General features: G+C 40.7%; 1 protein-coding gene across 1 annotated transcript; it reads left to right on the top strand.

Annotated features, from left to right (window-relative positions):
* The first annotated feature begins 13,113 nt into the window (after window positions 1–13,113).
* XKR3 (XK related 3) lies at window positions 13,114–63,100 on the top strand. Its single transcript, XM_008161317.3, has 4 exons — window positions 13,114–13,165; window positions 25,795–26,160; window positions 51,088–51,341; window positions 62,331–63,100. The coding sequence occupies exons 2-4, from the start codon at window positions 25,826–25,828 to the stop codon at window positions 63,032–63,034; spliced, it is 1,293 nt and encodes a 430-aa protein (XP_008159539.2). The 5' UTR covers window positions 13,114–13,165; window positions 25,795–25,825; the 3' UTR covers window positions 63,035–63,100.
* Window positions 63,101–72,089: the final 8,989 nt, after the last annotated feature.

Here is a 72,089-nt window from a genome sequence, read left to right as displayed (position 1 = left end):
AAATGAAGGTATGAGTTGTTATTGGTAATTATATGTGGTAGGTGGAAAATGAGATGTGATTTTAATGGGTATTATGTTAGATTAAGTGAATGCAGTGTCTGAATGGGTGGAAATTTGAACGTTGTGTATTTTGTCTTTGCAGTAGTAGGATTAGTAGTGGTTTCAGCAGAAGTATTAGTAGAAGCAGGGTTAGAAAGATATAATGTTATTTTAAATATAATGACTAATAAATGGACCATGGTTATTAGATTTGCCATGGCCAATATCTTGGAATGACTTTCAGCACAAATTCATAGGGTGGTGGATTTTGTTGAAATCTGTCCCTAAAAATTCTGAATATTGGTCACGTGAAGTGGCTATAATCGTCCCCTCCTATTAGATTTAGGAATTCGCTGGACAGTCTTGGTTTGGGTGTAGTTATAAGATGTTTCTGCTGGTTTCCTATCAGTCCGGTAGGTGGCATTCTTTGCTAGAAGTGTCTGCAGTAGGACTTCTATGAAATGTCTAGCTAGGTCCTCTGGTAGATATTCTACAAGAGTTTGAATTCCATTAAGCGTTGTTTGAATATGTTCTCTAACTGGGCCAGTGATTGCTTGACTCAGCCTTGTGGGTATATGTTCCTCATTGTTTCCCATGAAATAAGTGTGCCAGGGTCTATTAATTATTTCAGAGGAATATCTGCGTGTGGTCCAAAAATATTGGTCACACAGGCATGGAGTAGTTTTAGGAAGTGCTTGAGAGGGAGAAGAGGAGGTTAAGAAGATGGGTTTACTACTCCAAGGGGATGTTGTGGGGGTGATGGGAGAAAGTAGTTGAGTTGTTTAGGGGATGGAGAAGGTGGTGGGGTAGGTGGGGTAGTCCCTGAGGATGGTATTGCACTTTTTTCTAAGACAAGAGCTAATTCAGGCCAATGGTCATTTGAAGTGGAGGGGGTGTTAATAGCAAGGCTATTTTCTAAGATTTCGAGTTCTGAGAGTGTAATCTCGTCGTCAGAGCTTCATGTAGCAAAGGAGAGATCCATTGGTGGCATCTCAAATGGATCGGAGCTGGGTGAGGAGTTACATTAGATTAAAAATCTTTTCAGTGGCACAGATTGTATGATTAGCTACTATGCTGCATGGGAAAGAGCCTGATCCAAAAGAACTGCCTGTACTATTTCCTGTGCAGTTTCTCTTGAGACAAAGAGTGCCATGAAGAATGATGACCATATGGCTAAGAATTACATACATTAAAATAATAAAAAAGAGTATGGTTATGAGTTGGCACATAGATGTTGTGTTGTCTAATTTTATCTGTTGTAAATGCCCTCTTTGGTCTAATGTCCAGATAGTATTTCTTCCTGCATTGCAAATTATTTCCTGTTGGGATAGAGAGGAGTCATTAGCTGATTTTACTATTATTTTGTACTAGAGGCCCAGTGCACGAAATTCGTGCACTGGGGAGGGTGTCCCTCAGCCCAGCTTGCACCCTCTCTAATATGGGACCCCTTGGGGGATGTCCAACTGCAGGTTTAGGCCCGATCCCTGTGGAATCGGGCCTAAACCTGCAGTTGGACATCCCTCTCACAATCCGGGACTGCTGGCTCCTAACCATTCACCTACCTGCCTGATTGCCCCCTAACTGCTCCCTTGCTGGCCTGATTGCCCCCTAACTGCTCCTCTGCAGGCCTGATTGCCCCCAAATACCCTCCCCTGCTGGCCTGATCACCCCCAAGGCTTTTATTAGTATAGATATGACCCTGCACAGAAAATTTTACTAACCCTGCTTTACAATAAGGGCTTGACGATTGAATCATTAGGACCAGACACCAAGATTTCCTTTCTTTGAATAGTGGAGGGAATACTTATCTTGTCTTTAAGTTGCCCGGAAATTAAAATGAGATAATGACTTAGAAAAGTATAAAAGCACCATATAAAGACAACTGTCTTTTTAATGAAGTGGCAAAATGAAAAACACTTTTTATTCTCCACTTCCTTCCTTTACAGCTTTTATTTAAACTTGGAAATTTATAAAAATTTCACTCCAATTTCATTTCTTTACATTCAACATTATTTTGTATTGGTTTCAGGTTTTATATTAGTTACAGAATAGTGGTTAGACAATCATATACTTTACAAAGTGTTCCCCGATATTTCTAGTACCCACCTGGCATCATACCATCATTACAACACTATTGACTATATTCCCTATTTAAGTGACAATGGGTTTACAGGTTCCTTTCAGTCTTTCTTGTGTTGCTCGTCCTTCCTTTTCTTTCTCACTTCTTCCCTCATTTTCTTTATATAGTATCTCAATTGACCATCAAAGCTCAGTGAAGGCCCTGGGACACGCTTCATCCATTTTACAGACCAGGAACCTGAGGCCAATTCCAGTTGGCTGTGGAACCTGACTCAGCACACAGGAAGCCCTCAGAGCACACAGGAAGCCCTGAGAGCCATGCTCTTTGCGCTTCCTAAGGGGCAGTGGCCCAGCAAACAGAACAAACCTTCCAGTCAGGCTTCTGAGCCTCTTTCTCAAGCACCTCTTCATTGCGGATGCTCCACATTCTTTCCTCTGCCCCCATTCTTTACTGCCCCCCCTTCTCCGAAGCAGGTGGAAGGCTTCCCACTCACTGCCTAGGCATGCTCTGCTATGGGGCAGGGTGTAGCAAGCTTGCTTTTGGGTGAAGGCAGGAGCAGTAGTCACTGCCTCTGAAGTGTGAAGGCCGCCTGAGCGAGGCCCATTAGCACTGGGAGCTTCTCTGAATCACATCAGTCAGTCCAGTACCCTGCAGTGCAGCACCCCTCCACTGAGGTGGCACCACCCCTCAACCCCCGCCTCAGGGTGAGGGTCCTTGCCCCTCTGCCAGGAGTCCTTCCATGCCCCTTGATCCCTGGCTGGGCCCACCCACGTCTTGGGGGCACTGCAGAACCTCTGTCTCTCTGCAGATGAGGCAGATCCCTGCCCTAGGTCTCCGCAAAGCTATGAATCTGTGGCCAGAGGCCTGGTCTGGGTCTCAGCAACCACATGCCTGCAATGTTCCCAGGGACCCTGGGAGCAGCTGGGCGAGTCCCGCCTCACCTCCCCGGGGTGCCGATCTCCCTAGGGACCCCTGGGAAAGGCTGGATGGGCTCGGCCACGCCCCCCTGGGTTGCTGATCTCCCCAGGGACCCCGGGAGCGGCTGCATGGGCCCAGCCCCGCCTCCCGGGTTGGCGATCTCCCCAGGGACCCCCGGGAGTGGCTGCATGGGCCCGGCCACGCCCCCCAGGTTGCTGATCTCCCCAGGGACCCCCGGAACTAAGAGGACTGGGCGCCGCCATCTTGATCTTCTCAACGGCCAGATAGGCCACCCGGAGTCCCGCCCCCCCAGCCTCCTGCTGGCCCAATCATGGGCGTATCGGAGGTGCGGTCAATTTGCATGTTTCTCTATTATAAGGTAGGATGGTATTCTTTTAGTGTGTCCTAAATCTCCTATTTTAACGTCTGCCTCATTTATGTGTGAAAGTATTAGCTCCTCAATAGGTGTGAGTCTGTTAGTTCTAGGTCTATTTTTCAAAGCAAAGGTAGCTTCATTTAGAAGGGATTGTAAATCAGAATATTTGTTATCTATTAACAAAGTATTGCATTTGGATTTGAGGAGGCCATTATATCTTTCAATAATTCCTGCTGCAGTGGGGTTATAAGTTAAATGAAAATTCCAATCTATATTATTTATGGCAGCAAAGGATTGTACCTTTATGCTAATAAAGTGCGTGCCTTGATCTGAGTCAATAATATTAGGTGTTTCATAGAACACCTTCCAGGTATTCAATGCCTTTAATGTGGTTTGTGCAGTAGGATTTGATGCAGCGTGGGTATATATAATTTCTGTATGTACATCAACTAATGTTCATGCATATTTATGGGCAAAAGGATATTTTAAGGGCCCAATGAAATCTATTTGAATTTGGAAATTTGGTATTTGTGGTCTATCTAAACCGGGTGGATCTGTCCTTCTGAATTGTTACATATTTTTACAGGCATTACATTCATTAATTCCCTTTTTTATGTCCTCTATTTTGGCTGCCAGATTTCTTTGTGTGAACCAATTTATCATTGCAGTTTGTCCTGAGTGTCCTAGTTGTTCATGGATCTTTTTGACAAATTCTGGCATGAACTGTAGTGGTTCATCCTCTACCTTAGTGAATATGTTTCTTTCTCTCTTTAATTTTAACTTTGGAATTTGTGGTATTTGATATTGTCCTGTTTGTGGATTCCTTTCCAATTTTAGTTTTAGTCTATATGTCTTAGATGTGTTGGGTATTGTTATTTCCTCATCTACCTCAATACCCTTTGCAAGTTTGTCAGCTATTTGATTTCCTAATGTTGTGTGAGAATTATCTTTAGCATGAGCTGAAATATGTGTAACATAGATTTTAATTAATTTAATAAGTTTATCTATCTTTATCCAATATTCTTTGGACCAAAGGTCCCTTCCATTTATCTGGAAGTCATTTTCCTTCCATTTCCTGACCATTCTGTAATTCCTTTAAATACTGCCCAGGATTCTGTATAAATATATAATTTACGTTGTTTTTCTATTGCTAGATATGCTGCTATGAGTTCTGCATGTTGAGTCGATTTGGATGTATCTTGTTTTATCAGGGCTTCATTTGTCGCTGGATTGAAAGCTGCTGCTCTCCATTTTGTTAGGTCACCAGTCACAGAGGCTGATCCATCTGTAAACCAGGCATTTCGTAATGAGGGCCTATATTTAGGTCCTACCACCCCCCCCACACCAGATTCTCAAATACTCTTCGGTTTTTTATAATCTGTGTAGGTGGGTCTATCTCCATCTTGGAGACCTCCTCAGTGAGGAGGGCTGGTTCTCCGGTGCCTGTTATTTCTCTGGAGTGTATGTGCCATTTCCAGGCTAGTGCTTTTTCATCAATTTGGGTACCTGCCAATTCCTCAGCCAACATCTTAAACCATGTTTTCAGAGGCAAGGTTGATCTAATAGTGATCTTATTTTGTCCTGTAATCATCTCAGTATTCAGTAAAGCAGCATATACACTGAGTGGCCAGATTATTATGATCTCTGAACGCATAATAATCTGGCCACTCAGTGTATATCCTGTATAATAAAAGGCTAATATGCAAATTGTCCCCTCGACCAGGAGTTCGACCAGCAGGCAGGCTGGCCAGCGGCCTGTGTCTCCTCCCCCTGGCCAGGCTGTTGGCCAGACCCCATCCATGCACGAATTCATGCACCAGGCCTCTAACACACACACACACACACACACACACACACACACACACACACACACACTGAATGGACAGATTATTATGCGTTCAAAGATCATAATAATCTGGCCACTCAGTATAAATTCCAAATTAATTTTTCAAATACTGAATATTTGTTAGGATGGTATGGAAATCTCTGTGACCAGAACCCCACAGGAATATTAACCTTGTCATCTGGTCCTTTTTTATATAATCACCAACATCCATGTTTGCCTGTGTAGATTATGTCTAAAATAACCATATTTCTTTGCTTAATTGATTGTAATTGCTGAAAATGGTGTACATAATATTTAAGTTGTTTTAAATAATCTTCCTGTTCCTGTCCCCATTGATAAATCTATAGCTTTCCCAGTAACTTTGTATATGGGTTTGGTTAAGACAAATACGGTATGTGCTGTCTCCAGTACATGAATAAGCCTAATAGCTGTTGTGCTCCTTTTTTATCCTTTGGGGCTGCTAGATGGAGTAATTTATCCACTTTTTTTGGGGGGTAGGGGGTAGTCTCCTTCCTTCAGGGTTACATTGTATTCCTAAAAATTTTACTTGTGTGCCAGGTTGTTGTATTTTTTTTTTTTTTTAGATTTTATTGATTTTTTACAGAGAGGAAGAGAAAGGGATAGAGAGTTAGAAACATCGATGAGAGAGAATCATCGATCAGCTGCCTCTTGCACACCCCCTACTGGGGATGTGCCCGCAACCAAGGTACATGCCCTTGACCGGAATCGAACCCGGGACCCTTGAATCCGCAGACCGACGCTCTATCCACTGAGCCAAACCAGTTTCGGCAGGTTGTTGTGTTTTTTATGGGTTGATGGTACATCCCTGGGACCTTTAACATTGTATTAATCTATTTAGATCTCCTGCTAGGGTTAGTCCATCATCATGATATAGTAATATGTCATCTATATATGTTCTCCCATACAGTGGGCTTTCTTGTTGTTGTTGTTGTTTTTCAATTTCTATAAATTTTATTTATTTATTTTTCTCTGGTGTATATATCTCTTTAATTTAATAAATCTTTATTCAGGTTATTACAATTGTTCCACTTTTCTTATTGCTCTCTTTCTAACTCGTTGAGTTGTAGGGTTAGGTAATTTATTACCATTGTTTCTTGTTTTTTTTTGCAGTAGGCTTGTAGAGCTATGAACTTCCCTCTCAAGACTGCTTTCACTGTGTCCCATAGATTTTGGATTGTTCTGTTTTCATTGTCATTTGTTGCCATGATGTTTTTTATTTCTTCTTTGATCTCTCTTGTAACCCAGTCATTGTTTAATAGCATGCTATTTATTCTCAATGTGTTTGATTTTTTTGGATTGTTTTTATTGTAGTTGATTTCTAGTTTTATGCCATTGTGATCTGAGAAGATGCTTGATATAGTTTCTATCTTCTTGAATTTGAAGAGACTTTGCCTGTGACCCAATATATAGTCTATCTTTGAAAATGACCCATGTGCACTTGAGAAGAATGTATATTCTGTGGCTTTGGGGTGAAATGTTCTGAAGATGTCAATTAATTCCATCTGATATAGTGAGTCATTTAGGATTGACATGCCCTCACACCCCCCCCCCAGAGTTTTGGGTCCATTGGTCATGCTTATATGCATGCATACAAGTCCTTCAGTTGATCTCTTATCTCCCCCACTTCTCCATAACCTTCCCGCTGTAATTTGACAGTCTGTTGGATGCTTTACTATCTCTGTATCTATCTTTTTGTTCATCGGTTTATAATGTTCTTTATTATCCATAAATGAGTGAGATCATGTGGTATTTTTCTTTCATCGACTGGCTTATTTCACTTAGCATAATGTTCTCCAGTTCCATCCAGGTTGCTGCAAATGGTAAGAATTCCTTCTTTTTTATGGCAGTATAGTATTCCATTGTGTAGATGTACCACAGTTTTCTGATCCAGTCATCTGCTGACGGGCACCTAGGCTGTTTTCAAATCTTAGCTATTGTGAATTGTGCTGCTATGAACATAGGGGTGCATATATCCTTTCTGATTGGTGTTTCCAGTTTCTTAGCATATATTCCTAGGAGTAGGATTACTGGGTCAAATGGGAGTTCCATTTTTAGTTTATTGAGGAAACTCCATACTGTTCTCCACAGTGGTTGCACCAGTCTGCATTCCCACCAACAGTGCACGAGGGTTCCTTTTTCTCCGCATCCTCGCCAACACTTGTCGTTTGTTGATTTGTTGATGATAGCCATTCTGACAGGTGTGAGATGGTACTGTTGTTTTGATTTGCATCTCTCGGATAATTAGTGACTTTGAGCATGTTTTCATGTGTCTCTTGGCCTTCCTTCTGTCTTCTTTTGAAAAGATTCTATTTAGGTCCGTTGCCCAATTTTTTTATTGGATCATTTACCTTCCTTTTATTAAATTGAATAAGTTGCCTGTAGATGTTGGAGATTAAACCTTTATCAGTGATAACATTTGCAAATATGTTCTCCCATACAGTGGGCTTTTTTGTTTTGTTGATGGTTTCGTTTACTGTGAAAAATCTTTTTATTTTGCTGTAGTCCCATTTGTTTATTTTCTCTTTAGCTTCCATTACCCTAGGAGCAGTATCAGTGAAGAAGTTCTTTCTGCATATGTCTGAGATTTTGCTGCCTGTGGATTCCTCTAGTATTTTTATGGTTTTCGATCTTATGTTTAAGTCCTGTATCCATTTTGAGTTTATTTTTGTGTATGGTGTAAGTTGGTGATCTAGTTTCATTTTTTGCATGTATCTTTCCAATTTTCCCAACACCATTTATTGAAGAGACTGTCTTGACTCCATTGTATGTTCATGCCTCCTTTGTCAAATATTAATTGAGCATAGTGGTTTGGGTCTATATCTGGATTCTCTATTCTATTCCATTGATCTATATGTCTGTTCTTGTGCCAGTACTAGGCTGTTTTGAGAACAGTGGCTTTGTAATACAGCTTGAAATCTGGTATTGAGATCCCTCCTACTTTATTCTTCTTTCTCAGGATTGCAGTGGCTATTTGGGGTCTTTTTTTATTCCAGATTAATTTTTGGAGAGTTCTTTCTAGGTCTGTGAAATATGCCATTGGTATTTTAATGGGGAGTGCATTGAATCTATAGATTGCTTTGGGTAGTATGAACATTTTCATTATGTTGATTCTACCAATCCACGAACATGGTATGTTCTTCCATCTGTTTACGTCTTCCTCTATCTCTTTTTTCAGTGTCCTGTAGTTTTCCGAGTATAGGTGTTTTACCTCCTTGGTTAAGTTTATTCCTAGGTATCTTAATTTTTTTGCTGTGATGGTAAATGGGATTGCTTTTTTAGTCTCTCTTTCTGTAAGTTCACTATTGGTGTATAGAAATGCCATAGATTTCTTGGCATTAATTTTGTATCCTGCTACATTGCCGAATTCATTTATTAAGTCTGTTAGTTTTTTGATGGAGTCTTTCGGGTTGTTTATGTACGATATCATGTCATCTGCAAATAAGGACAGCTTTACTTCTTCTTTTCCAATTTGGATGCCTTTTATTTCTTCTTCTTGTCTGATCGCAATGGCTAATATTTCCAGTACTGTGTCAACCAGGAGTGCTGAGAGTGGGCATCCCTGTCTTGTTCCTGTTCTTAGAGGAAATGGTTTTAGTTTTTGCCCATTGAGTATTATGTTTGCTGTGGGTTTATCATATATAGCTTTTATTATGTTGAGTTATGATCCTTCTATTCCCACCTTGTTGAGAGTTTTTATCAAGAAAGGGTGTTGGATTTTGTCAAATGCTTTTTCTGCATCAATTGATATGACTATGTGATTTTTATCTCTCAATTTGTTTATGTGATGTATCACGTTTATTGATTTGTGGATATTGTACCATCCTTGCATTGCTGGGATAAATCCTACTTGGTCATGGTGTATGATCTTTCTGATGTACTGCTGGAGCCAATTTGCTAGAATTTTTTTTGAGGATTTTGGCATCTATGTTCATGAGGGATATTGTCTGTAATTCTCTTTCATTGTGTTGTCTTTATCTGGTTTTGGTATTAGGGTGATGCTGGCTTCATAGAAGGAGCTTGGAAGTGTTCCTTCCTCTTGAATTTTTTGGAATAGTCTGAGGAGGATAGGTTTTAGTTCTTCCTTGCATGTTTGGTAAAACTCCCCTGTGAAGCCATCTGGCCCCAGGCTTTTGTTTGCCAGAAGCTTTTTGATGACTGCTTCAATTTCTTCCATAGTTATTGGCCTATTGAGATGTTTAGATTCTTCATGAATGAGTTTTGGAAGGTTATATTTTTCTAGGAATATGTCCATTTCCTCCAGGTTGTCCAGTTTGGTGGAATAAAGTTGTTCATAGTATTTTGTAACAATCCTTTGTATTTCTGTGGGGTCTGTTGTTATTTCACCTCTTTCATTTCTGATTTTGTTTATTTGGGACCTCTCTCTTTGCTTCTTGGTGAGCCTGGCTAGAGGTTCATCAATCTTGTTTATCCTTTCAAAGAACCAACTCTTGGTTTTGTTGATCTTTTGTATTGTTTCTTTGGTCTCTATGTCATTTATCTCCGCTCTGATCTTTATTATTTCCTTCCTTCTGCTTACACTGGGCCTTTCTTGTTGCTCTCTTTCTAACTCTTTGAGTTGTAGGGTTAGGTAATTTATTACCATTGTTGCTTGTTTTTTGCAGTAGGCTTGTAGAGCTATGAACTTCCCTCTCAGGACTGCTTTCACTTTGTCCCATAGATTTTGGATTGTTGTGTTTTCATTGTCATTTGTTGTCATGATGTTTTTTATTTCTTCCTGATTTCTCTGGTAACCCAGTCATTGTTTAATAGTATGCTGTTTAGTCTCCATGTGTTTGATTTTTTTGGATTGTTTTTATTGTAGTTGATTTCCAGTTTTATGTACTGTGATCTGAGAAGATACTCGGTATAAGTTCTATCTTCTTGAATTTGAAGAGACTTTACCTGTGTCCCAGCATATGGTCTATCTTTGAAAATGACCCATGTGCACTTGAGAAGAATGTATATTCTGTGGCTTTGGGGTGAAATGTTCTGAAGATGTAAATTAATTCCATCTGTTCTAGTGAGTCATTTAGGATTGATGTTTCTTTGCTGATTTTTTGTTTTGATGATTTGTCCAGTGGTGATAGTGGGGCATTAAAGTCTCCTACTATGAGTGTATTGCTGTCAATCTCTCTCTTGATAGCCTCCAGAAGTTTTTTTTTTATGTATTTGGGTGCTCTTATATTGGGTTTGTATATGTTTACCAGAGTTATATCTCCTTGTTGGATTGCTCCCTTTAGTATTATGAAGTGGCCTTCCTTATCTCTTGTTATGTCCTTCACTTTGAGATCCAAGTTTTCAGAAATAAGTATTGCTACCCCAGCTTTTTTCATTCCCATTCTTCTGGAAAACCTTTTTCCATCCCTTCACCCTCAGTCTGTGTGTGTCTTTTTTTCTGAGGTGGGTTTCTTGTAGATAGCAGATATATGGGTCTTGTTTTCTTATCCAATTCGTTACCCTGTGTCTTTTGATTGGGGCATTTAATCCATTTACATTTAAAGTTATTATTGATAGGTACTTATTTGTCTCCATTCTTATTCTTTCCCCGTGTGTTCCTTCTTCGTTTCCTATATTATTTTTTACAGCAGACCCTTTAGCATTTCTTGCATTGCTGGTTTTGTGGTGATAAATTCCCTTAATCATATTTTGTCTGTGAAGCTCCTGATTTCACCTTCAATTTTGATTGATAGCCTTGCTGGGTACAGTATTCCTGGATTCAGACCCTTCCTTTACATGACTTTGTATATTTCATTCAATTCCTTTTGGCCTAATGAGTTTCTTTTGAGAAATCAGTTGCTAGTCTGATGGGGATTCTTTTGTATGTAATTTTCTGTCTCTCTCTGGCCGCTTTTAAGGTTCTTGCTTTGTTCTTGGTGTTTGCCAGTTTAATTATAATGTGCCTTGGCATTGGTCTTTTGGGGTTCATTTTGCTTGGGACTCTGTGAGCTTCTTGGATTTGTGTGGGGGTTTTTCTTCCCTATATCGGGGAAGTTTTTTGTCATTATTTCTTCAAACAGGTTTTCTATTCCTTGCTCAGTTTCCTCTCCTTCGGGAACCCTTATTATGAGGATGTTGTCCCACAGTTCCCTTAGGCTCTCCTCCTGCTAATTAATTTTTTTTTCTAGAAGCTGCTCTACTTGGGTATTTTTTCCTACCTTGTCTTCTAGCTTAGTGATGCAGTCCTCTGCTTCTTCTAGTCTACTGTTGATGCTTTCTATTGAGTTCTTTATAGCAGCGATGTCATTTTTCATTTCTTCTTGGTTCTTCTTCATTTCCTCTTGGTTCTTACTCATATTGTTGAATTTGTCTTCCATTCTTTTCAGCCACCTTATGACCATTTCTCTGAATTCTTTCTCTGACATGTTGTTAGCCTCTTTTTCGTTTACTTCCTTTTCTGGTGATGCCTGCTTTTCTTTCATATGCGGGCTGTTTCTTTGTCTCTCCATGGTCTCTCTTCTCTGAATGTCTGGTTATGTAGTTCTCTCTCTCCTTATCCCAAGCGAAATCTTACTTTCCTGTGGTGGAGTGTAGACCTCCTCTAAAACCGCGTGTTTGCGCCAATTGGGTATTGGTGTTCTGGGGCTCGCAGCTGTTCGGTGTTCACCACAGTTGCACTTTTTCAAGCTTCTGATAAGATCCATTTTCCCCTTCCTAGGCTTTTTTAAACTTTATTTTTTATCAGGACCAGTGGACCATTTTTAGTATATATGCTCATTTGTTTATTTTTCTATTTGCTCTATTTGTAATTTATTCCCTTTTCCCTAATTACCTACCTTATTTTCAATTAATCAAAAATTTTATTGCATTTTCTATTTTTGTCAACTTATTATCTAACTCTTTGTTTACTTATGTTATTTGTCGCTTTGAAATTTGTAGTATAAATTTTAACAAACATAATCTACCTTCATGAGACATTATATTTTTCATGTAAACTATAAAAATCTTAAAAATATATATTTACTTGTGTTCCTTCTAAGCCTTTGTGTTAATGTCATGCATTTTATTTTTATTGGTTATATCCGTGGTTGGCAAACTGTGGCTGGTGAGCCACATGCCGCTCTTTGGCCCCTTGAGTGTGGCTCTTCCACAAAATACCACGGCTTGGGCGAGTCTATTTTGAAGAAGTGGTGTTAGAAGAAGTTTAATTTTAAAAAATTTGGCTCTGAAAATAAATTTCAATCATTGTACTGTTGATATTTGGCTCTGTTGACTAATGAGTTTGCTGACCACTGGCTTATACCAACATTGCATTATTATTTTTTATTCAATTATCAACTGTGATTTAGAATAAAAGAAATCATTCTTATCAATTTACCCAGGTAGATTTCATTTTTTGTCTCTGTTATTTTATACATCCACTATATATTGTACCACCTATAAAAGTCATATAAGTTAGTCAGTGTCACCCCAATCAATTTAATTAACCAACATTAATAAAATAAAATTAATATAGTAAGCTTATTTTTAGATATAGTAAAAATAACACATTTTCTAAAATTTCAAATATTTCATCATTTAAATTATGATTTTTCAATAATAAATACATGAAAAAGATAAATTATTGGATTTTCTGTAGTCAAACTAAAATATTTTGTATGTAGTAACATACATAATTACATATATAGCTACAGCATATTTTATTTGACTGAAATTTATGCAGAATAAACATCTTGAAATATAACATTCTACAACTTTAAATATGTTTTTTATCTAAAACTGCAGCCCTAAGTTTCATAAATGCTAATTTCCAACTGAGTTAGAATCTCATTATCTCATCAATTGTTATTACAAGAACATTTGAAATTCTAAATTCTGAAGGAGAAGGTGTAAGTGAAAATTTCTACTGCTGTCTCTCACAGTAGAGCCTATGAACTGAAAAAATAAGGTGAGATATCTATTGTGCTTATATCTTATCTACTAATTCTATTTTAGTATTTATAGTGTAGACTTGAAAAGATTATTGACCCATTGTACCAGTATATTGTCACCATATGTGGTAAACAAGTTCATTTGGGCAATTAGCTACTATTTTAGTCATATTTTCATTACTAGTAGTCAATGTTAATACTTATAACTTTGGCTCATGTAATATAGTTTATATATGTACACACACACACACACACACACACACACACTATCCTTGAAATAATCTCATAATCCTATATAATAAAAGTGCATTTACTGAAACAGTGGAACGACCATGACGACCAGAGACCGGAACGACCACGGCTGCTCACCCCAGCCGGCTTCCCCCCAGTGAGCCATTAAGGGCTATCAGGAAGGCAGGTGAGGAGTTAGAGGTGACCAGTCATCAAGAGGTGGTTAGGGGTGACAAGGCAGGCAAAGGAGGTTAGGGGGATCAGGAAGACAGAGGTGGTAAAGGGTGTTCAGGCAGGCAGAGGCAGTTAGAGGAATCGGGCATAAAGAGTGGTTAGGACTGATCAGACAGGCAGAGGCGGTTAGGGGGATCAGACAGGCAAAGGTGGTTATGGGGTATTAGGCAGGCAGAGTGCTTAGGGGCAGTCAGGCAGGCAGAGTGGTTAGGGGTGATCAGGCAGGCAGGCAGAGGCAGATAAGGGTGATCAGGCAGGAAGGCAGAGGCAGTTAGGGGTGATTAGGCAGGCAGAAATTGATTAGGGGGATCAGGCAGGCAGAGGCAGTTAGGGACCTTTAGGCAGGCAGAGGGTTAGGGGATCAGGCAGGCAGGAGAGCAGTTAGGGGCGATCAGGGAGGGAGGCACAGTTGTTAAGAGTGATCAGACAGGCAGAGGCAGTTAGGGGCAATCAGGCAAGCAGGCAGATGTAGTTTAGGGTGATCAGGCAGGTAGAGTGGTTAGGGGCCATCAGGCAGGCAGGCAGTATGGTTAGGGGTGATCAGGCAGGCAGGCAGGCAGGCAGGCAGGCAGAGGTGGTTAAGGGTGATTAGGCAGGCAGACAGAGTGGTGAGGTGTGACCAGGCAGAGAGGTGAGAGTTTAGGGACAATCAGGCAGGCAGAATACATAGGGGTGATCAGGCAGGCATAGGTGGTTAGGGGGATCAGACAGGCAGAGGTGGTTAGGAGCTATAAAGCAGGCAGTGGCGGTTAGGGGGATTAGGCAGGCAGAGGCTGTTAGGGGTAATTAGGCAGGCAGGCAGGCAGAGTGGTTAGGGTTGACTAGGCAGGCAGGTGAAAGATTAGGGGCTATCAGGCAGGCAGAGGCAGTTAGGGGTGATTAACCAGGCAGAGGTGGTTAGGGGGATCAAGCAGAGTTCTTAGGGGTGATCAGTCAGTCAGTGGTGGTTAGGGGCAATCAGGCAGGCAGAGGCGGTTAGGGTTGATCAGGCAGGCAGAGGCGGAAGAGTGCTTAGGAGCGATCGCACAGGCAGAGGTGGTTAGGAGTGATCAGGTAGGTAGGCAAGTGGTCAGGGGAAATCAGGCAGACAGAGGCTATTATGGACAATCAGACAGGCAGAAGAGGTTAGGGGTGATTAGGCAGGCAGGTAGAGGGGTTCGGGGTGACTATGCAGGTAGGCGAGAGTTTAGAGGCAATCAGGCAGGCAGAGGCGGTGAGGGGGATCAGGCAGGCAGAGGAGGTTAGGGGTGATCAAACAAGCAGGCAGAGTGCTTAGGGGTGATCAGGCAGACTAGCGAGAGGTTAGGGGCAATCAGACAGGCAGAGGCGGTTAGGGGTGATCAGGCAGGCAGAGTGGTTAGGGGTGGTCAGGCAGGCAGAGGCAGTTTGGGGTGATCAGGCAGGCAGAGGCAGTTAAGGACAATTAGGGCTGTAGTGGGGCTTAAGGGCCATCGGGTAGGCTAATTGCTAGGGTGATCAGACAGGCAGAGTGCTTAGGGTCGATCAGGCAGGCTTTTAGGGGCGATCAGTCAGGCAGAGATGGTTAGGGGGATCAAGCAGGCAGGCAGTGATTAGGGGTGATCAGACAGACAGAGGTAGTTTGGGGCAATCAGGCAGGCAGAGGGGGTTAGGGCAGTGGTCGGCAAACTCATTAATCAACAGAGCCAAACATCAACAGTACAACGATGGAAATTTCTTTTGAGAGCCAAAATTTTTAAACTTAAACTTCTTCTAACACCACTTCTTCAAAATAGACTTGCCCAGGCCATGGTATTTTGTGGAAGAGCCATACTCAAGGGGCCAAAGAGCCGAATGTGGCTCGAGAGCCGCAGTTTGCCGACCATGGGGTTAGGGGGATCAGGCAAGCAGAGTGCTCAGGGGTGATCACACAGGCACAGGTGGTTAGGAGTGATCAGGCAGGTAGGCAAGTGGTTAGGGGAAATCAGGCAGGCAGAGGTTCTTAGGGGCAATTAGGCAGGCAGTGGCACTTAGGGGTGATAAGGCAGTCAGAGGTGGTTAGGGGTGATTAGGCAGGCAGAGTGCTTAGGGGCAATCAGACAGGCAGAAGTGGTTAGGAGTGATTAGGCAGGCAGGCAGCAGGGTTCGGGGTGACCAAACAGGAAGGCGAGAGTTTAGTGGCGATCAGGCAAGCAGAGGTGGTTAGGGGGTTCAGGAAAGCAGAGGCGGTTATAGGTGATTAGGCAGGGAGGCAGACTGTTGAGGGGTGATCAAGCTGGTAGGCGAGAGGTTAGGGATGATCAGGCAGGCAGAGTACTTAGGGGCAATCAGGCAGGCATAAGTGGTTAGGGTCGATCAGGCAGGCAGAGGTGGTTAGATCAGACAGGCAGAGGCAGTTAGGGGGTTCAGGCAGGCAGAGGTGGTTAGGGGTGGTCAGGCAGGCAGAGTGCTTATAGGAATCAGGCAGGCAAGGGAAGTTAGGGGGATCATGCAGGCAGAGTGCATATGGGTGATCAAGCAGGCAGAGGCGGGTGATCAGGCAGGCAGAGGTGGTTACAGGTGATTTGGGATATAGTGGGGCTTAGGGGCCATCAGGCAGGCTGATTGCTTAGGGGTGATCAGGCAGTCAGAGATGGTTAGGTGTTCAGGCTGGCAGAGGCAGTGAGGGGGATTAGGCAGGCAGAGGTGTTTAGGAGTGATCAGGCAGGCAGAGGTGGTTAGGGGCCATCAAGTAGGCAAGCAAGTTGTTAGTGGCAATCAGGCAGGCAGAGGCATTTAGGGGAGATCAGGCAGGCAGAGATGGTTAGGGAGATCAGGCAGGCAGGCAGTGATTAGGGGTGATCAGGCAGACAGAGGTGTTTAGGGGCAATCAGGCAGGCAGAGGGGGTTAGGGAGATCAGGCAAGCAGAATACTTAGTAGCCATCACACAGGCACAAGTGGTTAGGAGTGATCAGGCAGGTAGGCAAGTGGTTAGGGGAAATCAGGCAGGCAGAGGTGGTTAGGGGCGGTTAGGCAGGCAGAGGCTGTAAGGGGCAATCAGACAGGCAGAGGTGGTTAAGGGTGATTAGGCAGGCAGTAGCACTTAGGGTCGATCAGGCAGGCATAGGTGGTTAGGGGGGTCAGGCAGGCAGAGGGGGTTAGTGGGATAAGGCAGGAAGAGTTTTTAGGGGCGATCAGGCAGGTAGTCAATTCGTTACGGGCTATCAGGCAGGCAGAGGCGGTTACGGGTGATTTGGCAGACAGTGGCAGGGGCAATCAGATAGGCAGATTGCTTAGGGGCCATCAGGCAGTCAGAGGCAGTTAGGGGTGATCAGGCAGGCAGAGGCAGTTAGGGGTGATCAGGCAGGCAGAGGAGGTTAGGCGAAATCAGGCAGTCGGAGGTGGTTAGGGGGACCAGTCAGGTAGAGGTGGTTAGAGGGTTGAGGCAGGCAGATTGTTTAGTGCCAATCAGGCAGTCAGAGGCGGTTAGAGGTTCAGGCAGGCAGAGGCATTTAGGGGGATCAGACAGGTAGAGTTGGTTAGGGGTGATCAGGCAGGCAGAGGTGATTAGATTGATCAGGCCGGCAGAGGCATTTAGCAGGATGAGGCAGGCAGATTTTTTAGGGGCGATCAGGCAGTCAGAGGCAGTTAGGGGTTCAGGCAGGCAGAATAAGTTAGGGGCCATCAGGCAGGCAGAGGCGCTTAGGGGAGATCAGGCAGTAAGAGGTGGTTAGGAGCGATCTGGCAGACTGGCAAGTGGTTAGGGTTTATCAGACAGCCAAAGGTGGTTTGGGGCGATCAGGTACACAGAGGCAGTTGATCAGACAGGCAGGGGCAGTTAGGGGGTTCTGGCAGGCTAAGTGGTTAGGGGTGATCATACAGGCAGATTGCTTAGGGGTGATCAGAAAGGCAGAGGTTGTTAGCAGGATCACCCTATCAGAGTGGTTAGTGGCGATTAGGCAGGCAGAGGTGATTAGAGGTGATCAGGCAGGCAGGCAGGTGGTTATTGGCGATCAGGCAGGCAGATGTGGTTAGGGTCCATCATGCATGCAGAGTGGTTAGGGATGATCAGGCTGCCAGAGGCGGTTAGGTGTGATCTGGCTGGCAGAGGCGGTTAGGGGCCATCAGGCAGGCAGAGTGGTTAGGGGTGATAAGGCAGGCAGAGGTGGTTAGGGTCTATCAAGTCAGGCAAAGTGGTTAGAGGTGATCAGACTTAGACGTGGTTAGGAGTGATCATGCAGGCAGAGGCAGTTAGAGGTGATCAGGCAGGCAGAGGCAGTTGAGGGGGCAGGTCAGGCAGGTAGGCAACTCTGTCAGGCAGGCAGAGGTGGTTATGGGTGATTAGGAAGGCAGAGTCAGGTAGGGGCAATCAGGAAGGCAGAGGCGGTTAGGGCCAATCAGATAGGCAGATTGCTTAGGGGCAATCAGGCAGTCAGAGGCATTTAGGCAGTCAGAGGCGTTTAGGTGAGATGAGGCAGGCAGAGATGGTTAGGGGGATCATGCAGGCAGGCAGTGATTAGGGGTAATCAGCAGACAGATGGTTAGGGGCAATCAGGAAGGAAGAGAGGGTTAGGGGGGTCAGGCAAGCAGAGTGCTTAGTGGCGATCACACAGGCACAGGTGGTTAGGAGTGATCAGGCAGGCAGAGGTGGTTAGGGGAGATTAGACAGGCAGAGTGCTCAGGGGTGATCAGGCAGGCAGTCAGAGGCGGTTAGGGGTTCAGGCAGGCAGAGGCATTTAGGGGGATCAGGCAGGCAGAGGTGGTTAGGGGGACCAGGCAAACAGAGGTGGTTAGCAGGATGAGCCAGGCAGAGTGGTTAGGGGTGATAAGGCAGGCAGAGGTGCTTAGGGTCTATCAGGCAGGCAAAGTGGTTAGAGGTGATCAGACAGTCAGACATGGTTAGGGGCGATCATGCAGGCAGAGGCAGTTAGGGGTGATCAGGCAGGCAGGGGAAGTTAGGAGGAGTCAGATTGGCAGATTGCTTAGGGGCCATCAAGCAGTCAGAGGAGGTTAGGGTTGATCAGGCAGGCAGAGGCAGTTAGGAGTGATCAGGGAGGCAGAGGCCCTTAGGAAGATGAGGCAGCAGAGTGTTTAGGGGCAATCAGGCAGGCAGAGGTGGTTAGGAGTGATCAGACAGGCAGGTAATTGGTTAGGGGCGATCAGGTAGGCAGATGTGTTTATGAGCAATGAGGCAGGCAGAGTGGTTAGGGCTGATCATGCAGGCAGATGTGGTTAGGGGTGATTAGGCTGGGAGAGGCGGTTAGGGGTGGCCAGGCAGGCAGAGGAGGTTAGGCGGGATCAGGCAGGCAGAAGTGGTTAGCAGGATGAACCAGGCAGAGTGATTAGGGGTGATCAGCCAGGCAGAGGCAGATAGTGGTGATTAGGCAGGCTGTGGCTGTTAGGGGGCTATCAGGCAGGTAGATTGCTTAGGGGCGATTAGGCAGTCAGAGGCGGTTAGGGTTTCAAGCAGGCAGAGGCGTTTGGAAGTGATCAGGCAGGCAGAGGTGGTTAGAGGTGACCAGGCAGGCAGAGGAGGTTAGGCGGGATCAGGCAGGCAGAGGCAGTTAGGGGGATCAGGCAGGCAGAAGTGGTTAGCAGGATGAGCCAGGCAGGGTGATAAGGGGTGATCAGGCAGGCAGAGGCAGATAGTGGTGATTAGGCAGGCTATGGCTGTTAGGGGTGATCAGGCAAGTAGATTGCTTAGGGGCGATTAGGCAGTCAGAGGCGGTTAGGGTTTCAGGCAGGCAGAGGAAGTTAGGGGGATCAAGCAAGCATATGTGGATAGGAGTTATCAGGCAGGCAGAGGCGTTTGGTAGTGATCAGGCAGGCAGGCAAGTGTTTATTGGCGATCAGGCCAGCAAATGTGATTAGGGGACATCAGGCAGGCAGAGTTATTAGGGGTGATCATGCAGGTAGAGGTGGTTAGGGGCGACTAAGCAGGCAGAGGCAGTTAGGGGTGCTCAGGCAGGCAGAGTATGTAGGGGCAATCATGCAGGCAGATTGCTTAGGGGTGATCAGGCAGGCAGAGGTTGTTAGTGGGATCAGCCAGGTAGAGTGGTTAGGGGCGATCAGGCAGGCAGAGTGGTTAGGGGAGATCAGGAAGGCAGAGGCGGTTAGAGGTGATCAGGCAGGGAGAGGCAGGTAGGGAGGATCAGGCAAGCAGAGGGTGTGAGGGGCCATCAGGCAGGCAGAGTGGTTAGGGGCGATCAGGCAGGCAGAGGCAGTTTAAGGGATCAGGCAGGCAGGCAAGTGGTTATTGGCAATCAGGCTGGCAGATGTGTTTAGGAGCCATCAGGCAGGTAGAGTGGTTAGGGGTCATCAAGCAGGCAGTGGTGGTTAGGGGTGACTAGGCAGGCAGAGGCAGATAGGGGTGATCAGGCAGACAGAGCCAGTTAGGGGGATTAGGCAGGCAGAGTGTGTAGGAGCGATCATGCAGGCACATTGCTTAGGAGTGATCGGGCAGGCAGAGGTTGTTAGTGGGATCAGCTAGGCAGAGTGGTTAGGGGAGATCAGGAAGGCAGATGTGGTTAGGGGCCATCAGTCAGGCAGAGTGGTTAGTGGTGATAAGGCAGGCAGAGGTTCTTAGGGTCTATCAGGCAGGCAAAGTGGTTAGAGGTGATCAGACAGTCAGACATGGTTAGGGGCGATCATGCAGGCAGAGGCAGTTAGGGGTGATCAGGCAGGCAGAGGAAGTTAGGAGGAGTCAGATCGGCAGATTGCTTAGGGGCCATCAGGCAGTCAGAGGAGGTTAGGGTTGATCAGGCAGGCAGAGGCAGTTAGGAGTGATCAGGGAGGCAGAGTGTTTAGGGGCAATCAGGCAGGCAGAGGTGGTTAGGAGTGATCAGCAGGCAGGTAATTGGTTAGTGGTGATCAGGCAGGCAGAGATGGTTAAGGGTGGTTAGGCAGGCAGAGTGGCTAGGGGTGATCATGCAGGCAGAGGTCGTTAGGGGCTATTAGGCATGGAGAGGCAGTTAGGGGTCATCAGGCAAGCAGAGTAGGTTAGGCGTGATCAGACAGGCAGAGGTGGCTAGGGGGATCAGGTAGGCAGAGGTGGTATTGGTGATTAGTCAGGCAATGGCTATTAGGGGCAATAAGGCAGGTAGATTGCTTAGGAGCGATCAGGCATTCAGAGGTGGTTAGGGGTTCAGTCAGGCAGAGGCAGTTAGGGGGATCAGGTAGGCAGAGGTGGTTAGGGGTGATCAAGCAGGCATAGGCAGTTAGGGGGATCAGGCAAGCAGAGACAGTTTGGCGGATCAGGCAGGCAGAGGTGTTTAGGAGCAATTCGGCAGGCACAGGTGGTTAGAGGTGATCAGGCAAGGCAGGCAATTGGTTATTGGCGATCAGCCCGGCCGATATGTTTAGGCACCGTCAGGCAGGTAGAGTGGTTAGGGGTGATCAGGAAGGTAGAGTCGTTTACCAGTGATCAGGCAGGCAGAGCCGGTTAGGGGGTTCAGTCAGGCAGAGTGTGTTGGGGTGACCAGGCAGATTGCTTCGGGGTGATTGGGCAGGCAGAGGTTATTAGTGGGATCGGCCAGGCAGAGTGGTTAGGGGCGATCAGGAGACAGAGGCGATTAGAGGCCATCAGGCATGCCGGCAAGTGATTAGGGGAGATCAGGCAGGCAGACGGGGTTAGGGGCCATCAGGCATGCAAAGTGTTTAGGGGTGATATGGCAGGCAGAGGCGGTTAGGGGCCATCAGGCAGGCAGTTATGGTTAGGGGCAAACAGGTAGGCAGGGTTGTTTAGGGGGATCAGTCAGACAGAGGTGCTTAGGGGTCTTCAGGTAGTCAGATTCGGTTAGGGGTGATTAGGTAGTCAGAAGCTGTTAGGGGGGTCAGGCAGATAGAGGCATTTATGGGGATCAGGCAGGCAGAGTGCTTACAGGTGACCAGGCAGGCAGAGACAGTTAGGGGGACCAGGGAGGCAGGCATGATCAGGCAGGCAGGCAGAGGTGGTTAGCAGGATCAGGCAGGGAGAGTGGTTAGGAATGATCAGGCAGACCGAGGAGGTTAGGGGCCATCAGGCAGGCAGAGGTGGTCAAGAGGATTAGGCAGGCAGAGGTGGTTAGCAGGATCTAGCAGGCAGAGCAGTTAGGGGTAATCAGGCAGGCAGATGTGGTTAGGGGCAATCAGGCAGGTAGATTGTTTAGGGGTGATCAGGCAGGTAGAGGCTATTAGTGGGATAAGGCTGGCAGAGTACTTAGGGGTGTTCAGGCAGCCAGAGGGAGCGGGCCTAAGCCATTTGTCACACATCCTAAGGTGTTAGTCGGGCATCTCCCAAGGTCTCCTGGGCTGCCAGAGGGATGTCTGAATGCAAGGTTAGGCCCAATCCCCTGTGGAGCAGGCCTAAGTCGGGAGGTGGACATCCCCCGAGGGCTCCCGGACTGGGAGAGGGTGCAGGCCAGGCTGAAGGACTCCCCACTCCCGAGTGCACAAATTTTCATGCACCAGGCCTCTAGTAATTATATGTTAGTTTAGCTCTTGTCCGCCTAACCCCACATTGAAGTATGTCAGTCTGTTCCATGCCTCCAAGCTTCAGGTCTTATTTTGTTGGTCAATTAATTTTATTCATTTGGTTCCACAAATAAGTGAGATCATGTCTTTGTCTTTCTCAGGTTGGCTTATTTCACTTATCATAATATTCTCCATCATTGTGGTTTTAATTTGTATTTAACTGATGGTTAGTGATGTTGAGCAACCTTTCATATATCTCTTGCCGTCTGTGTGTCCTTCTTGGAGAAGTGTCTGTTCACATCCTTTGCCCATGACATAATTGTAGAACTGTATACCTGATTATTATAAAATGTTATTATACATTATACCCCAATAATTTCAGAAAAGAGAAATATCACCATGATTTTGTCATAAAAACATGTCAATGGTACAGAATTGAGAGCCTGAAAATAAGCACATGTGTATATGGGAAAATAATTTTCAACAAAAAAAGCCAAAAACTTAAAGTTAAAAAAATAAATTCTTTTCAATAAGTATCCTTGAGAAAATTGGAAACTCTCATGCTAAAGAATAAAACTAGACTACCATTTGTCCCTATGTACAAAAATTAACTTAAGGTAGATTAAAGATGAATGGTATTTAAATGTACATTGAAATGTTATATGTTGATTCCCTTATTTTTTCAGTCATATTTCTCTTCACTGTCTCCTTAAAGGTTCAATTCAATGACTTGCTTAAATTTTTTGTTTACATAACTTATTTCTAGTTTGTTTTATCAGAAAATATTCAATAGCTATGTGGAAGAATGCAGACTTTAGTGATTGAACATTAGTCTAAAAGGGGATTTGCAAAAAAAGTGAAAAAATTAAGAATTTTTTTTGTTGTTTAACTGAAAGTTTGTAATTCTCTAAAGGAATAGAAATAAAGCTAATGTTCTAATTGAATGAAATATTCATCTATATATAATGCATTAATTGACATTTAATAATTTTCATGGGACTGGATCAAAAGTGCAGATGGAATAATTATGACAGTAAGAATTCAATAGGTAGAAGAATTTCAGTTGATATTAACCACTGTGAAGAATATTACAGTTTAGGAAAGACAATAACATTCATGCTATATGAAGAGCAACAGGTAGGGTGTGTAGTTGGATATGGGTTGATGTTGCATGTGCAGTATTTTGTATTACTGCTTGGAAATTCTATGCTTTGTAAACCCTGGTCTTTTAAAAGGAGCTAAGAGCTATCCTCTTACCCAGAAAGAGATATTATATCTACCTATGTGGCTGTTTGTTATACCGACCTCATTGAATATAGTCCAGAATACAGGCTAGTTAGAAGATGCTAAATATTCTATCATTCCACTCATATAAAATGTCCAGAAAGTCCAAATCTAGTATAGAGAAAAATATATTAGTGATTGCCTAGGGCTAGGAATGGAGGGAAACGGGATTGATTGCTAATCGGTATAGTTTCTTTTTTAGGGTGATGAAATATTTTATCTTTAGAATAGAGGCTTGGTGCATGAAATTCATGAACTTGGTGTGTGTGGGGGGGTCCCTAAGCCTGGCCTGCACCCTCTCACAGTTTGGGAGCCCTCGGGGGATATCTGACTGCTGTGGAGGTAGGAGAGGCTCCCGGCATCACCGCTGCACTTGCCAGCCATGAGCCTGGCTTCTGCCTGAGCAGTGCTCCCCCTGTGGGAGTGCACTGACCACTAGGGGGAAGCTCCTGCATTGAGTTTCTGCCCCCTGGTGGTCAGTGCACATCATAGCAACCGGTTGTTCCCCCGTTTGGTCAATTTGCATATTAGCCTTTTATTATATAGGATAGTGGTATTGTTTGTAAAACTCTGTAATCATCCTGAAAAAAATCACCAAATGTGTACTTTAAAAGGATAAGTTTTATGGGTGTGAATTATATATCAATAAACAACAAAATATTGGTTGGTGTTTGAGACCTATGTTTGTAAGAGACTGTGTTTTCAGGTTAAACACAGAGATAAAATTGAATGAGTTACACTCACTAAAGTAGCAGGGCTTTGAACAGCTGAAAAAGCATATGAGCTAATTAAAGTTGTCATTAATGACAAAGAAGTGTTTTTCAGGTTAAATAGGAAAAATTGGGGAGATAATATTATGATAGGGAAATTTACCACTTATAACAAATGCATATAAATATTCTTCCAAATATTATGCCATTACAAACAGATAATATGGACAAACATATTTTTTTCTGTTTCAGCGTCCCCAGCCTAATTTTAGGACAGAATAAGGAGTGTTATAGAAATAGGTCAATTTACTTATGTCTCATATGCTTTTAGAATAAACAAAGTTCAAAGTAGACTTTATAAAATTGGGAGTGTTGTCTTGTGGGAAGACAAGCTGAGGGGGAAGGAGTTTTCTCAAAGGTAACTTTCCATCCATTTTTATTTTTCCTTAATTCATTCAGCATATAATTATTAAGACACTAGAGGCCCGGTGCACGAAATTCGTGCATGGGGGTCCCTCAGCCCAACCTGCACCCTCTACAATCCAGGAGCTCTCAGATGATATCCTACTGATGGCTTAGGCCCACTCCCATGGTTCTCTGTTCTCTGCAGGGCCTGGAGGTTTCCCTGCAGCCATGGAGATGAAGCCCCCATGCCCTGCTGTCGCTCTCTGCCTGCTGCCTCCATGTGCCATGTGAAGGAAGCCCCAATGCCCTGCAGTGAGCTCTGTCTGCTGGGCCTAGGGGCTTCCCAGACACGGACACACTAAGGAAGCCCCATGCCCTGTTGTCCGGGTTCTGTCTGCCGGGCCTGGGGGTGTTTCCACCGCCACTGCCCACTAAGGAAGCCCCCAATCCCTGCTGTCTGGGCTCTGTCTGGGGACTTCCCTGCCACTGCCCCACTAAGGAAGCTGCCATGCCCAGCTTTGCAGGGCCTGGCGGCTTCCCGGCTGCCGAGACCAGAAAGCCGCCATGCCCTGCTCTGCTGGCACTGGAGTCTTCCCAATGGCCTCAGCGACCATCGGGAAGACTCCATGCCCTGCTCCTCCACCGGCTCCGTGGGCACAGGGCCTGGCAGCTTCCCGATCTCCGCGGCAACAGGCCCTGCTCCTCCTCTGGCTCCATGTGTGCAGGGCCTGGTGGCTTCCCGCTGCTGCAGCACTAAGGAAGCAACCATGCCCTGCTCTCAGTGCTCTGTTTGCTGGTGGGACAGGCCAGACACTCCAGCAGCGGGGCTGAGGGGACTGGGTGCTGCCATCTTGTGGGTATGGGGACCGCCATTTTGTTGTGGAGTGACACCTAATTTGCATATTACTCTATTAGATAGGATTACAAGATATCAGGTACTGTTTGGGGCAATTCTGAAAACAAAACAGACATAAATCCATATATGTATGGAGTTTGTATTTTAGGTTTAGTGTAGTATATTGCCAATTGTTAGTGAACGTTTTCTTTTTAAAGGATAACAATTATAAGTTGGAGTACATGTAGGTGCTTAGTGTAAGCTTATATGTATTAGAGCAAACACACTTTCAAAAAGGACATTCCGACTTAATGAAGTGTACTCTGATCTTTAAATTTTCTAAAATAACAATTTATTTATAACAATATTTTCTAAAGAATAGGTAGAATTAGATATTGTATTTCAATATTCTCTAAACCAGATGTGGAATTATGTCATAGTCCGCAGTCTATACTTAGCTGCCTATATTTACATTTTCAATGAGTGTTAAATTGTACAGGGTCTTGTTTACTGCTATTTGGATTGGATATTAACCTTTTACTGTATTTATTATTTAAGAGAAGGAGGTTGGATTGCTGGCACCCCAAGAATGGAGAGAGTGGTGGAAGAGCCTGATGAAGAAATCAGAGGTCATGTCCCAGCTGTGGAAGATGAAATACTTCCTGACCACAGATGCTATATACAATTTCCATTTAGCATTTTATTCTCAACTCTTCTCTATTGTGCAGAGGTTGCCTCTGCTTTGTATATTTTTGATATTTATCGAAAGAATAATGATGTATTCTGGATGTCATTCACCATTGGCTTTACTATTGTGGGAGCAGTTTTGGATCAACTTTGCCTTATGTTTTTCCACAAAGACTGGAACAGATATAAATATTTATTGCTTGTTGGGCACATTTTGCTTCTAGGTCCTGTGGTGAGGTAAGTGATATTAAATATACTTCATTCATTTACTGTTTCTAAAAGCTACAAAGTAAAATGTAGACAAATATACATGTGGATGCACTAATTAGTTCTTCAACAAAATTACTTATATTTTAGTTTTGTTTAGTTTTCTTAACTTGAAACTATTAGTATAAGGTGGTCATCAATTTTAAGACAATGGGAGTTTTGAATAATACAAAATGAAATGTAAATTGTTTCTTCTGTTCTTTTTATGAATGTATCACATTCCGTTTTTATTATTTCCCTCCTTAAGCTAATTATGAATGTTATTTAGATAATTATGACAAGTACGATATAACATTATGTTGCAAGGTGAGAATGGAATGAGAAAGACAGATAACACTTTAAGAAACAATGTCATATATTTTCCTTGTCAATTTATTAGTTGTAGATTATCAAGACATTCTATAAATTGAATCTGAAACTTAGATTATTTATATGCAGTTAAGCAATTCATTTCCATTGTCACTTCTATTTATCATGCTGATTTGCATGAGAACTATGTGTTTTATAGGAATTAATTTCTCTAGCTCTGCACTTAGGGTTTTAGGTAGAAAAAACCATAGAAAGCTAATTTAAGTTATACTGAAATATCCTTCATACCATAAATTTAATCCTAGGAGCAGCGAATTAAATGATTTGGATTTGTTCCCTTGAGCTAATTTAGGTTTTATTCATTGTATTTCTTGAAGAAAAAGGACTTACTCATATACTACAGAAAAGGAAAAATATGTAAACTACAAAATTTATAAATACAAAAAAAACAAAACAAAACAAACACCCCAGATAATGTTGGGAGAAAAAAACCTCTTTTAAAAAATATATTTTCAAACAATATTATATTAGTTTCAGGTGTATAATATAATCTTTAGATATTATAAGTCTATATCTATAGCTATATGTATATTTATCTTATGAGATGATTACTCTGATAACTAGTGTGCCCATATGACATGATAAAGTTATTATAGTACTAGAGGCCCAGTGCACGAAATTCGTGTGGGCGGGGGGGGGGGGGGCAGCTCCCTTCAGCCCAGCCTGCACCCTCTCCAATCTGGGCCCCCACGAGGGATGTCCGAATGCCCATTTAGGCCTGATTCCAGGCCTAAACGGGCAGTTGGACATCCCTCTCACAATCCAGGACTGCTGGCTTCCAACCGTTCACCTGCCTGCCTGCCTGATTGCCCCTAACTGCTTCTGCCTGCCAGCCTGATCACCCCTTAATCACTCCCCTGCCAGCCTGATCGACACCTAACTGCCCTTCCCTGCAGGCCTGGTCCCTCCCAACTACCCTCCCCTGTTGGCCTGATAGACCACAACTGCCCTCCCCTGCCGGCCATCTTGTGGTGGCCATATTGTGTCCACATGGGGGTGGCCATCTTTGACCACATGGGGGTGGCCTTCTTGTGTGTTGGAGTGATGGTCAAATTGCATATTACTCTTTTATTAGATAGGATTACTAACTTCATTCCCTATACAATACTTTACATTCATATAGCATATAAAAATGTTTTGCACTAATTTATGAAGTGAAATTGGTTAATAAGTTTATATAGGTTTTATTTATTTTTATTTTTGCAGTTTTTTTGGCAATATTAATTTTATTTTTAAAAATCTTTATCATTGAAAGTATTACATATGTCCCTTTTTCTTCCCCATTGACCTCCTCTAGTTTCCCCTACTATGCACCCCAGGCCTTCACCATTAGTTATGCATATATGCATACAAGTTCTTTTGTTGATCACCTCCTACTCATCCACCCTCCTTCACATTTCCTCCCAGATTCTACAGTTTGTTCCATTCTTCCATGTCTCTGGATTCACTCCCTTCATTAGTTTATTTTGTTAATTAGATTCCACATAAGTTTGAGATCATCTGATACTTGTCTGTCTCTGACTGACTTATTTCACTTAGCATAATACTCTCTAGGTCCCTCCATACTTTCTCAAAGTGTAAGAGGTCCTTATGTTTTACTGCTGCATAGTATTCCAGGGCATGAATATACCACAGCTTTTTTATCCACTGGTCTACTGATGTGCACTTGGGCTGTTTTCAGATCATAGCTATTGTAAATTGTGCTGTTATTAACATAGGGGTGCATGCATGCTTTCTGATGGGTGTTTCGGGATTCTTAGGATATATTCCTAGAAGAGGGACAACTGGGTCAAGTGGGAGTTCCATTGTTAAACTCCAAACTATTTTCCACAGAGGCTGCACCAGTCTGTGTTCGAGGGTTCCCTTTTCTCCACATCGTCACCAGCACTTCTCCTTTTTTCATTTGTTGGTGATAGCCATTCTGACAGGTGTGAAGTGGTACCTTATTGTTGTTTTGATTTGCTTTTCTCTGATGATCAGTGACTTTGAACATTTTTTATATGTCTCTTGGCCTTCTGTATGTCCAGTTTTGAGAAATGTCTATTTATGTCCTTTGTCCATTTTCTAATTGGATTGTTTGTCCTCCTTTTGTTAAATTACGTGTTCCTTATATATTTTGGATATTAAACCTTTATCAGATGTATCATTGCCAAATATGTTCTCCCATACACTGGGCTCTCTTTTGGTTTTGTTCATGGTTTCTTTTGCTGTGCAGCAGCTTTTAATTTTGATGTAGTCCCATTTGTTTATTTTTTCTTTAATTTACATTGCCCTAGCCTAGGACAGTGGTCGGCAAACTGCGGATCGCGAGCCACATGCGGCTCTTTGTTCCCTTGAGTGTGACTCTTCCACAAAATACCACGTGCGAGCGCACACGTACAGTGCGATTGAAACTTCGTGGCCCATGCGCAAAAGTCAGTTTTCGGCCTCGGCAAGTCTATTTTGAAGACGTGGTTCTAACACTGAGCCACACTCAAGCACACTCAAGGTGCGAAAGAGCCGCATGTGGCTCGCGAGCCACGGTTTGCCGACCACTGCCCTAGGAGATGTATCTGAACATATTGCTATATGAGATGTCAGAGATTATACTGCCTGTGTATTCCTCTAAGATTCTTATGGTTTCCCGTCTTACATCTAAGTCCTATATCCATTTTGAGTTTATTTTTGTGTATGGTGTAAGTTGGTGGTCTAGTTTCATTTTTCTGCATGTATCAGTCCAATTTTATCAACACCATTTATTGAAGAGACTGTCTTGACTCCATTGTATGTTCTTTTTTTTAAAATTTCTTTATTGATTAAGGTATCACATATTTGTCCTCGTCCCCCCATTCCCATCCCACCCCCCTCCCCACACATGCCCCCACCCCTCTGTTGTCCTTAACCGCCGGTTAGGCTCATATGCCTGCACACAAGTCCTTTGGTTGATCTCCCCCTTTACCCCCACCCTTCCCTACCCTCCCCCCGAGGCCCGACAGTCTGATCCATGCCTCCATGTTTCTGGGTCTGTTCTTGTTCATCAGTCTATGTTGTTCATTATTTCCCCTAGATGAGTGAGATCATGTGCTATTAGAAATACACTTATAAGAACCGAAAATGAGACAAGCAATAATGGTTATGGTGACAGGCAAATGAATCAGTGTGTAGTGAGTTTCTTTCTGGGCCAACAGTTCTTTTGAGACCCAATTTCAATGTCCAACAGTTCCTTATGTGTACATGTCAGCACTGACATTTCAGTTCTGGATGGTGGACATATGGTGGTAATGCAGGTCCGACTCTGTCTGGTTTGGTCTGTTCTTGTCTCCTTTGTCAAATATTAATTGAATATAATGGCTTGGGGCTATTTCTGGTGTCTCTGTTCTGTTCCATTGATCTATATGCCAGTACCAGGCTGTTTTGAGAACAGTGGCTTTGTAATATAGCTTGATATCTGGTATTGTGATTGTTCCAACTTTATTTTTCTTTCTCAAGATTGCTGCATCTATTCGTAGTCTTTATAAATTTCATTATAGGTTTTGGAATATTTGTTTTATATCTGTGAAATAAGCTGGTGCTATTTTAATAGGGATTGCATTGAATCTGTAGATTGTCTTGGGTAGTATGGACATTTTAATGATGTTAATTTTACCAATCCATGAATATAGTATATTCTTTCACTTGTTTATATCTTTCTCTATCTCTTTTTTTAATGTTTATAGTTCTGAGTAAAGGTCTTTTACTGCCTTGGTTAAGTTCATTCCTAAGTATCTCAATTTTTTGTTGCTATGGTAAATGGGATTATTTGTTTAGTTTCTCTTTCTGAGAGTTCATTATTGGTGTACAAAAATGCCTTAGATTTCTGGGTGTTAACTTTGTATCCTGCTACATTAATGAATTTGTTTATTAAGTCTAGAAATTCTTTGGTGGAATCCTTTGTTTTTTTTTAATGTACAATATCATGTCATCTGTGAATGACAGTTTTACTTCCTCCTTTCCAACTTGGATACCTTTTATTTCTTCCTTTTGTCTAATTGCTGTGGCTAGGACTTCCAGTACTATGTTGAATAAGAGTGGTGAAAGCAGACATCCCTGTCTTGTTCCTGTTCTTAGAGGAAATGAGTTTAAATTTTGCCTGTTGAGTATGATGTTCCCTGTAGGTTTGTCATATATGGCCTTTATCACATTGATATATGTTTCCTCTATTCTCACTTTGCTGAGAGATTTTATTAAAAAATGGGTGTTGGATATTGTTGAATGCTTTTTCTGAATGTATTTTTATTATCATTTGATATTTGCCTTTCAATTTTTAATGTGATGTACCATGTTTATTGATTTACAAATATTTTTAAATTTCTTTATTGATTAATGTTTTACATATGTGTCCTTATTTCCCCATTACCCTTCCATCCCCCCACTCATGCCCTCACAAATATAGTACCAGCCTTGTATCCCTGGAATAAATCCCATTTGGTCTTGGAATATGATCTTTTTAATATATTGCTGGATCCAATTTGCTAATATTTTATTGAGGATTTTAGCATCTATGTACATCAGGGATATTGGCCTGTAATTCTCTATCTTTGTAGTGTCTTTATGTGGTTTTGGGATTAGGGTAATCTAGACCTCATAGAAAGAGCTTGGACATGTTCCTTCTTCTTTGATTTTTGCAATAGTTTGCAGAGTATAAGTGTTAGTTATTCTTTGAATTGTTGGTGAAACTCTCCTGTGAACCTGGATCAGAGCTTTTGATTGCCGCAAGTTGTTTTTTTTTTTTGTTTTGTTTTGTTTACTGCTTCAATTTTATCAGTTGTTATTGACCCATTCAGGTTTTCTGATTCTTCCTGATATAGTTTTGGAAGATTGTATTTTTCTAGGAATTTGTCCATTTCATCCACATTGTCTAGCTTATTGACATAAAAATAGTTCATAGTATTTTCTTACAATCTTTTTATTTTTGTGGTGTCAGTGGTTACTTCACCTGTTTCATTTCTGATTTTGTTTTTTGGGGTCCTATGTCTTTGTTTCTTGATGAGTCTGGCTAATAGTTCATAATCTTGTTTATCTTTTCAGATAACTAGCTCTTGGTTTCATTGATTTTTAAAAAAATCTCTGTATCATTTATTTCTGCTCTAATCTTTATTATTTCCTTGCTTCTACGTTCTCTGGGCTTATCTTATGGTTCTGTTTCTAACTCTTTAAGATGTATTGTTAAATTTTTTTTATTAATTTTTCTTGCTTTTTGAGGTATGCCTGTGGTTCTAGGAACTTCCCTCTCTGGATTGCTTTTGGGATTGCATTGTGTTTATTTTCATTTGTTTCCAGAAAATTTTTTCATTTCTTTCTTGATATCATTGGTAACCCATTCATCTAATCTAATAATAGACAAATATGCAAATTGACCGCACCTTCGCTACACCTAAGCCACGCCCACCAACCAAGCCACGCCCACCAACCAATCTGGACGAGTATGCAAATTACCCCAACATAGATGGTGGGTAATTTGCATATCAAGACAGCGTCGAAAGAAGCCAAGAGCTGCAGAAGGGAGTAAAGCTTCAAAGAAGCAAGCAAGCCGGGGGGGAGGAGAAGGGAGGAGTGAAGTCAGGGCGGGGGCGAAGGGAAACACAGGCGGGCTGGAGGAGAAGGCGGGGCGGGTGACAAGGGAGGAATGGAAGCGGGGTAGAGTGCAGCAGGAAATCCTATTGCAGGATTTTTCCTGCAACAGGAACGCTAGTCCTATATAATAAAGAGGTGATATGCAAATTGACCATCACTCCAACAAACAAGATGGCTGCCCCCATGTGGTCAAAGATGGCCACCACAAGATGGCCAGCAGGGGAGGGCAGTTGTGGGTGATTAGGCCTGCAGGGGAGGGCAGTTAGGGGCAACCAGGCCTGCAAGGGAGGGCAGCTGGGGGGACCAGGCCTGCAGGGGAGGGCAGTTGGGGGTGAAACAGGTCTGCAGGGGAGGGAAGTGTGGGGCAATCAAGCCAGCAGGGGAGGGAAGTTGGGGGTGACCTGGCCATCAGGGGAGGGCAGTTGTGGGGGACCAGGCCTGCAGGGCAGGACAGTTAGAGGCAACCAGACTGGCAGAGGAGGGCAGTTAGGGGTGACCAGGCCATCAGAGGAGGGCAGTTAGGGGTGATCAGGCTGGCAAGGGAGGGAAGTTAGGGGTGAGTGGGCCAGCAAGAGAGGGCAGTTGGGGTGACCAGGGCTTCAGGGAAGGACAGTTAGGGGAGACCAGGCCTACAGGGGAGGACAGTTGGGGGCGACCAGGCCTGCAGTGGAGTACAGTTAGGGGCAACCAAGCCAGCAGGGGAGGGCAGTTAGGGGTGACTAGGCCAGCAAGGGAGGTTAGTTAGGGGCAATCGTACCGGCAGGGGAGCAGTTAGGTGTCATTCAGGCTGGCAGGGGAGTGGTTTGGGGATGATCAGGCTGGCAGGCAGAAGCGGTTGGGGGCCAGGCAGACAGGTTTGTGGTTGGGAACCAGCAGTCCTGGATTGTGAGAGGGCAGTCGGACATCCCTTGAGGGGTCCCAGATTGGAGAGGGTGAAGGCTGGGCTGAGGGACACCCCCCCCCTCGTGCACAAATTTCAGGCACTGGGCCTCTAGTTGTTTAATATGATATATAGTCTCTATGTGTTTGAATGTTTTGGGGTGTTTTTACTGTAGTTGATTTTATTCCACTGTGATCTGAGAGTGGGGGGCGACTGAGAGGTGGTCAATGTACCTTGTGGCGACTGGTCGAGCGGTTGTTCTGGTTGTTATGCTTATGGTCCTGGCCTTTTATTATATGGATTTTATTGATTTTTTACAGAGAGGGAGAGGGATAGAGAGTTAGAAACATTGATGAGAGAGAAACATGGATAAGCTGCCTCCTGCACACCCCCTACTGGGGATGTGCCCACAACCAAGGTACATGCCCTTGACTGGAATCAAACCTGGGACCCTTCAGTCCTCAGGCGGATGCTCTATCCACTGAGCCAAACTGGTTAGTGCTCAGTTGCCACTTTTAATCTTTATTTTATACTAGAGGCCCAGTGCATGATATTCATGCACGGGGGGGAGGTGGGCGGGAGGTGTCCCTCAGCCCAGCCTGCACCCTCTCCATTCTGAGACCCCTCGAGGGATATCCGACTGCCCTCTCACAATCCAGGACTGCTGGCTCCCAACTGCTTGCCTGCCTGCCTTCCTGATTGCCCCTAACTGCTTCTGCCTGCCAGCCTGATCACCCCCTAACCACTCCCCTGCCAGCCTGATAGATGTCTAACTGCTCCCCTGCCAGCCTGATTGCCTTTAACTGCCTTCCCCTGAAGGCCTGGTCCCTCCCAACTGCCCTCCCCTGCTGGCCATCTTGTGGTGGCCATCTTGTGTCCACACGGGAGCAGCCATCTTTGACCACATGGGGGCAGCCATCTTGTGTGTTGGAGTGATGGTCAATTTGCATATTACTATTTTATTAGACAGAATAGGTTTTAGATGTACATTTCTACAATACCTGATATATATATTGCATTGTGTGCCACTAACCAAATTCAAATCACCTTCTGACATATTGATTTGACCTCCTTCACCCTTAATCACCTCCTGACATATTGATTTGACCTCCTTCACCCTTTACTATCCTTGCATCATTTTCTTTCTGGTAACCACCATACTGTTGTCTGTGTCCATTAATTTTTGTTTTTGTCTCTGTTCATTTATTGTTTCTATATTTTATTCTGTTATGAGTAAAATCATATGATTATTAAATTTTATGTCTGATTTCTTTCATTTAGCATGATATTCTCAAGATCCATCCATGCTGTCACAAATAGCAGTATTTTGTCTTTTCTTATGCCTAAGTAGTGTTCCATAGTACATATATATATTACATATTTGTTACCCAGTCCTCTACCAAAAGACTTTTTAATTGTCTCCATGTCTTTGCTACAGTGAGTAATGCTGCAGTAAACATAGAGGTGCATTAATTCTTGCAAATATTTTCTATTTTTGGGGGGTAGATATGCAGAAGATAGATTGATTGGTCATATGGTAATTGCATTCTTATTTTTTTAGTAACCTTCACACTGTTTTCCATAGTGGCTGTCCCACCAGCAGAGGATGAGTGTTCACTTTCTCCCACACTTTCTGTATTATTGATAACAACCCTCCTAACAGGTGTAAGGTATCTCTGTTCATAGTTTTGATTTGCATTTTCCTAATAGTGAAGTTGAACACTTTTTTTCACATATCAATTGGCCATATATATGTCTTCTTTGGAGAGGCAACTATTCAGATCCTCTAGCTATTTTTAAGTGTAATTTTGTTTGGTGTTGAATTCAATGAGTTCTTTATATAGTTTTAATATTAACTCCTTTTTGAAACATTTGTTGGCAAGTATCATATCCCATTTGTTTGGCTTTATTTTGGTTTTGTTGGCAGTTATCTTTGCTATGAGGAAGCCTTTTAGTTTGATATAGTGCCATTTATTTATTTTTCCATCACTTGTCTTTGCCTTTGACTCAAATAAAATGTACTCTAAAACCAAAGGCCAAAAGTTTAGTACCTGTGTTTTTTTATGTAACTTTCCCCCCCCCCAGAATTTATATTTAGGTTTATAACCCATTTTGAATTAATTTTTGTACAAGGGGACAAACAGTCATCTAGTTTCAATATTTTGTGTGTGGCTTTCCAATTTTCCCAGCAGCATTAGTAGAAGAGGCTTTCTTTACTCCATTTGTTATTTTGGGCTTTTTAAATAAAAAATATTTGACTATATACACACATGTGGTTTTATTTCTGGGCTCTCAATTCTCTTCCATTTGTTTGTGTGTTTGTTTATCAGCCAATATCATGCCACTTTTATTATCATAGCTCTGTAGTTTTATTTGAAGTCATTTACTGTGACACTTCAGGTTTTAGTCTTTTGTCTCTACATTGCTATGTCTATTCAGGTATTTTTGTGGTTCAATAAAATTTTGATGATTATATTGGTTCTACATTTTTTAAAAATGACATTAAAATTATGATGGGGATCGCATTAAACCGATATATCGCTTTTGGTTTTATGGCCATTTAAACTATCTTGACCCTTTCAGTTCATGAACATGGAATATATATCTATTTCTTTTGTACTTTTCAATATTATTTAAGAATGCTTTGCAGTTTTTGATATACAGGTTCTTTAGACTCTTTTTAAAGTATATTCCTAAATATTTAATATTTTTGTTACAATGGCAAAAAGAATTATTTTATTTCCATTTCTGAAGCTTATTTTGTTTATGGAATGGCAGTGTGTATTTGTATACTCATTTAATATTTTTAACCTCACCGTGTTTGTTTATTGCTCATAATTATTTTTGGTGGAGTCTTTTTTTGTCTTCTATATGCAGAATAATTTAACCTGCAAAAAGTAACACTTTTACTTCTTCAGTTCCAATTTAGATGAACTTTATGTATTTATTTTGCCTGTTTTCTGTTGCTAGGACTTCCAGAAATATGTTGAATAAAAGTCATTAAAGTGGGAATTTTTGTTTATTTCCTAATTTTAAAGAAAAAGCCTTCCATTTTTCAACATTGACTCTGATATTGGTTGAGGATTTGTCATATTTAAATTTTAATATTTTGAGGTATTTTATGTACACTTTGTTGAGGATTTTAATCATAAATGAATGTTGTTTCTAAATAAAATCAGAAATGAAAGAGAAATAACAAGTGACATCACAGAAATACAACAAATTGCAAGAAAATACTATATGCCAACAACCTGGTAAAAATGGATAAATTTCTGGGAATATAGTTTAAACTGAATTGGGGTAAATGAGATATTGATAGACCAATTTCAACTAATGATACTGAAGCAGTAAGCATAAAACTCCCAGCAAACAGAGTCCTGGACCAGATGGCTTCATAGGAGAATTGTATCAAACATTAAAAGAAGAACTAGCACCTAATCTTCTCAAACTATTCCAAAAAATTGAAGTAGAGGGAAGACTTCCAAGCTTTATTTTATCAGGGCAGCATATCCTAATCCCCAAACCATAAAGAAACATTAAAAAAAATAAATTTAAAGGCCAATATCTCTTATGAACATAGATGTGAAACTCCTTAATGAGTATTAACAAAATAGATTCATCAATACATTGAAAAGATTATCCACTATGATCAAGAAGCATTTGTTTTGAATTTGCAAGGTTGGTATAATATTTGGAAGTCATTAAGTGAGACACATCATATTAACAAAATGAAAGATAATATTTCCATGATTATATCAATAGATGGAAAAAGAAAACCTTTTTTAAAAATCCAGCACCCATTGTATATAATAAAACGTTAATATGCAAATTGACTGGATGGCAGAATGACCGGTCACTATGATGTGCACTGACCACCAGGGGGCAGACACTCAATGCAGGAGCTGCCCCCGGTGGTCAGTGCACTCCCACAGGGGGAGCACTGCTAAGCCAGAAGCCGGGCTTACAGCTGGCGAGCGCAGTGGCAGTGGTGGGAGCCTCCGTGGTTGAACTAAGGATGTCTAACTGCAGGCAGTTGGACATCCCCTGAGGGCTCCTGAACTGCGAGAGGGTGCAGGCCAGGCTGAGGGACCCCCAAATGCGCACATTTCGTGCACCAGGCCTCTAGTTTATGATAAAAACTCTCAGTAGAGTAACAATAAAGTTATTATATCTCAACATAAGACCATGTATGACAAATCCACAGCCAACATAATCCTCAATGAGCAATACTAAAATATGTCCTGTAATATGATGAACAAGACAGGGATGTCCACTTTCACCACTTTTATTCAACATAATACAGGATGTCCTAGCCACAACAATAATGCAAGAAGATATAATAAAAGGCATCCAAAATAGAAACAATTAATACTGCTATTGTTCATAGAAGATATGAGATTGTACATATAAAACCTGACAGACTCCACCAAAAAAACTACTAGAACTGATAAATGAATTTGAAAAAGCCGCAGGAAACAAAATTAATATTAAAAGAAATAGTGGCATTTTAATACACCGATAAAGAACTATCAGAAAAAGAAACTAACAAAATAATCCCATTTACTATTACAACAAAAAAACAAGATACCAAGGAATAAATTTAAACAAAATGGTAAAAGAGCAGTACTCTGAATATTATAGAACACTAAAGAAAGAAATTGAAGAAGATACAAATAGGTGATAGAATATACCATGTTGATGGATTGGAAGAATTGACATCATTAAAATGTCTATAGTAAGTACCCAAAGCAATTTATATATTTAACATAATTCCTATTAAAATACCAATGACATACTTCACAAATCTTCAACAAATATTCCAAAAATTTATACAGAACCAAAAAGGATACCAAATAGCTTCAGTATTCTTGAGAAAGAAGATCAAAGTTGGAGGTATCACAATATCTGGTCTCACATTATACTATAAAGCCACTGTAATCAAAACATTCTATGGTGCCTGGACAGCATGGCTCCTATGAGCCAGGAGGTCACGGTTTGATTTCCTGTTAGACACATGCCCAAGTTGTAGGCTTCATCCAAATAAGTCAGTAAAATTTTGAAATTAACCCCTTATTGGATGTATCATTGTTGTATGTATTCTTCTATACAATGGTTCTATTTTAATTTTGTTGGTGGTTTCTTTTGCTGTGCAGAAGCTTTTCTACTTTTTGTAGTCCCATTTGTTTATCTCCTCTTGGGGTTCCTTTGCCCTCAGAGACATATTGGCAAAAATATTTCTATGAAAGATGTCTGAGATTTCACTGCCTGTGCTTTCTTCTAGGATTTTTATGGTTTCACAACTTATATTTGCCTTTTATCAATTTTTTGTTTATTCTTGTGTATGGTGTAAGTTGGTGAACTAGTTTCACTTTTTTCACACGTCTCTAATTTCCCCAACAAAACTTAATTGAAGAGTATGTTTTTCCTCCTTTGTATGCTCTTACCTCTTTTGTCAAATATTCATTGATTTTAGAGACATGGATTAACTTCTTGGCTCTCTGTTCTGTCCCATTGATCTATATGCCTGTTCTTATTCCAGTACAAGGCTGTTTTGATTACAGTGGCTTTGTAGTATATCTGGTATCGTGATCCCTCCAACTTGGTTTTTCTTTCTCAAGATGAAGAGCTATTTGGCATCTTTTTAGATTCTACATAATTTTTTAAATTTTATTTTTAATTCTTTATTGTTGAAAGTATTACATATGTCTCTTATCCACCCCCCATTGACCTCTCCCCGCCCATTCTTGCCCCCTCAGCACAGGCCCTCACCCCCCTACGGTCTGTGTCCATGGTTATGTGTATGTGCATGTATACAAGTCCTTTGGTTCATCTCTTTTGTTTTTAATAAATCTTTATTGTTGAAAGTATTACATATGTCCCTTTGTTCCCCTCATTGCCCTCTCCTGCCCCCTTTACCCCCAAGCCTTCACCACCCACTGTCTGTGTACTTGGGTTGTGCATATACACATATGAGTACTTTGGTTGATCTCTTCCCCCTCTCCACCCACCCCTGCCTTCCCTTTAAGGCAATGGTTCTCAACCTTTCTAATGCCGTGACCCTTTAATACAGTTCCTCATGTTGTGGTGACCCCCAAGCATAAAATTATTTTCGTTGCTACTTCATAACTGTAATTTTGCCACTGTTAATGAAGCGTAATGTAAATATCTGTGTTTTACCGATGGTCTTAGGCGACCCTGCTAGTGGTTCTCAACCCACGAACCGCTGCTGTAGAGCCTAAGACCATCGGATTAAATCATGTTTTGTTATCCATTAAGCTACTCTGTGTCTTTTGATTGGAGTATTTAATCTATTATATAGAAATGTCTATTTAGGTCCTTTGTCTATTTTTTAATTGGATTTTTTTGTCTTTTTTTTGTTAAGTTATATGAGTTCCCTATAAATTTTGGAGATTAAAACCTTATCAGATGTAACATTCTCCCTGCAATAGGCTCTCTTGGTTTTGTTTTTGTTTTGTTTTTTGTTGTTGTTGATCATTTATTCTGCTATGAAGAAGATTTTTATTTTGATGTAGTTCCTTTGGTTTATTTTCTCCTTAGTTTTCATTGTCCTAGGAGCTGTATTGGTAAAGATACTGCTATGAGACATGTTTGATATTTTGCTATCTATGGATTCTTCTAAGATTTTTATGGTTTCCCATCTTTTGGTTAAGTTTTTTATTCAATTTGAGGGGTGTTTTGTGTATGTATGGTGTAAGTTGGTGATCTAGTTTCATTGTTTTGCATGTATCTATCCAATTTTCCCAACACCATTTATTGAAGAGACTGCTTTTGCCTCCTTGGTCAAATATTAATTGCACATAATGGCTTGGGTTGATTTCTGAGTTCTCTGTTGTGTTTCATTGGTCTATATATCTGTTCTGGTGCCAGTACTAGGCAGTTTTAAGAAGAGTGGCTTTTTAATATAGATTTACATCTGGTATTGTGATCCCTCCAACTTTGTTCTTCTTTCTCAGGATTGCTGTGGCTATTTGGGGTCTTTTTAAAATTCCAAATTAATTTTTTGGAGAGATTTTCCTACGGCTATGAAATATGTCATTGGTATTTTAATGGGGATTGCGTTGAATCTATAGATTACTATGGGTAGTATGGTCATTTTAATGATGTTGATTCTACCAATCCATTAATACAGTATATTCTTCCACTTGTTTATGCCTTCCTCTATCTCTTTTGTCAACATCCTGTAGTTTTCCAAGTACAGGTCTTTTATCTTCTTGTTAAGTTTATTCCTTGGTATCTTAATTTTTTGGTAAATGGTATTTTATTTTTTTAGTTTCTCTTTCAGTGAGTTTATTGTTGGTGTATTAAAACAGCCATAGATTTCTGGGTATTAATTGTGTATCCTGCTACATTGCCGAAGTCATTTATTAAATCTAGTGTGGTTTTTTTAATGGTGTCTTTAGGGTATCCTATCAAATAATAGACAAATATGCAAATTGACCATACCTCCGACACACCCACAAGCCATGCCCACAAGCCACGCCTACCATCCAATCAGAGCGAGTATGCAAATTAACCCAAACCAAGATGGCTACAGCCACAGAGAGCAAGATTTCCTAGGTAACAGAGGAAGCCAAACTTTCCGCCTGCCCTTGCCAGGCCTAAGCCTCCTCTCAAGCTACAAAGTTTCAATTATAGAAGGTAAACAAATTCAAACAAATGGTGGCAGAATGGAGCTTGAGAGAGCAGGCCAGGGTTGCCGCCGGCAACAGGGGAAGCAAAGCTTTCCACACACCCTGGCTGGGCCCACCCGCTTAAGGCAACAAAGTTTCAATTATAACCCCAACACAAATGGCTGCCGGCCTTGGAGGGAGCCCTAGGCTTGGCTCCACTCCAGGCTACAAAGTTTCAATTGTAGAAGGAAAATAAATTCCAGATACCAGGGCCTCCACTTGGGTTGCCAGGGGGCATGGCCAGCCTGCAAACCACCACAGGCCCCTCGCTCAGGCCGCCTGACACCCCAAGGGAACCCCCACCTGATCCAGGACGCCCTTCAGGGCAACAGCTGGCCCCCACCCCTGTACCAGGCCTCTATCCTATCTAATAAAAGAGTAATATGCAGATTGATCATCACTGCAACACACAATATAGCTGCCCCCATGTGGTCAAAGATCCTGCCCCCATGTGGACACAAGATGGCCACCACAAGATGTCCAGCAGGGGAGGGCAGTTGGGAGGCACCCGGCCTGCAAGGGAGGGCAGTTGGAGGTGATCAACCCTGCAGGAGAGGGCAGTTAGGGGTGACCAGGCCGGCAGAGGAGGGAAGTTGGGGGCAAATAGGCTGGCAGCAGAGTGGTTAGGGGGTGATCAGGCTGGCAGGCAGAAGCGGTTAGGGGCAATCAGGAAGGCAGGCAGGTAAGCAGTTGGGAGTCAGCAGTCCTGGATTGTGAGAGGGATGTCCGACTGCCCTCAAGGGGTCCCATATTGGAGAGGGTACAGGCTGAGCTGAGGTATAACCCTCCTCCATTCACGAATTTCGTGCACCGGGCCTCTAGTTCTATAATATCATATCATCTGGGAATAATGATAGTTTTACTTCTTTTCCATTTAGGATGCCTTTTATTTCTTCTTTTCTGATCACTATGGTTACCACTTACAATACTCTTATGAAGAAGAGTGGTGAATTGGGCCCCTTTCTTGTTCTTGTTCTTAGGGGAAATGATTTTAATATTTGCCTGTTGAATATGATGCTGCTATATGTTTGTTATATACGGCTTTTATTATGTTGAGGTATGATCCCTCTATTCCCACTTTGCTGATATTTTTATCAAGAAAGGGTGTTGGATTTTATAAAATGTTTGTTTGTTTATTTTATTTTATTTTTTTGGTCTCTGTCATTTATTTCCACTCTGAATCTTTATTATCTCCTTCCTTCTGCTCACTCTGGGCTTTTCTTGTTGCTCTCTTTCTAATTCTTTAAGTTGTAGAGTTGGATGATTTACTACCATTTTTTCTTGTTTTTTTGAGGTAGGCCTGTAGAGCTAAAAACTTCCCTCTCAGGACTGCTTTCATTGTGTCCCATAGATCTTGAATTGTTGTGTTTTCATTGTCATTTGTTTCCAGGATGTTTTTCATTTCTTATTTGATCACTTGGGTAACCCATTTGTTATTTAATAGCATGCTATTTAGCCTCCATATGTTTGATTGTTTTTTTTTTATTGTTTGATTATTTTTATTGTAGTTGATTTCTAATTTTATGCCATTGTGGTCTGAGAAGATGCTTGATATGATTTAAATATTCCTGAATTTGCAGAGACTTTGCCTATGTCCTAATATGTGGTCTCTCTTTGAAAATTTCACATGTGCACTTGAAAAGAATGTATATTCTGTAACTTTTGGATGAAATGTTCTGAAGATGTCAATTAATTCCATCTGATCTAGTGGGGCATTTAGGGTTGCTATTTCTTTGTTTACTTTTTGTCTAGAGGATTTACCTGTGGTGTCAATGGGGTATTAAAGTCCCCTACTATGATTGTATTGCTTGATATCATCCAGAAAATGTTTTATGTATTTGGGTGCTCCTGTATTGGGTGCATATATGTTTATCAGAGTTATATCCTCTTGTTGAAACTACCCTTTTAGTATTATGAAGTGGCCTTATCTCTCATTATGGCCTTCACTTTGAGGTCTATTTTGTCAGACATATGTATTGCTACTCCAGCTTTTTTTTAAATTTGTATTTGCCTGAAAATTTTTTCCATCCCTTCACTTTCAGTCTGTGTGAGTCCCTTGTTCTGAAGTGTGTCTCTTGTAGTCAGAATATATATGGGTCATGTTTTCTTATCCATTAAGCTACCCTATGTCTTTTGATTGGAGTATTTAATCCATTTACGTTTAAGGTTATTATTCATAGTTATTTGTTTCTTGCAATTTTTATTCTTTATGCCTGTGTTTCTTCTTCCCTCCCTCCCTCTCTCTCCTTCCTTCCTCCCTCTCTCTCCTTCCTTCCTTCCTCCCTCCCTCCCTCCGTCCCTCCCTTCCTCTCTCTCTTTCTTTCTTTCTTTCTTTCTTTCTTTCTTTCTTTCTTTCTTTCTTTCTTTCTTTCTTTCTTTCTTTCTTTCTTTCTTTCTTTCTTTCTTTCTTTCTTTCTTTCTTTCTTTTTCTTTCAGCAGTCCTTTTAGCATTTCTTGCATTGCTGGCTTGGTGGTAATAAACTCCCTTACCCTTTTTTTCTTCTTCAAAGATTTGGATTTCACCTTCAATTTTGAATGATAGCCTTGCTGGATAGAGTATTTTTAGATTCAGTCCCTTGCTTTTCATCATTTTGTATACTTCATTCCATTCCCTTCAAGCCTGATATGTTTTGGTTGAGAAATAATTTGATAGTCTAATGGGAGATCCCTTGTAGGTAACTTTCTGTCTTTTCCTGACAGCCTTTAAGATTCTTACTTCGTTGTTGACCTTTGCCAATTTAATTAGGATGTATCTTGGTGTTGGTCTTTTTGGGTTCAAGTTGTTTGGGACTCTGGGTGCGTCTTGGACTAGTGTGATTTTTTTCTTTCTAACATCAGGGAAGTTTTCTCTTATTATTAATTCAGACAGGTTTTCTGTTCTTTGCTCAGCTTCCTCTCCTTCTGACTCTCCTATTATGCAGATGTTATGTTTCACTTTGTCCCAAAGCTCCCTCATAATCTTCTCAAGCTTTTAAATATTTTCCCAGTTGCTGCTTTGCTCCCCCACACACACATCTTGTCTTCTACCACGCTGATTCAGTCCTCAGCTTCTTCTAGTCTTCCATTGTGTTCTTTATTGCAGCTATGTCATTCTTGATTTCCTTTTGATTCTTACATGTGTTGGTAAATTTCTTATCCAGCCATTTGAGCATCCTTATAACTTTTATTCTGATTTTGTTATTTGACAGATTGCTTGCCTCTCCTGGTTATTCCTCCTTTTCTTTCATATGGGTATTGTTTCTTTGTCTCCCCATTTTTGCTGCTCCTTTGTGATTGTTTTTATGTATTAGGTCAAACTGCTATGTCACCCCAATTTTTTTAATTTGTCTTATGTAGTATATGTTTTGTGGGACCCAATGTGTAGCCTTTTGGGTCTTCTGGGCTGGGTATACTAGAGATGATCTCTACTTGATATATTTGGTTTCTCTTGATGTATCTGTGTCTTGAATATTATTGTCCTGTTCATAAATGGAATCTCCTCTCTGGGTGTCTGGTTATATGGCTTGCTCTGTACGGCATCATGGCAACCATTGTGGAGGTGCTGACAGAACAGCACAAATTACAACATGACAAGACATTACACAAATGGGACAGGACATGAATGTACACAAAATACCTGTAACCCCAATGAAAGTAACCAACAGACAGAAAATTAGGAGAGAAAAAGGAGAACAAAAGTGATAGGAAGAAAAGAAAAAAAAGAATATTGGAAGGAAACAACAAAACAAATAAACCAAAAAACACAAACAAAAAAGCACCCAGAAAAATGGGAACAGAATCTGTAGATGCAGAGTTTAAATACAGAAAAACAGAAAATAATGTTAAGGAATTTGATAAATAGGAGAATGACCATGGTTTAGTATAGAAAAGAGAGAATGAAAATGAGTGAATAAGAAGAAAAAATTTAAAAATATTTATTTATTTATTTTTAAAAGGAGAATAGAGGGAAGAGCAGATAGGTCTGAATTTAGAAAATGAAACTAATTTAATAATTCAGGGAAGAAAAGAGCAAGAGAGGAGAGGAACAAAAGAAAAAATATATTTTTTAAATATGAGTAGCGAAGAAAGAGAAGGGGCATGGAGTAGCAGGGAAGAGGAAATTGGATATATGAATAAGTCAACAGTGACTACAATTATAGTTACACATCAGTAAAGCAGATAAAGAAGATCAATTTTTAAAAAGGGGTAAAAAAAAAGAGAAAAACTAAAATGGGGAAAGGAGAAAAAAAACAGGATGAAACAGGGAGAAGCAAGGAAGAAAAAGGTAAAAACAAGAAATAAAATAAAGGAGATTAATTCAAAAATGTTTTTTAATTTGAAAATAAAACAGTGAAGTGTTGTTTGCTTCAGCCACATTTTAATGTCCCACTCTTCTGTTCTATCTGCCAATTCTGGGCTTCCTGCCAGGTAGGTAGTTGTTGACCACTGTTAGGCACAGTTTTGGTGTTTAGCACCCTGTTGAAGCTCCAAGCAATCCATCAGCCCTCTGTTTTTGTGTGTCTGCACAGGCCTTGGCTGCAAGCAGGCGGGATCAATCTGCCTGCCTGGCTGCCAGCTGTCAGTCTTAACCCTTTGCACTCGCTTGCTTTTTTCTCGATTCCTTTATTCTAATGCTAACTGTGTCCAGTCACACTGGACATCCGAGTGCAAAATTAATCACTCAAGACTGTTTCTGACAGAGCTTTAGGTGGGGGGTGGGTGCTGTTTCTCTTACTGGGAATTAGATGGATGTTTTTACCCTGATCTAGACCTACTCCTCCTCGTTGGTGCAAAATATTACTCTGTCTTTAGGTGGTCAGAGGTTCCTTGTATAGAGACCAAGGGGGTTGGCTGGCAACCTGATTTTTATCAGTCTGGTTCCCAGAATAGTCGGGCCCCTCTTCCAAGCCAGTCACTGAAGGCTCTTTGGGGCTATTCAGAGCCTTTGTTTCCTTTCTATAGCTCAAAATGCAGGCAGGGTGTGGCAGGCTGTATTACCTCCCTTGAGGCTACTGGAGGGGTTGGCTCTTCAGGAGAGAAATGGCCACTTAGGTTTGGAAGGTTGGTGGAGCCCTGAGCACATCTCCCTGTCCTGTCTCCCTCCCTAGCCTTCTCCTCAGGCACCGCAAGTCTGTGCCTTTTCTGTGCAGCAGCCTTGGGTGAAAGTCTAGTGTTCTGTATTTAATGAATAAAAGCAAAGACAAAACAACCACAAAACTGTGGGTTTCTCCCCACCCCACCCCAGTACCACTCTGCTTGAGCTGCTTTTCAGGCTGCCTTTGGGGGTGCAGCCCCCCTCAGCTGGGGTCTCAGGTCTAGAGTCCCCAGCTGCCAGCAGCCCTGTGGCTTTTCCTTTTCTCAGTTGGGTATTACCTGTCACCAATAGACAAGGCTTTGGTGCCATGCAGCTTTCACCTTTCTCCTCACTCTCTTGACCCTGTGGCCGGGTGTGCCCCTCCAGCCCAGATCCCTGTTCCTGCCTTTCTCCAGGCATCCTCTGCCCTTCCTGTTTTGTAAATTATCTCCTCAGCTGTGTTTAATTTGTTGAATCTGAGAGGACGTTCTCTGATTTAGTTGCTTTTCTAGTCTGGCCCAAGACGAGGTGCATGACATCTGCTATTCGGCCGCCACTTTCTTCCTCCATATAAATTGTTAGAATATTTTCCTCGTTCTGTGAAATATGCCTTTTATGTTTTCATAGAAATTGCATTAAATTTATAGATTGTTTTAGGTAGCCTGCAGGTATGGTACACCATAAAGTCATCTCATCTAGTGTGTCACTTAAGGTCACTGTTTTCTTTTTCATTTTCTTTGTGGAGGAGCTATCCATTGATGTTAATGGGGTGTTGCAAATTTTTGTATAATTGCATTACTATTTATTTCACCCTCTATTGGCATCAAGATTTTATTATATATATATATATACTTACGTGCTCTTATATTAGGTGAATAAATATAAGGGTTACATCTTCTTGTTGGAATGCTTTATCATTATGTAGTATCCTACTTTGTATCTTATAGCCTTTGTTTAAAAGTCTTTTTTTACCCACTCATCTACTAGAGGGCACTTGGGCTGTTTCCAGATCTTAGCTATTGTAAATTATGCTGCCATGAATCTAGGGGTGCAAACATTCTTTCTGATTGGTGTTTCAGGTTTCTTAGGATATTTTCCTAGAAGAGGGAACACTTGGTCAAATGGAAGTTCCATATTTAATTTTTTGAGGAAACTCCATACTGTTTTCCATAATTTCTGCACCAGTCTGCATTTCCACTAGCAGTGTATGAGGGTTCCCTTTTCTCCACATCCTTACCAACACTTGTCATTTATTGATTTGTTGTTGATAGCCATTCTGATAGACGTGAGGTGATAGCTCATTGTAATTTTAATTTGTTTCTCTCTGATGATTAGTGAATTTGAGCATTTTTTATGTCTCTTGGCAATCTATATGTCCACTTTGGAGAAGTGTCTATTTAAGTCCTTTGACCAGTTTTTAATTGGATTGTTTGTCTTCTTTTTGTTATGTTGTATAAGTTCCTTTTATATTTTGGATATTAATCATTTATCAGATATATCACTGCCAACTATGTTCTTTCATACAGTGGCTCCCTTTTCATTTTGTTGATGGTTTCTTTTGCTGTGCAGAAGCTTTTTATTTTGAGGTAGTCCCTGAAAGGACAAAGCAGAACTGGCTATCCTCCATCTTGCAGAGCTAGTCAGTCTGATCCCCCCTCCTCCCCTGTTGGGAGTGGCCACAGGAGCGGCTGGAATGTCCTAACTTCCTCAACCACTGCCTGAGTGGACCAATGAAGCTCCAGAGACGCAGCTTAGGTCCTAATAAGGCATAACCACAGGACATCACTGTTGACTAGTCAGGAAACAATGGGGGATGGCTCCAGCCTCAGAATGTACTGGTCACTTCCTGACCTTTGCCCTGTAAGACCCTGCTGAAAAACCCTGACCTAATAAGGCAATCTCTGTAATCCACGTCACTTCCCTAAGTCCACCCAAATAACCAACCCTTTATAACCCATTGTTTCCCCAGAGTTCGCTCTCTTGTCTCGCTGCTGCGCCAGAAAGAGGCTGGGAGCCAAACCCGGGTTTGAATAAAGACTCTTTGCTTTTGCATCGGAGAAAAGGCTCTCTGTGGTTGATTATTGGGGATCCCGAACTCTGGGCATAACAGTCCCATTTGTTTATTTTCTCCTTAGTTTCCTTTGCCCTAGGACAGTGGTCGGCAAACTCATTAGTCAACAGAGCCAAATATCAACAGTACAATGATTGAAATTTCTTTTGAGAGTCAAATTTTTTAAACTTAAACTTCTTCTAATGCCACTTCTTCAAAATAGACTCGCCCAGGCCATGGTATTTTGTGGAAGAGCCACACTCAAGGGGCCAAAGAGCCGTATGTGGCTCGCGAGCTGCAGTTTGCAGACCACAGCCCTAGGAGATGTATTCACAAACATATTGCTACAAGAGATGTCTGAGATTTTTCTGCCTATGGTTTCATCTAAGATTTTTATGGTTTCATGACTGACATTTAAGTCTTTTATCCAGTTTGAGTTTATTCTTGTGTACGGTGTAAGTTGGTGGTCTAGTTTCATTTTTTCACATGTATGTGTCCAATTTCCCCCAACATCACTCATTGAAGAGACTATCTTGACTCCATTGCATGCTCTTTCCTCCTTTACCAAATACTAGAGGCCTGGTACATGAAATTCGTGCACAGGTAGGGTCCCTGGGCCTGGCCAGCAATCAAGGCCAATCAGGGCCTTCTGGCTGCCGGCCAGGGCCTTCCTTCCCAGGCTTCCTGCAGGGGCATTACTTTGTTCTGCACCACCCCCTGGTGAGCAATCGAACTCCTGGTCTCCTGGTCAAACTCCCCAGAGGACATTTTGCATATTAGGCATATATATATATATATATATATATATATATATATATATATATATATATATATATATTGAGCATAATGTGTTGGGTTGATTTATGGGGTCTCTATTCTGTTCCATTGATCTATATGTCTGTTCTTGTGGCAATACCAGGCTGTTTTGATTACAGTGGCTTTGTAGTATAACTTGATATCTGGTATTATGATCCCTCCAACTTTGTTCTTCTTTCTCAGGATTGCTGCAGCTATTCAGGGTCAATTTTTAGATCCATATAAATTTTTGGAGAGTTTGTTCTGGATCTGTGAAATATAATCTTGGTAATTTAATAGGGATTGCTTTGAATCTACAGACTGGGTAGTATGGGCAATTCATGTAAATTCTATCCATCAATGAACACAATATATTCTTCCCCTTCTTTATAACTTCCTCTATTTCTTTTTTCAATGTCCAGTAGTTTTCTGAGTACTAGTCTTTCACCTCCTTGGTTAAGTTTATTCCTATGTATTTCATAATTTTTGTTGCTATGATAAATGGGACTGTTTAGTTTCTCTTTCTGAGAATTCATTATTGGTGTATAAAATGCCATCAATTTCTGGGTGTTAGTTTTGTATCCTGTTACATTGCCGAGTTCCTTTATTAAATCTAGTAGTTCTTTGGTGGAGTCTTTAGGCTTTTTAATGTACAATATCATGTCATCTGAGAAAAGTGATAGTTTTACTTCCTCCTTCCAATTTGAATGCCATTTATCTGTGCTTCTTGTCTGATGGCTGTGGCTAGGACTTCCAGTACTATATTGAATGAGAAGGGTGAAAGCAGACATTGTGGTCTTATTCCTGTTCTTAATTTTTTCCTACTGAGCATGATGTTGGCTGTATTTCCACTTTCCTGAGAGTTTTAATAAAAAATAGGTGTTGGGCCGAAACCGGTTTGGCTCAGTGGATAGAGCGTCGGCCTGCAGACTGAAAGGTCCCAGGTTCGATTCCGGTCAAGGGCATGTACCTTGGTTGTGGGCACATCCCCAATGGGGGGTGTGCAGGAGGCAGCTGATCGATGTTTCTCTCTCATCGATCTTTCTAACTCTCTATCCCTCTCTCTTCCTCTCTGTGAAAAATCAATAAAAATATATTTTTTTAAAAAATGGGTGTTGGATTTTGTCAAATGCTTTTTCTGCATTGATATGATCATGTCGTTTCTGTCTTTCAATTTGTTAATGTGCTTCATCACGTGTATTAACTTGTGAATACTGTACCAGCCTTGCATCCCTAAAATAAATCTCACTTGGATATGGTGTATGATCTTTTTAATGTATTGCTGGATCCAATTTGCTAAGATATTGTTGAATATTTTAGCAGAGTGATTATTCAGAGGTGCATATTTATTGCCATTTTATATTTTATAAATATATTTTCTTCTTTTCTTCCTCCTCCTTCTTTTACTTCAAGAAGGCCTTTTAACATTTCCTGTAATACTTGTTTAGTGGTAATGAACTCTTTTAGCTTTTTAAATTCTGGAACCTAGTGGCAAAGTCTCCCTGATCATCTGAACTAAATGCTTCTAAAATATATTTTGTGTTAATTAAGTAAGCCCTTCCTTTGTAACTGAGTCTTGATTTTTATTGGTTTATTTGGGTGCAGGGTCAGCCCTCACGAGTGATAGCTGAGATTCTGGAGGTATATATGGAAACGGTGGCATCAACTCATGCAAAGCTCCCCAACAAAAAGCCCCTCCTTTGAGAAATTTCTCATTATAATACTTGTATTCAGCAAGTATTTAAGGAGTTATTTGTGTTGATGGGTTTATAGTTTACATCTAATTCCAATTTGGTCCTGAGGAAATGGGACTATTACACTTACCTACTTTGGCAACATCTTGAATCTACAACTACTTTGTTTTAATTGAGTTTTTAAAGTTCACATGTAAAAATGGATGCTAAATGAGCTAACTCCCATCAATAGAAAAATAATAAAAATAGTGCACTCATTGTATTGAGTCCTTGAAAGCAATTAAAACTATGACAGATTCATTTTTTGGAACAAACATGTAAAAAATGTCAAAAATTTTTTAAATTATCAAAAAAAGTATGAGCACCCCTTTATTTTAGAAAAATAACATAAATATGTTTTAAGATAAGAATACAAAGATTTAGGTTCATAAAGTAAATGCATTGGGATAAGATTGGAATATTATGTCCCAAACTACAAATAGTAACTTATTTTGTGGAGGAAAATTCAATTGTATGTTAATAAAGCGGAATTTAGCTGGTTGTTTGATTTTTTATAAGAATGTATTTATATATTAATTTTAGATTAAATCATAGATACAGAATTAAAATAAATGTTAATATTGGAAACTGTATTACATGATGAATTTAGTTTTTATTATATTTAATAATAGAATTTTAAAAATTAGACATTCATCTAATAATGGCATTTCTAATGTTTTTAACACATCTATCACTGACAAATATTAATCTTGAGTGTTACTTCATTCTAACAGGTGTCTGCAGAACAGTATACATTACCACAGAGTATTGAGAAGGCTTGATCAAGTTAAAAAAATATCTCAAATTAGCATCAGAAGAAGAAGGATGATTATAGAGAGGGAGATTGTTCACACACTCCATGGTGCTTTCTTGCAGTGCAAAGCATACTACTGTATGTCAGTCATCCAGGCCTTTCTTAGTTCTATTCCACAATTAACATTACAACTATATATCACTCTCACTATAAGAGAATGGCCTGTGGAAAGAGGTAAGTTTGGTTGTTTTAAGCTAAAAGACCATCCTAAAAGGAAAGGTAGGGCATAGTGAAGTTTTAAAAAGACATTAAGTATTTATTTCTAAATCATGATTGTATTAGAATTTGTAAAGTTGATTTTCTGTGGATATTTTCAAAAACAAAATTATAAATACGTACATCTAAAATCTAGAGAAAATTGATATGAATAAATTAACATCCATTTTATTAGGTCACATAATATGTAAGATTATATGGGAAAGGGGAATGTTACATCTAGTGGGAAATAATTTTGTATCTGAAACTTATTACAGAATTCTTTTTAAAATATAACATGGCTTCTTATAACAAAAGTAAAAACTGTAAAGAATTAAACATTTAGAAAGGATACACATTATAAAATTTTCCAAAATTCTCTAGGAATATGACTTTGTGTTTTGATTACAGTAGCTGTTACATGAATCTGCATGCTGATAGGATGGAATACACCTATATAAGCTGATTGGCCTGTGTAAATTTCACATTAATGATATTGTATGTACTATAATTATATAAGATGCAACAACTGGAGGATCTGTGTAAAGTGCACAAGTGTCCAGTCTGTACTATGATTATTGAAAAATAGAAAGGTTTCTTTTTGTCTTTTTAAATTAAATGCATTGGGGTAACATTGGTTAATAAGTATATTTAGGTTTCAGCTGTACATTCTTATGATATGTAACCTGTATAGTGCCTTGTGTGTATACCCTACTTTACCCTTTCATAACTCCCACCCATCTTCACTTTGGTCACCACCACACTGTGGTCTCTGTCTATCAGTTTTGTTTGGTTAGTTTTTTTGCTTCAATTTTATATTCCACATATAAATAAAACCATAGAGCTATTTCCTTTTTTTTGTATGGCTTATTTAGTTTAGCATGATATTCTCAAGGTCCATTAAAAAAACCTAGGCACCAAATTTATGAACCAAAATCTTAGAGAAGATTATATTAATTTTCTCTCAAAGGCAAGGGAAGTAAAGGCAAAAATAAATAAATAAGACTCTATAAAATTAAACTTTTGCACAAGAAAGGAAACTTTGAACTAAACAAAAACACAGTAAACTGAATAAAATAAGATATTTTCAAACAACAGCTCCAAGAAGGTTTAAAATTGAAAAGTATATAAAGAATTCATAAAATTCAACACAAATTAACAGTCCAATATTAAAATGGTCAGAAGACCTAAACAGACACTTCTTTCAAGATGACATTCAGATGGCCAACATATACACTGAGTGGCCAGGTTATTATGATCTCTGAATGCATAATAATCTGGCCACTCAATGTATATCCTATATAATAAAAGGCTAATATGCAAATTGTGCCCTCGACCAGGAATTCGACCAGCAGGCAGGCCGGCCAACTGCCCATGTCGCCTCTCCCTGGCCAGGCTGGCCAGATCCCACCCATGCCCCATGCACAAATTCATGTACAGGGCCTCTAATATTTATAAACACACACACACACACACACACACACACACACACACTGAGTGGCCAGATTATTATGCATTCAGAGATCATAATAATCTGGCCACTCAGTGTATATGAAAAGATGCTTAGCTTAACTGGATGTTAAATAAATGCAAATCAAACTACAATGAGATAACACTTCAAACCTGTTAGGATGTCTAGATTTTATTTTTTTAATTGTGAGGGATGTATATCAGTATATTTTATCAGCAGCTAGATGAAAAGGAAGAATGAGTGAATAAGAGAATGACTGGGTAAAGGGATAGATGTCTCCTTTTTCTCCTTCCCACTCCCACCCCTCCTCAAGCTTTCACTGCAATATTATCTCTTCATGCATATAACAAAACTTGAATAAAACATAAATAAAGATAACTGTAAAATTATAACACGTTACTACAAAAATATAATTTGACATTATCAGATGTCAGTTACAAATACATGTAAATATATAGAATATATTTACAAATCAGAATATTAACTAATTATTATTTTGGAACAAGAAATTATTTAATACTAGAGGCCTGGTGCACGAAATTCGTGCACTTGGCGGGGAGGATCCCGCAGCCCAGCCTGCAGTCTCTCACAGTCCAGGAGCCCTCAGGGGATTTCCAACTGATGGCTTAGGCCCGCTCCCCCTGCCATCAGTCAGATATCCTTAGTGCTGCCGCGGAGGTGGGAGCTGCTGCATTGAGCGTCTGCCCCCTGGTGGTCAGTGTGCATCATAGAGACCGGTTGTTGGGCCATTTGGTCAATTTGCATATTAGCCTTTTATTATGTAGGATTTATTTGGGCAACAAAGTCTGTAGAAACAGTTTTAAAACTTGTAATAAAAATGAGATTATAAATTTATTATAATAATACCTGTCATATATAAAACCCATCTTTAGACTCAAAAAATGTGTCTCAGAAAAATAGGTATTAAGTGGACATAAAAACTGAAATTAAAAGGAATTCTGGAAAACTGCTTCAAAGATGGTGGCCAACAGGACAGCAGTGAGGGAGAGAGTGTGATTGAGTGGGGGAGGGAAAGGGGAGTATATGAACGTGTGTGAGTGAGTGAGGGACAGTTAGATTCTACAGGAGTCTCAGGGGGCTGGCCAACTGGGCTTTCCTGGACTGGGAGCCCCTTCTGCTGCAAGCACTTCTGGGCAGCCATCTCTGGCACAGAAACCACGCCATCTTGAAGAGGAGAGCTGTGTGACCAGGATCCCAACCTCACCACCACCCAGACTGGCCTCAGACACAATCCCGGATGCTGCATCCACAAAAGCATGTTACCTCATTTTCAGACTTCAAGACTCTGAGACTCCTGTGAGTTCAGAAGTATGTGCCTCTCCTGCTAAGCCCATAGCTTCAGCTCCAGACCCCTCGACCTCTGCCTCATAGACACCATCTGCTGGATCCCCTTGGTCATGCTGCTTCTGACTCAGACCCCACCACTCTGGCTTCCCTGGCTGCTGGCTCCTAGATTCTTTGGTGAGATGATGAGTGCACGGCTCTTGGACCAAGACACACTGATTTATTCACAGATCCCATGACCTTCACATGCCCAGCCACTGGCTCATAGACCCCCTCCTGATTCACAGAGTGAAACCAACTAGGCCAGAGTCCCCCTGCCTCACTGGCAAACTCCAGGATGCTTGCATCCCTGGACACGGGTTCTGAGATCTTCACAGGGATTCATAGAGTGACATCATTTAGGAAACAGTCACACCACACTGGCCAGAGTCACACTACCTCAGCTGTGGCCTCAGGATACCCACCACCCTATCGTGGGCCCCACAGTGAGCCACACGCCAGTGAGATCTCAGGCAACCCCTGACACAGGAGCCGGAACAACAATCATATCCACAACCACTTGCACAATGAGGCTGGGGGTGCGTCACATTGATGGACATCCTGTGAGGAGACTACATCCATGAATGAGAAACTAACATTTATGACCCAACTATATCAGGAGAACCAAAATAACCTAAGTAGGGGGCTCCATTAAAACACCCAGCTCAGGAGATGTGAGAGACAACACCACTGGGTCACACTATCATCAAATACATAAGACCAACCCCCTCAAAGAAAACAAACAAATAAAACCTGGGTGGAATAGCAGTTGGATCTAAGACAGAAACAATTACAACAGGACAGCAAAAATGGGAAACAAAGAAATGACCCAGAAAGGAAAGAAAAGGAAGAGCCAGAAAAGGAACTAAATGAAATGGAGGCAAGTGATTTGTCAGAGAAAGAATTCAGATTAATGGTTATAAGAATGCTCAAACATCTGGATGACACACACCATTCAATGAGAATGATAAGGAGCTGCATGAGAATTTCACCATGAATAAGAATCAAGAAGATATGAAGAATGACATAGATGCAATAAAGAACAAAATGGAAAGTTTCAACAGTAAACTAGAAGAAGCTGAGGACTGAATCAGTGAGTTAGAAGACGAGGTAGAAAAAAACACCCAAGCAGAGCAGAAGTGAAAAAAAAATTTTTTTAAACAGGAGGAGAGTCTAAGGGAGCTTTGGGACATAAAAATGAAATGACATCTGCATAATAGGGATGCCAGAAGGGATGATTTTGAGCAAGGAATAGAAAACCTGTTTGAAGAAATAATGACAGAAAACTTCCCCGATGGTGGGGGGGGGGGGGGAGTCACACAACTCCAAGAATCTCAGAAATTCCCAAGTAAGATGAACCCAAAAAGACCCACCCCAAGATACATCATAATTAAATTAACAAACATCAATGACAAAGTAAAAATCTAAAGGCTGCAAGAGGAATACAGAATGATACCTATAAGAGATCTCCCATTCGACTATCAACTGATTTCTCAACAGAAACACATCAGGCCAGAAGGGAATGGAATGAAATATACAAAGTCATGCAAAAGAAGGGACTAAATACAAGAATACTCTATCTAGCAAGACTATCATTCAAAATTGAAGGCAAAATCAGGAGCTTCACAGACAAAAAAAAAAAAAAAAGCTTAAGGGAGTTTTTTTTACCAACAAGCAATCATTACAAGGAATGCTAAAGGGACTATTGTAAAAAGAAGAAATAGAAAGGGAAGAAGGAACACAGGCATAAAGAATAAAAATTGCTACAAACAAGTACTTATCAATAATAACTTTAAACTAAAATGGATTAAATGCTCCCATCAAAAGACATTGGTTGGCTGAATGAATAAGAAAATATGACCACATATATGCTGTCTACAAGAGACCCACCTTAGAAAAAGGGACTCACACAAGCTGAAAATAAAGGGATGGAAAAAAATTATTCAGGAAAATGGCAATGAAAAAAAAACCTGGGATAGAAATACTTATATCTCACAAAATAGAGCTAAGAGTGAAGGCCATAATAAGAGATAAGAAGGCCACTTCATAATATAATACTCTAATTTCAATAAGAGGATATAACTCTGGTAAACATATATGCACCCAATACAGGAGCATCCAAATACATAAAAATACTTCTGGAAGGTATCTAGGGAGAGATGGACAGCAACACAATTATAGTAGGGGACTTTAATACTCCATTGACGCCACTGAATAAATGCCCAGGACAAAAAATTCAGCAAAGAAAGCAATCCTAAATGACTTAGTAGATCAGATGGAGCTAATTGACAACTTAAGAATATTTCACCTCAAAACTACAGAACACACATTCTTCTTAAGTGCACACGGGACATTTTCAAAGATAGACCACATGTTAGGACACAGGCTAAGACTCTACAAATTCAAGAAGACTGAAATCATATTAAGCATCTTCTCAGATCACAATGGCATAAAATGAGAAATCAACTAAAATAAAAGCAATTATAAACAATCAAACATATGGAGGCTAAATAGCATACTATTAAACAACAAATGGATTACCAAAGAGATCAAAGAAGAAATAAAAAGTATTGTGGAAACAAGTGACAATGAAAACACAACAATCTAAAATGTATGGGACACAGTGAAAGCAGTCCTGAGAGGGAAGTTCAGGCCTACCTCAAAAAACAGGAAAAATTGATAATAAATCATTTAACCTACAACTTAAAGAATTCAGACGAGAGCAACAAGAAAAACCCAGAGTAAGTAGAAGGAAGGAAATAATAAATATCAGAGCAGAAATAAATAACATAGACACCAAAAAAAATATATATATATGGAAAAGATCAATAGAACCAAGGGCTGGTTCTTTGAAAAGATAAACAAGATTGACAAACCCCAGGCTCACCAAGCAGCAAAGAGAGAGCACCCAAATAAACAAAATCAGAAATGAAAGATGTGAAGTAACAACCGACCCCACAAACAAAGGATTGTTAAAAAAAATACTGTGAACACCTCTACTCCAATAAACTGGACAACCTTGACCAAATGAACATATCACTAGAAAAATACAATCTTCCAAAACTCAAACAGCAAGAATCAGAAAACCTGAATAGACTAATAACTACTGATGAAATTGAAGCAGTAATTTAAAAACTCCCAGCAAACGAAGATCCTGGTCTGGGCAACTTTACAGGGGAGTTTTACCAAACATTCAAAGAAGAACTAGCACCTATTCTCCTCAAACTATTAAAAAAAATCAGAAAGAAGGAACATTTCCAAGCTCTTTCTATGAGGTCAGCATTACCGTAATTTCAAAATCATATAAAGAAACTATAACGAAAGAGAACTACAGGCCAATATTCCTGATGAACATATGAGCTAAAATCCTCAACAAAATCCTAACAAATTGGATCCCACAATACATTAGAAAGATCATACACCATGACCACGTGGGATTCATTACAGGGATCCAAGGCTGCTATGATATCCATAAACCAATCAATGTGATACATCACACAAACAAACTGAAAGATAAAAACTATGTAATCATATCAATATATGCATAAAAAACATTCAACAAAATCCAATACCCTTTTTTGATAAAAACTCTCATCAAAGTGGGAATAGAGGGATCATACCTCAACATAATAAAAGCCTTATATGACAAACCTACAGAAAACATCATACTCAATGGGCAAAAACTAAAATCATCTATCTATATAAAAGGCTAATATGCTAAGTGTCCTTCCCTCCATCTGGATAATGACATCACATAGCAACACCTGGCTTCCTCTCCCTATCGAATAGCCTCCTTGCAGTTTCTTCAGCCCAGGAACATGACTTGCTTTATAACCAGGTGGAAACACTTTACACTGTAACCAACTGTCTGTGAAGCTTTTTCCCGTGTCTCATCTCATTTGATCCTCACAGAAGTCATGGAGTAGGTAGATAGGAGACTCAGTGGAATCCTAGTTTCTTTTCATTAGCTGAAAAATGGAGATTTAGAAAACTTAGAAACTTGACCTAACTGAAAAGTAAGAAATGGTGGACCTTGAAAATGACTTCAAGTTTTCTCACTGTGCAGAATATAGTCAAACACTGCTGCAATTAAATATTTTACCCTCTGTTATCTCTGCATGATCTACAATAATAATGTGCTTCATGTTGATATTTACTGCTGTGTTGCTGACAATTATCTGAAAGAGAAGTTGGGATGCTTCACTGGGCTGGAAAGTTTAGCTAAATCAGAAACCAGGTCTAATTAAGCAAGTTTGTTCTATATCTATAAAAGGCTAAGTTGACTCGTGCATGCACAATACATAAAAAGCTCTCTCTGGCACCAATCACATGCATGTGTTTCCATCTGTCATTGTTGATCGTGAATTTGGTTGACACTTCTATTATAGAGAAAAGGCGAATAGCAATATTAAAATATTTCTTCTAATTAAGTTCCTTTCAGTGTGCACAAATTCATGCACCATGCCACTAGTTTCCTATGAGAACAGGAACAAGAGAGGGATGCCCACTTTAACCACTCCTATACAACATAGTACTAGAAGTTCTACCTGCAGCAATCAGACAAGAAGAAATAAAAGGCATCCAAATTGGAAAAGAGGAAGTAAAACTCTCACTATTCACAGACAACATGATACTGTACATAGAAAACCCTAAAGATGCCATCAAAAAGCTATTAGTTTTAATAGTGAATTTGGCAACATAGCAGGACATAAAATAATTCCCAGAAAATTATGGTATTTTTATACACCAATAATGAATGCTCAGAAAGGAAAACCAACCAAACAACCCTATTTACCATTGCAACAAAAAATTTTAGATATTTAGGAATAACTCTAACCAAGGAGGTAATAGACTTGTACTCAGAAAATTACAGTATGTTGAAAAAAAGAGATAGAGGAAGATATAAACAAGTGGAAGAATATACCGTGTTCATGGATTTGTAAATCCAACATCATTAAAATGACCATATCCAAAGTAAATGCAATCTCTATCAAAATACCAACGGCTTATTTCACAGACCTTGAACAAATATTCCAAAAATGTATATGGAATTTAGAAAGACCCTGAATAACTACAGCAATCCTGAGAAAGAAGAACAAAGTTGGAGGGATCACAATGCCAAATATCAAGCTATATTACAAAGACACTGTACTCAAAACAGCATGTTACTGGCACAAGAACAGGCATATAGACCAATGGAACAGAACAGAGAACCCAGAAATCAATCCAAGACATTATTTATGTTCAATTAATATTTTACAAAGGAGGCAAGAGCATACAACGGAGTCAAGACAGTTTCTTTAATAAATCGTGTTAGGAAAATTGGACAGATACATGCAAAAAAAAAAACCCCATGAAATTTGACCACCAAATTACACCATAGACAAAAATAATCTCAAAATGGATAAAATACTTAAATGTAAGATGTGAAATTGTAAAAATCCTAGAAAAAGCCATTGGTAGCAAAATCTCAGACATCTCTTGTAGCAATATCTTTATGGATACATCTCCTAGGAACATGGTCGGCAAACTGCAGCTCGCGAGCCACATGTGGCTCTTTGGCCCCTTGAGTGTGGCTCTTCCACAAAATACCATGGCCTGGGCGAGTCCATTTTGAAGAAGTGGCGTTAGAAGAAGTGTAAGTTTTAAAAATTTGACTCTCACAGGAAATTTCAATTGTTGTACTGTTGATATTTGGCTCTGTTGACTAAAGAGTTTGCCGACCACTGTCCTAGGACAATGGAAACTAAAGAGAAAATAAACAAATGGGACTACCTCAAAATAAAAAACTTCCGCACAGCAAAAGAACCCATCAAGAAAATAACAAGAGCCGAAACCAGTTTGGCTCAGTGGATAGAGCATCGGCCTGCAGACTCAAGGGTCCCGGGTTCGATTCCGGTCAAGGCATGTACCTTGGTTGCGGGCACATCCCCAGTAGGGGGTGTGCAAGAGGCAGCTGATCGATGTTTCTCTCTCATTGATGTTTCTGGCTCTCTATCCCTCTCCCTTCCTCTCTGTAAAAAATCAATAAAATGTATAAAAAAAAAAAAAAAGAAAGAAAAGAACAAGAGAGCCCACTGCCTGGGAGAACATATTTGCCAATGATACATCCAATAAGGGATTAACTTCCAAAATTTACAGGGAACTCATACAACTTCATAAAAGGAAGACAACCCATTTAAAAATGGGCAAAGGGCCCTGGCCGGTTTGGCTCAGTGGATAGAGCGTCATCCTGCAGACTGAAAGGTTCCAGGTTTTATTCTGGTCAAGGGCATGTACCTCGGTTGCCGGCACATCCCCAGTGAAGGGTGTGCAGGAGGCAGCCAATCGGTGATTCCCTCTCATCATTGATGTTTCTATCTCCCTCTCCCTTCCTCTCTGAAATCAATAAAATTATATTTTAAATATATATATATTATGTATATATGTATACATATATATATAAATATATATATATTTAAAATATAATAAACATCAATTAATAAACATCAATTAATAAAGGTTAATCCCTTATTGGATGTATCATATGGAAACAACAGATATTCAATATACTTATTATTTTCATAGTTAATTAATTTAGAAAAGTACACTCTTATTTGGTAGAGTTATTTCAAATTATCTAAATTTTTATAAATTATTTTTAAACAAACATTTAAAAATTTTTTGTTGAGATCATTGACTAATTGTTTGAATCAAATTTAATATTGACATATATTTTAAAAATAAAACATTCAGCTTGATATTCTACATATATAAAATTATACTTAATATTTTAAATATTTTTGAATATTTCTTGTTGATATTTAGTTGGTTTGTTATTTTGAAAGTTGTGTATTAGCAATATATATCTATTTTGCTAAGTATTGTTTTGAAATATATATCTATATTTTAGAATTATTTGTTCTTCAATAATTTGTTGGTTTGTTCTACAGTAGAGTTTCACAATTTCTTTAACCACATTTAAAAAATCACATTCATGGGTAACATTGCTTAATACAATTATATAAATTTAGATTGTACAATTCTATGATACATCATCTGTATTTTGCATTGTGTGTCCAAGACTCAAAGTCAATTTAAATTGCTAACATTGAATTTTTAAGTCTTTTATTTTCAATCTTGTTTCCTCATAAATGAAGTTAAGGTCCTCAATATCTTCAGTTTCATTTTGACCATTCCTCAAAGTATAAGGGTAGTGTTATTTTATTTTCTTACTGGTGTATAATTTGAATTCTGATTTTCTAATTTAAGTTACATTAAGAATTACTACTTGATTTTATTTCTGTTCTAATTAAATTATGTTTGTAGAATGTTTTCAGAGAAACCAGTGTGAATTATTTTGTACATGACATATATATTTAAAAAGATTTTTCACCTTTACTTTCAAAAAATTTATTTTCATATTATTTAAACAGTATTCAATTTCTCTATAAAATTACTTTATATGTGCTCATTTGTCAATTTTTTTTAAAGATTGGTGTTAAAATTAATTTTGCATCTAAAAATTTTATTTCTCATAATATTCTTTAAAACTTATATATCTAAATACCTGAATTATTTACTTCTAAATTCATACATCTGATCTGTTGAGCCAGCAAAACCTATCAGCTCAATTTTCAGATTTTCTTTTTATCTTTTAACCTTGCAACATATTTTTGGGGAGTCTAAAGTACATATCATATGTTAGCTTTCTGCTTTGTTTCCTTGCTTTCTACCAAGCTTGCTGTAAAGCATAATTATATTTTTGTTGAATCAGATGATGCAACTCTCCTTTTTAAAAATTCCTAATAGCTTTTCAATTTGAATAAAACTTAAACAGCCTTCTATCACATACCTTAGAGGGTCAGATGAAATATATCTTTCTAATCTCATCTGTATCATTATTTATAGGGAGTATGTGTATATGTTTGTAAACATATATATCTATTTGCTCATTATTTTTCAAGGAGAGGACATATGTATTATATTAATATATTTGCTCTATTTCTGATTATTGAAAATGACTAAGTATTTATTCCTTGGAAAGTAAATACATTTCCAACCTATTAAAAAGTGGTAGAGAAGTACTTATCTTAAAATACTCAGTTTAAAATAGAATATTGTCATCATTTATTAAGGAAAGTCTCTAACATTTCAATGTTTGTTTTTAACAGCATGGCTGATGGCATTTTCCCTAGTGTCAATTACTTATGGCGCTATTCACTGCAATATACTGGCCATGCAGATCAAGTACGATAATAATTTTAAGCTACATACAGTACAATTCATCTGCATCATGTTCTGGCGTTGTTTGGAGATTACCTCACGTGTAGTGACTCTGGTACTTTTTATTGCATCTCTGAAACTAAGGAGCTTGCCCTTTTTACTAGTCACATTTTCAATATCACTGTTGGCACCATGGGTGGAGTTTTGGATAAATCGATCTCATTTTCCTACAAAGACTAACATCAATGCCAAGCCAATGGGTAGAGAACTGATGCTTATTGTGATCACTCTACTACATGCTTCGATTGACTTCTTCTGCTGGTCAGGCGTGAAGCTGAAATTGTCAAGTGAGGAATTAGTTGATAAGACACACAAGGGGAGTAATAAAACCTTTCACTACAGCATTCGGTTAGTAGAAAATGTAATGATGATATTGGTATTTAAGTTTACTGACGGGAAATCTTTATTGAATTGCTGTGACTCATTAATTGCCACGCAGGTCATTATAACTTACTTATTAGCAATTGGTTTTATGCTTCTCTTCTACCAGTATTTGCAGCCAGGGTGGTCAGGCAGTTCATTACCAGATCAAACAGAAGAGATAAACCTGAACCAAAGTAATGTTGCATCAACTAAAGAGACAAGTCAATGAAAAGAATAAAAATTATTAACTGAAAATTAACTATTACTTCTGGAGTAAGATTGGGTATCTTTTTCATTTAAGAAAGATTTCATTTTCACTAGAAAATGGATTTCCATAGAAAAATGAACATTTTCATTTTGCTGTACTCAAATACTTCTAATTGTAAAATATACTAAATGAATTTCTTTCATTTAAAGCAAAAGATTGTAATCAGTTGCTAATAAAATTCAGTTTTCTCCTGTAAATCAACAGTACTTTGAACTGTTATCACTGCCAACCAAATGACTTGGAATGTTTGTTTTCTCAAATATAATTATAGACTTAGCAAAAATAGACAAACCTGTATATTTTTCCAAACATTGATCAGGACAAATAAGCATAATCCATTTTTGCCTACCACATCTTTAGAACCTTTATCTTTAATTAGATAAATAGGGTTCGCTGTTATGCACATAAGTTATCTGTAAACATTAACCATTCAAAAAGAATAAAAACACAAAAGTATTATTACAGGTTTTATTATGCATTTAAAAAAACATCTTGAATAGCAGTCTTATGAGGATGACATTTATATTTACTTAAGGTAGCAAAAGTTACTCCCCACTAAACTTTGATTTTTTTAAAAAAGCAATACCATATTAATACATTTTTTTGAAGAACCAGAATGCATTTATTGAGCGACTATAATGTTTAAGACACTGAGAAATACTGAAAATTTATCAGTGACAAATTACAGATTTCCAGACAAGGCCATAGAGTAGATTATAACTAGAAAAATAAACCATAATACCATAGAGCAAAAGAAATACAAGGATTCTGCAATGGAATTTGTTCTGAGAAGACAGAAAATTGGATAGAAGACATGAGACTTCAAAGAGAACATGACCCTTTTTTAGGAGGCTCAGTTGGTAGGAGCACCCTCTGATATAGAAAAGGTTGCAGGTTTGATTCCTGGTCAGAGCACAGAGCTAGGTTGCAGGTTTAATCTCTGGTCAGGGCACATATGAGAGCAACCAATTAAAGTTTCTCACATTGATGTCTTTCTCTTTTTCTCTCTTTACCTTCCTCACTCCTCAAAATCATTAAAAGATAGCCATGGATAAGAATTTAAAAAGAAAGAATATGATCCTAATATATAAAAACCCAGGGTTGTAACATCCAAAACGACGGAAGGCTCAACTGCCTGGAAGTCAGTGCTGGGTTGTTGTAGTGACCCAGCACTGAATGCCCGTAGATGCAGGTACCTTATCCCAGCACTGACTGTAGAGGGGGCTGCAGATCAGGCCCGAAGAGAGGCCTGGAGAGAGAATCAGGGTATGTTCCATAGCCTCTGTGGCAGCTATTGATCAGCCCTTGCCCCTCTCTTTCTCTTGGGGCCTGGCCCGCAGCCACACTTCTCTTTCTCTGGGGCCTCCGCTGGGGCTGCTGATCAGCCCTGCCTCTCTGATCAGGCCCATTGATAGGCCTGGAGATGCTGACTGGCATAGAAACCGACCAATCGGAACCAAATCTGGGTGAAGTGCGAGGAGCCAATAGCTTCCTAGGAGGCAGAGCTTTAGAAGCTGACTGGCACAGAAACCAATCAGAACTAAATCTGGGTGAAGTTTGAGAGCTAATGGCTGCCTAGAAGGCAGAGCTTTTGACGCTGACTGGCATAGAAACTGACCAATCAGATCCTAATCTGGGTAAACAGGAAAGGCAGAACCTAAGGTGAGGGCTGAGGAAGGTTTTTAAGGGTAACAGCTGTAAGGTGTAAGAAAGCAGTTCAATTTTTTAATGACTAGTTTGGCAGTATAGTGCATATGGCTGGCTATCAGTCCACATATAGGGATTATTTGTTTTTGTCTGCCAAGAGCATCTCCTTCTGATGAAAAGGGCTCTCCCCATTTAATCAATCCTACTCTATATAATCTGTCTATACTAACAAAAGGGAAATATGCTAATTAGACCAGGCAGAGGGGCCATCTTCTGGACGTCCGATTTCCTTCCAGACAAAGCCATGGTGGTGGGGGCCAAAGCAGAGCCTGTTAGGGGTGACCAGACAGGTAGGGGAGGGCACTTGGGGGAGAGATCAGGTTGACAGGAGAAGGCATTTGGGGATGAGATCAGGCCAGCAGGGGAGGGCTGTTGGGGGCGAGATCAGGTCGGTAAGGGAGGGCAGTTGGGGGGCAAGATCATGCCAGCACATGAGGGCAGTTAGGGGTGATCAGGCAGGAAGAGGCAGTTAGTGGTGATTAGGCTGGCAGGGGAGATCAGAGTTGAGGGTGAGATCAGGCCGACAGAGGAGGGCAGTTGTGGGCAACCAGGCCAGCAGGGGAGGGCAGTTAGGGGTGATCAGGCTGGCAGAGGCATTTAGGGGCAATCAAGCCAGAAGAGGAGAGCAGTTAGGGGCGAGATCAGGCCGGCAGGGGAGGGCAGTTGGGGGTGAGATCAGCCTGACAAGGGGTGGCAGTTAGGGGTGATCAGGCAGGCAGAGGCAGTTGGGGGAGAGATCACGTTGGCAGGGGAGGGCAATTAGGGGCAGTCAGGCAGGCAGGCAGGTGAGCAGTTAGGAGCTAGTGGTCCCAGATTGCGAGAGGGTGCAGGCTGGGCTGAGGGAACTCCTCCTGTGCATGAATTTTGTGCACCGATCCACTAGTATTTTATAAAATTAAAATACAGATTTAATGGATTTGTTGATAAGTGCATATAAGCAATGTCATGTTCTATTTCATATATGTATACAGCTGGAAATAGATTTGAAGGGACAAAGTAGTGAGAGCTGATAATAAAGAGATAGTTAAGTCTATACAGGGAAACAGTATATTCTAATAATATTTTCAGCTCTTGTAGATACATAAAAAATGCCTCAAAATTATAGGTACCATAGTAATACATTGTAAAACACAAGGCCTTTGGCATTAAAAAGAAAAGGTTATGATTTGCATGCCAGAAGGAACTTTCAGGGGACATTCACCCCTGGTGCTAGTGCCCCCGCTGACCCAGAGCACCTGCAGCTGACTCTTGTGGGACCAGATTCATTAGGGAAGGGAGTACAACTCAGAACAGGGACAATCAAGATGTGAGACTCTAAACAGACCCAGCCTCTGGGCTAAGGAGTCCCTGACCACTGGACGGCTTGGGCTTCAAACTCCCATTCCTCAATCAGGTTGCCAGAGGCACAAAAAGACAGTGACTCACACTGACCTGCATTAAAGATGCTCCCAGGAGGCCCAGGATAGACACACCACAGGACCAGATTCAATAACATCAGAGCAAAATCCAGTGAACCCCAACCTCATTGTCATCTGGTTGAAGGGGAGATCCTTCCCAAAAATAGGACATCAATAATCAAGCCCCAATTACAACAGGAGAGCCAAATAAGGAGCACAGGGGGGGCATTCCTAGGGCATCCAACTCAGGTGAACAAAGACTGCATCAGTGGACCCCTTCAGACACTTTCTACATTAGGCATCCCACAAAGACTGGGAGGTATAGCAGTTTTTATCTAATACATAGAAGTAAATACAAGGAGACAGCTAAAATGGGGAGATAAAGAAGCAGCCCCAAATGAGAGAAAAGAAGGAATCTCCAGAAAAAGAACTAAATGAAAGGGAGGCAAGCAACCTGACAGATATAGAGTTCAAAGTTATGATTATAAAGATTCTTAAAGAACTTAGAGCATAAAAATGGCGATAGAGGTCATGAAAAAGAACCAGACAGAAAAGAAGAATGATGTATCTGACATCAAGAACACACTGGAAGGTATTAAAAATAGATCGGACGAAGCAGGGGGTCGAACCAGTGATTTGGAAGGCGATAGAAATAAATACTCAATTAGAGCAGCTAATGGAATAAATTATTAAAAAGTAGGAAGATAGCATAAGGGAGCTCTGGGACAACATGAAATATAACAGCATCCACATTATAGGAATACCAGAAAGAGGAGAGGTAAAGCAAGGAACACAGAACCTGTTCAGAGAAATCCTTACAAAAAACTTCCCCAACCTGGTGAAGGAAAATGTCACACAAATTCAGGAGGCACACAGAGTCCCAATCAAGGTGAACCCAAAGAGACCCACACCTAGACACATCATAATTAACATGACAAACATTAAAGGCAAATAAATAATCTTAAAGGCAGCAAGAGAGAGACAGAAAAATTATAATGAAATTCCCATCAGAATGTCAACTGACTTCTCAACAGAATCACTTCAGGCAGGAAGGGAGTGGCATGAAGTAAAGTAGTGAAAAGCAAGGACCTAATCACAAGAATACTATATTCAGCTAGCAATCATTTAAAATTGAGGGAGAAAAAAAGTGCTTTCCACACAAAAGAATCATTAAAGAAGCTTTAAAAAAGTACATTACCACCAAACCAGCAAAGCAAGAAATCTTAAAGGGATTGCTTTAAGAAGAAGAATAAAAGGAGAGAGAGAGATGATCATAGGCATAAATAAAATAGCAATGGCAATATACTATATAATAAAAGGGTAGTATGCAATTTGATCCTAACGGTAGAAAGACTGGTTGCTATAATGCACACTGACCACCCAGAGGAAGATGCTCAATGCAGGAGGTGCCCCTCCTGCATTGAGCATCTTCCTTGCTTTACCTCTCCTCTTTCTGGTATTCCTATAATGTGGATGTTGTTATATTTCATGTGGTCAGTGCGTTCCCACAGGGGTCACTCCACTCAGTCACAAGCCAGGCTGATGGTGGCAAGCAAGCAGCAGTGGTGGGAGCCTCTCCACCCCTTCAGCAGTGCTAAGGATGTTCGACTTCAGGGAGTGGGCCTATGTCATCAGTCGGACATCCCCTGAGGGCTCCTGGGCTGCCAGAGGTAAAGCAAGGAACACAGAACCTGCCAGCTTAGGCCCAAGCCTCTGGGGAGCGGGACTAATCTGTCAGGTGGCCATCTCCCGATGGGTCCTGGAATGTGAGAGGGCGCAGGCCAGGCTGAGGAACCCCCCAAGTGCACAAATTTTCATGCACCAGGACTCTAGTAAATAAATACCTATGAATAATATCCCTAAATGTAAATGGATTAAATGTTCCAGACAAAGACATAGAGTGAATGATAAGAAACATAACCCATAAATATGCTGTCTACAAGAGACCCACCTCAGAACAAAAGATACCCACAGCCTGAGAATGAAGGAATGAAAAATATATTACATGCAAATGGAAAGAGAAAAAAAGCTGGGGTAGCAATACTCGTATTTGACAAAATAGTCTTCAAACAAAGGCTATACCAAGAGACAAAGAAGACCACTACATAACATTATTAGAAATTATTCAACAAGAAAATATAACCCTTGTAAACGTACATGCACACAATATAAGAGCACCATAAAGAAACTCTTGATGGACTTTAAGAGAGAGATTGACAGTAATACAGTCATAGTAGGGACTGTAACACCCCACTGACATCACTGGATAGATCCTCCAGACAAAAAATTAATAATGAAACAGAGGCCTTGAGTGACACACTAGATCAGATGGATCTAACTAGTATTTACAGAACATTTCACCCCAAAGCATTCTTCTCAAGTGCACATGGAACATCCTCAAAGATAGAGTACATATTAGGGTAAAAACCAAGTTTATACAAATTCAAGAAAATTGATATAATACCAAGCATCTTCCAGGATCACAATGGCATAATGTTAGAAATTACCCACAATAAAACAAAAACACTCAAATACATGGAGACTAAATAACATGTTAGTAAACAATGAGTGGTTTAACAAAGAGGTCAAGCAAGAAGTTAAAAACTTCCTGAAAACAAATAAAATTGAACACACAACCACCCAAAACATATGAACATGGCAAAAGCAGTCCTGAGAGAAAAGTTCATAGCATTACAGGCCTACCTCAAGAAACAAGAAAAAGGACTAATGACCTACTTAACCCTACAACTAAATGAATTAGAAAGAGAGCCAGAAAAGCCAAGAGGAACTAGAAAGAATGAAACAATAAAGATCCAGTGTAGGAATAAATGACATAGAGATTAAAAAGAGAGAGAAAAAGAAAAAAGAAAAAAAACAGGACAAAGATCAATAAATCCAACAGCTGGCCCTTTGAAAAGATAAACAAGATTGATGAATCTTCACTAGACTCATCAAGAAACAAAGACAGAGGACCCAAATAAAATCAGAAATGAAAGAGGCAATATAACAATGTACACCACAGAAATACCAAGAATTGTAATCAAATACTATATTCCTACAAACTGGACAACCTGGACAAAATGGACCAATTCCTAGACACATACAATCTTGAAAAACTCTACCAGGAAGAATCAGAAAAACTGAGTAGGCCAATAAACAACCAATGAAATTGAAGCAGTAATTTAAAAACTTCTAGCAAACAGAAGTCCTGGACATGATGGAATTACAGGAAAATTTTACCAAACATACAAAAAAGAACTAATACTCATCCTCCTCAAACTTTTCCAAAAAATCCAAGAGGAAGGAAAATTTCCAAGCTCTTTTTATGAAGCCAACATTATTCTAATTCCAAAACCAGAAAAAAACACTACAAAAAATAAAAATTATAAGCCAATCTCCCTGATGAACATAGCTCCTAAAATCCTCAACAAAATATTAGCAAATTGGATCTAGCAATATATTAAAAAGACATACACCATGATAAAGTGGGATTTATCTGGGGATGCAAGGCTGGTACAATACTTGCATATCAATAAAGGTGATGGGTCAAATTGAAAGCTAAAAACCACATGATCATATCAATAGATACAGAAAAACTTTCAACAAAATCCAGCACCCTTTTTTGATAAAATCTTTCACTAAAGTGGGAATAGAGGGATCTATACCTCAACATAATATAGGTCATATATTGTCAGAAACTGATCATTGTCCCACTAGCAGAAAGTTGTGGACAAGGAACCCAGTAGCTGGTTAACCTTGGAAGCTCTGAAAGGTCAGAGATAATCACTCACTGTTTAGTTGAGACATTGGTAGCTGAAGCAGCCTCCACCTGTTAGTCTTATGTAAATACTTGCTGATTGGCTATTACTGGAATTGCCTGCCTAAAGGCTATGAGTGTATCCCATAATCTTCATAAAAGGGATAGCAAGGCCAGAGCCTGGCCCCCATTTCCCAAATTAATATTTTTCTAGTCTCTATCATTTGTGTGCGGCCTCCTTCAGAACCCAAACCCTGAACCTGAACCCTGAACCACGCAGGACATGAAAGGGGTTCCCACAGGGGAAGATGGCGGCTGGCAGGACGGAGTGGAGAGAGAGGAAGTGAGTGAGTGAGGGTATAAAAGGAGAGTGTGTGGTTGTGCGTGGGGTGTGTGAGAGTGAGTGAGGGAAAGTTAAATCTCGCAGGAGCAGCAGGGGCTGGCAGAAAACCTCTCCTTGACAAAGAGAGACTACCACCACAGTGGGCACTCGCAGCACTGCGGGACCCTAGCACAGAGGGAGCCCATGCCATCTTGAGCAGAGAACGGCCTTAGGTAGAAACTCATCATCACCACCAACAAGACAGGCCTTGGAACTGCCCCGCGACCCAGCACCCACTCCAACCAATATCCTGCTACCCCAGCTGCAGACTCACGGAACCTGGGACCTCCACCTCCAAAGACACAGCTTTCTGCAGCTGTAAGTGCAACACCCCCTCCCCAACAGCAGAACCCCTGGTTTCCACCCATGCACGCACGAACACGTACTCGTGTGGTCTTATCCCCAGGACACTTCACTCCGAGTTTGCATCTGAGGGTGAGATTCTGTGCAGACGGGGGCCTGAGGCATTGCAGTGGAAATTCCTTCTTCCTTCTTCCGGGAGGGTTGCTGACATTAACCCCAGCTGTGCACGCACTTGTGCGTCCCCAGCCCCAGATCACTTTATTCATGTTTGCACCCCAGGGTGTGAGTCAGCGCACATGGGGGCGCACTCAGTGGAAATTCCAAACTCCCACATCCCGGAGGGCTGCCCACATTAACCCAGCTGCCCCCAGCTGTGTACACACTCGCACGCTCTCATTCCCAGGACACTTTACTCCTGGTTTGCACCCGAGGGTGAGATTCTGTGCAGAGGGGGCCCGTGGCCCTGCAGTGGAAATTCCTTCTTCCTGGAGGGTTGCTGACATTAACCCCAGCTGCGTACGCACTCGTGCGCTCTCATCCCCAGCTCACTTCACTCTGGGTTTGCATCTGAGGGTGAGATTCTGTGCAGACGGGGCCCGTGGCCCCGCAGTGGAAATTCCTTCTTCCTTCTTCCTGGAGGGTTGCCCACATTAACCCCAGCTGCCCATAGGCACTCCAATTACCTGGCTACACTGCTAGGGCCCTTCAGAGCCCTTCAGTGTGCCTCACTGGCAAAAGTACCGAGGGTGCTCCTGTAAAACATCGCTGGGAGTAAGAACCTATCCACCACAGGTGCAACAGAAAAAGCTGGGTCTGCTCACCCCACAACTGCAGATCTCAGGGCACCACAGCAACGCCTTTCAAAGACCAGATCCCCTGAGCCCCAACATCCCAACAGAAGATACCTGGGGGCCACTGTGAGTCCCTGCTTGGCATGTGTGATTACAATTAAGGGTGCAAGACAGCAAAAATTGAGACACTCCCACCCACAGCTGCTGACATCTAGACACCACAGTTGTGCCTCTCAAGCTCGCAGGCCTACATCAAGAGAACCCAAATAGCTCGAGTATTAGCTACACTAGATTAACAAACCCAGGAAAACTGAGATTACACCAGTAGCACCATCCCCAAAAGAACCTGGGTAGCAAAGCAACTGGATCTACAATTAAAACATTACAGGAAAACATGGGGAGACAAAAAGGAAATCCCCAAAGGAAAGAAAAAGAAGAATCACCAGAAAGGGAGTTAAATGAACTTGAGGCTAGCAGCCTAACAGAGAAAGAATTCAGAGTATTCGTTATAAGGATGCTTAAGCGGATGGATGACAAATACACACAACTCAATGAGAACTATAAGGAGCTGAATGAAAATGTCACCAACATGAAAAGAAACCAAGAGGAGATGAAGAATGACATAGCTGCAATAAAGAACACAATGGAAGGCCTAAAGAATAGAGTAGAAGAGCCTGAG

Source organism: Eptesicus fuscus, chromosome 1, assembly GCF_027574615.1.
Source record: "Eptesicus fuscus isolate TK198812 chromosome 1, DD_ASM_mEF_20220401, whole genome shotgun sequence".
NCBI classification, from domain to species: domain Eukaryota; kingdom Metazoa; phylum Chordata; class Mammalia; order Chiroptera; family Vespertilionidae; genus Eptesicus; species Eptesicus fuscus.
The sequence above is the reverse complement of the archived record's forward strand: the minus strand, read 5'-3'. Positions and strand labels throughout refer to the sequence as shown.

Coding starts and splice junctions, on each gene's coding strand:
- XKR3 (XM_008161317.3), top strand. CDS start 25,826: ATGGAGAGAGTGGTGGAAGAGCCTGATGAAGAAATCAGAGGTCATGTC. Junction 26,161..51,087: donor CTTCTAGGTCCTGTGGTGAG/GTAAGTGATATT, acceptor TCATTCTAACAG/GTGTCTGCAGAACAGTATAC. Junction 51,342..62,330: donor AGAATGGCCTGTGGAAAGAG/GTAAGTTTGGTT, acceptor TGTTTTTAACAG/CATGGCTGATGGCATTTTCC.